This window comes from Primulina tabacum, chromosome 1 (genome assembly GCF_025594145.1).
Source record: "Primulina tabacum isolate GXHZ01 chromosome 1, ASM2559414v2, whole genome shotgun sequence".
NCBI classification, from domain to species: Eukaryota; Viridiplantae; Streptophyta; class Magnoliopsida; order Lamiales; family Gesneriaceae; genus Primulina; species Primulina tabacum.
The window spans coordinates 13,468,329-13,540,417 of NC_134550.1; the positions used below are offsets into that span (position 1 = coordinate 13,468,329).

The window sequence follows — 72,089 nt, forward strand, 5'->3', positions numbered from 1 at the left end:
TGCCTAGATGCAGCCTTGAGCACTTGGAACCGAGCCAATCCCTGAAATCACAAAAACAAGACAACCCGTGAAGCACAAGAGAAGGCCGAAAAATCTGTGCAGAATGTTTTTGTGTAGTTGCTGTCATACTTCGGTTTTGCCATTAAAATCATGATCATGTAATGTTTTAAAATATTTATATGACTTGATTGAAGAGCAAAGAACAATATAAACATGCCTGGAATTTGTTTACAAAAGAAAACAAATGATACGACGAACACGGCACGGCGGAGACGGAGTTCTTTTTCTTTTCTACTTTTCTCTCTTATTTCTCTCTTGCAAGTCACGATTTTTCTGAAGGTTTTCTTCTGAAATTTTCAAAGAAATGGTGGAGAGGGAAGGCTAGGAAATGAATGGGAAGGTTATCAATTAAATGGGGATTGAATGGCAAGATAAAAATCTTTCTATCCTTGAGTTTGAGAGATAAGGAAATGAGGTGTGATATTATTTGATTTGAAGGGGATTTAATGGGATGATGGCCGATTTCTTGCTATCAAAATATGGCATAAATATTGCTTAATTATTAATTTTTGGTGATTAAAAGTGAGGGAATTATCTACCAAGAAAGGATAAGGAAATGAATCAAAAATTGTGAGTTGTCAAAATTAATTAAATCTTTAAGGTGTTGGCCGAAAATTGCTTGATAATGGAGGAAAAATATTGCTTAATTATTGAATTTTATCTCCTTAAAGTTTTAAACACTAATTATGTATTTTAGTGAAATAATTAAATTAATTTTGGATAGTAATTTCCTTGCATGCATGGCTAATTCTTAAAACAAATTACTAACATGTTAAGTTAAAATTTCTTAAATAAAATAGGTCTAGATTAATTTATCTCAATTGGTTACACATTTTAATTTACGCTTTTAGTTAATTATTGGACATAAAAGAGCTTATTTACTACTAACTCCAATTAATTAAATAAACCCTTAAATATTCTTTTACATTAAAATAAATTATTCCTATGCTTAAATTAAATTTAGGAATATTTTCTTATTATTAAATTTTATCTCAATTCTCCAACTCCAGTCCGGCCTCGCGTATTTAACCGAAAAGATAAAACTAAACTTCTACGATTTAAAATAAATGATCATGACTTAACAAATTTTAAAATGAATTAAACGCTCATGCATGTATGAAAAATCATTTTAATTTAAATAATAATAATTATGCATGGCTTATACGTAGTCTGATTTATCGGGTTCTACACAACTGCCTATAGATCTCAAATCCATTGCTTCATGATGCTTCTCAAACAATGGTCTTGGCAGGGGTTCGTATGTGGATCAACAATGTTAAATGCAGAAGCAATTCTCTCTACCGATATGTCTTATCCCACAATCTCCTGGATTATGTGGAAATTCATCAGTATATGTTTGGATCGCTATGGAGACCTCGATTCTTTTGCTTGCGTAACGACACCGGTGTTGTCGCAATGGACATAGACTGGATCAACTCCTTGAGGAATGACACCAACTATTGAACGAAGTACCTCATCCAAAACCTCCTTTTCAGCAACCGATTCAACTATTTATTCTGCCTCTGTGGTTGAATTCGTCGCGGTGTATTGCTTGAAACTCTTCCAAGAGACATCACCACCATTAAACTTAAATGCAAATTGAGATGTTTATTTTGAATCAGCCACATCTTATTGAAAGTTAGAATCCTTATAACCTTCAAATTTTAATTCTCCACTCCTGTAAATCATGAAAAAAATTTTATTTTTTCTTAAGTACTTAAGAATATCCTTCACGTCTTTTCAATGCAGTGGATCGGGATTCGACTGATATCTACTTGTAACACTCACTACAAATACAATATCACGTCGAGTAGATACCATATCATACATTATACTGCCTATGGCAAACAAATATGGGATGCGACTCATGGTTTCTATCTTATCGGCAGTCTTATGGCACATATACTTAGATAAAGTCTATGTGCCATAAGTTCAGCTCATCTAGATCAGTTCTAATTGATGTCCTTTCAGTTTGAACATTTCAGTTCAGTTTGATAGATTCATTTCAGTTATATCAGTTACGTGAATAATGTTATTAGTTCTAGTCTTCAGTTCTGATATCCGATTTGTTTGTCAATCTTTGATTCATCAGTTTGAGACTTGTTAATATTTACGATAACTTAAGTTTATTTGATTCATTTCTTAGTCCGTTTCAGTCCAATAAACCTCATTCAGTTTTGAGATCAGTTACGTTCTTGATTTTCAGTTCGGGTCTTCATTTCTTTTACTGATTGATTTGTCAAACTCTAAAACTCATAATTTCCGACAATTTACTCGTTTTTGGTGTTTGACAATACTTAAATTCTGAACTGTTTATCTGATTAAAATTTTTGAAATTGATTATCTAGGATTACTTGACTTAGATTTTTCTGAACTCGTGTGTAGATAAAATAATTCTTCTGCTCTGCGGGAAGTAGAGAAGTTCTTATCAAGACAGTTGCACAATCCATCCCATCATATACCATGAGCTTATTCTGATTACCAAATACTCTGTCACAAGCTGCGTGCGACGATAGTGAAGTTCTTGTCAGGGACGGAGCCACCCCAAAAGCTGGGGTGGGCTCCAGCCCAGGGTAAAAATATATGATTATTATGTATTTTAATTATAGATTAGGTTAAATTTTTGTAAAACTCATTAGCAAGTGAAATATTTATTGTTCATTCAAGTTTCAGCCTAGGTTCCCTTGAATCAGAGCCCAGGATGAAAAAATTTCTTGGCTTTGCCCTTGGTTCTTGTGTGGAGTAACATGTGATGAGCATGGTTGGACGAAACGGGAACGGAACGGCCGGAACGGGCGTTCCGGAACCAGAACGCAAGCAACCTTGACGAGGTTTCGGGGTGTGTAGGTTGATGGCTTGTATCGGCATTTCATATGCCGAAAATGGGGATTTAACGGCGGAACGGAACGGGACACGCGGAACGGCACGAAATGGAAGGGATTTGTACAGCTGCAACAAGAACAAAAAATCTGTGTGTAATTTTGAGCACATGCATTGTAGGTCCTAATGCATGTATCTTTGCTTTCTAGTACAAATAATGCAATTTTGAGAACATGCATTGTGTGGCTTTTTGGACAGTTTACAGTTGCATGATGCTCCAAATAGTAGCACATGCAATCATGCGTTGTTGGACCTAAAGCACGTATCTTTCCTATAGATACATTGAATTTTTCTCAAAACAATTAAAGGATTGCAGCTGGTGCCTGGTAGCTTTCTCCCTTTGATATCTCTCATCTCTCCGCCAGCATAAAAACAGCTTCGCCTCTATTGGAAGCTGCTCTGGCAGAAAAGTGCAACTGCCCAGAAAAGTTCAACTTCTCCACGTAACGTTTCGAGACGCGAACGTACAAAGGCTTCACCATTTTCATGTACTTTTGCACCACTTCTTTTGTCAATTTTTGTTTCCTGAGGTTGCTGTTGAATTACAATCTTATTGATTATTTCTTCGTTCATTTGCCGCCATGGTTACTCTTTGAGCTATTATCTCTGGTAAATAAAGAGACAAAAGGCATTCTTACTTCCTCAGCTTTACACAGCAGGGACAATCTTGCAGCGCCGCCACCGTACACCGCCGGTTATAGGTAAGCCAACCACTATTTGGTTTGCTCCTGAAAAGGTCAAAGATGTTGGGAAGGCTATTTCAAAATGGTTTATATACAATGCAATTCCATTTCATGCAGCAGATAGTGATCCATACTACCAAGCAATGATTAATACCATCGCAGATGTTGGACCTGGGGTACAAGGTCCTTCGGGACGTCAAATAGGTGGTGTTTTCTTGGAAGAGGAGGTAGAAGATATCACTATATATTTGAATACATTAAAATCCAAATGGCCAAAATATGGATGTACCATAATGTTTGATGGTTGGAGCACACACAACAAGCATCCTATCATTAATTTTATGATATACTGCGATCACAACATGATATTTCATAGTTCAGTGGATTGCACAAACAAAAGAAAGACAACCGATTTTATATTATCTCTTTTGAATAATGTTATTGACGATATTGGAGAATAAAATGTTGTACATGTGGTTACAGATAGTGAAAGTGCAAACAAAGCTGCTGGACAAAAATTGATGATTGAAAGACCTCACATGTTTTGGTCACCTTGTGCTGCACACTACATTGATCTTATGCTTGAAGATATCGGTAAGATGACAAAGGTAAAGAGGTGCATTGATAAAGCAAAGCAAATAACAAGTTTTATATACAATAGTGACAAAATCGTGAACTTAATGAAAATCTACACAAATGATCGTGAATTGTTGAGACCTGGAATCACTCGCTTTGCTACTGAATTTATTTCTTTAGAAAGTCTCGTCCGGTATTGTCAAGATTTGAAGAGATTTTGCACTTCAGTTGAGTGGCATGAGTACAACAATACAAGCAAGAGAAGAAAAGATGTCGGAAAGAATTACAGCGATCATTTTGGACACAAAATTTTGGAAGTCGGCTCGTGATATATGCACAACAATGGAACCTCTCGTCAAAGTTTTGAAGTTGGTTGATCAAGACAATTAGACAACGCTGTCGATTATATATGAAGCAATGGATAGAGCTAAATTATCTATAAAAAAAGTGTGAAAGACTGGAAATTGTACTGGGATGTGATTGATGAGCGTTGGTATAATCAATTACACCAACATCTACATGCTGCAAGTAAAATTAGATTATATTTACAAAAAATAAATCCATTGTTGTGGCTATCGTTATATAATTTTAAATTTGTGTGTTTTTAGCATATTTTCTCGATCCAATGCTCCAATATTCTGGAACCTGTGTTTACACTGATGAAGTAAGACGAGGATTGAAGACAGTAATCAATAGACTAGAGCCCGATTTAAATACACAAGCTGCAATGATTAATGAGGTATGATATTTATAAGTTTTGCTTAACATATTTTATATCCAGTATACTATAGTTTTTATCAAACATGTTTCACAGATTAAATTGTTTACTGAACAAATTGGAGAGTTTGGATCCCCACTTGCAAAAATGGCGGTTAAAAAAAGTCTTCCAGGTTTGAATTTCTTTATGTATTTTCATAGATATTAAAGTTATACAATATATATCATATGTTTCATTTCTCAGCTGAATGGTGGAATGAGTATGGTGAAGAATCTCCCCACCTAAGAAAACTTGCAATTAAAGTTCTTAGTCAAACATGTTAATCTTCTGGTTGTGAGAGAAATTGGAGCACATGGTCTTTAATACATACTAAGCTTCGCAATCGTTTGGTGATTGAAAAATTTCATAAATTGGTATATGTCCATTACAATATGCGGTTAAGAGTACGAAATTTGATGCAAAAAAGTGAAGATGATGATTACAATAGTCCTATAGATCTTGATCACATATTCAAAGATGATGATATTTTAAATGAATGGAATAGAGATAATGAACCCTCTGTGTTGCAAGACGATGACTTAGAATGGTTATATCAAGGTCATGAAATATCAAATGCCCAAGAGAGCAACAAGAACACAAACAATGAGGGCACCTCAAGATTATCAAAACGAAAAGGAATCATATTAAATGAAAGTGATGAAACTGACAATGACGATAAAAGTGACGACAATGATGATAGTGGTGATGGGAACAATCGGGAAAGTGGCAAAAAACATGGAGATGCTGATCAAGCATGTCAAGATGATCAATATGATACTGGCATGTCATGGGCACGGGGGAAAGAGAATTATTATGCAACACAAGACACTGATCATGGGTATCGTCCAGGGATAGAAGAACAACTTTGCTTTTTAGCAAGTTTGACATGGTTATCGAGTGCTGAAGATGATGAACTTTTTAGTGGATCTTCATATTCATATATGCGTGTTGAAGAGAAAATAAAAAATTTGGGCTTGGGGGGTCACCATCAATTTCAGTTTGGAGATGATTCGAGAAATTACCATTGGAGCTCTCAAGATTTTGGTCGTGGTGCCATTGGATATAATGAACCAGACTTTGGGTATTCTCATGATTATAGCACAAGACATGATGATTTATCATCTCATGATTATGGATCGTCTCAATACACCGGTTCTAGGAATAATCAATTTGAGAGATTTTCTAATAGTGGCCGAAATAGATATCATAATCATCAAGCACCAGCAGCCACTGGTATTAGACATGATGGTCATGGTTCTATATCATCAATTGAGGCCAGTAATTCTTTTGGACATCAAAAATTTGGAGACTGCCATCGTCGTGACGATACATTATTAAATTCTCCCTCATTACACCATATACATTTAGTTTAAAATTCACTATTCAATGCATATCCACTAGGACAATTTAACACTGGTTTATGTCAGCAACCATATGGTGGAGATCAATTTTCTCAACTGAATCCCGAAGAAGAATACACTAATGATTTTGTTCCTCCACGTCATTCCTCATGGTATTAGTCTCGATGATATAACATTTACAGGTACCTTTCTATATAAATGTTTGTTTTCATCAACTTATATTTCATTTCTCATTGTTATTTTATTATCATATGATATGAGTAATTTAATAAGCTTAACATTAATTTCACTAGGAACATTGGAAAGCAAAGCACATCGGTTGATGTGAGATGGTGAATCTTGAGTCTTCTTCCCGCTGCATCCATCAATGAAAGACTAATAAAGAAGAAACTGCAAGTCAATTACTATTTCTATTGAGAAATTTTCATTACAAAGTGTGAAAAAAACTAAGTTAATTATAAAATATTTCTATTTTAATTGATGTTAAATAATTTGTAACATCACTTTATATAAGATTTGATGCTTATTATTAGTCCATCACTCTAAATTGATTCAAATTTGTGCGAACTTATATATATCCAATCGAAAATATTTTAAAGTTTTAATTAATTAAATACAAATAATTTTTAATAGTATATTTAATTTTTGATATGGTTGGAAATATTTTAAATATAATGACGATATAAATTGTGTTCAATAAATTGTTAATAAAATTTTAAAAATATTTTAATTTCTTATTTACATCAAATAATCTATTTAAATGATATTTATTTTAATTTTCATATTTCTAAATATTTTTCAAAATTTTAATTTTTATATATTTATAATATTTTTTTAAAATACCCGTTCCGCGAAATTTCATTGTAACTGGAACGGTAGCATTCGTTCCGATCTCCGCGACGGCGACAGCGAACCATGGTGATGAGTATGAAAAAAAAAGATACATCGGACAAAATGAAAATTATTATGTCGCCCTAAATCACAAGGCAGTATGGGTTTTTGGGATTTAAAATCTTTCAACCAAGCTCCATGGGGCAAACAAGCATGGCGAGTACTTACAAATCAAAACAAATTATCCAGTATTTTATATGGAAAGAAGTATTTCCCAACAAGTAACTTCTCGAATGCACAACTGGGTCACAATCCATCTTTTGTTCGGAGGAGTATTCTGTGGGGAAGAGAGTTGTTGCGTAAAGGCATGCATATGATGGGGAATAGCTAATGGTTCAGCAGTTTCTGTTTTCAATGATCCATGGACGTCGAAACCAAAGCTTTTCAAACCTTGTTCGTAAAAACCTTAAATAATAAAAATACATTTAATTTCAGTGCTTTTGTCGTCACTGATTCCGAATAGAGTCTTGTCGAGAAGCTTTTGATAAAGAGTTATCTTATTCTATCTAACATTCTTTTTCTCTTTTGTCCGCTTTTATAGGTCAATTTTCTTCATTTTCTCCGTTGTGTTTGTTCAAAATGGAGGGGAAGAAATATTCTCCTTTTCTTTTTTATTTCAATAATATAATATATTAGAGTATTATTGAGTTTTAAATATTCTGAGGGATAAATGGTATTCTTAGAACAGAGAGGGAGCTCAGACAGAGAAAAGGCGCAACATAAATATAAATTTTATAATAATTTCTCCTAATAGCTCTCATTGGATAGTGAGGAATGAAATCTTTATTTTATTTTTTTCTTATATTTCATATTATATGTATGTAATGAAATATAATAATTATATTGTTGGAAGAACGATAGAATCGGAGTAATTGTATGATATGTATACTTAGGCAAAAACTTGTGTGAAACGGTCTCACATGTCGTATTTTGTGAGACAGATCTCTTGTTTGGGTTATTCATAAGAAAATATTACTTTTTTATGTTAAGAATATTACTTTTTATTGTGAATATCGACAGAGTTAACTCGACAGATAAAAATTCGTGAGATCGTTTCACAATAGACCTGATAGTATACTTATGATAAGTTCAAATCTGGAAATATTTTTCACAAAATAATAAATATGTAGAGTAAAAAGTAACAATATAGGAGGAAGATTACGTTTGGACCAATGGTGAGTCCCATATATGGCGCAGTGACTGCAGCTCCCCTGCATGTGATTTCCAACTGACAATAACAGTCGTGTCGGCGACTTCACCCCGTGATTGGGAGCAACAACTCTCAAATGCGGCGCCAAAATAAAAGCTACCGAACCTCAGAGCCCCTTCTTTTTCAATACCACCTCCCATCTGTGAAAATCTTGGCCAGCCAGCTTGCCTAAAAGTGGAAAAAAATCAGCCATGAAAGTGTGCAGATTCTTTCACTGTGCACACGTTTTTCTCTTGCTTTTTCTGCCGCAATTCCCATTCTCCGCCGTGGGTTACCACGACTATGCCGACGCATTGTCGAAGTCCATCTTGTTTTTCGAGGGACAGAGAGCGGGGTACTTGCCGGCGGACCAGAGAATGTCGTGGCGGGGGCATTCCGGGCTGGGAGACGGGTGGCAGGTGGCGTTGGACCTCACCGGTGGGTACTACGATGCCGGAGATAACATCAAGTTCAGTTTCCCGATGGCCTTCACCACCACGATGCTGGCTTGGAGTGTGGTGGAGTTCGGACAGCTCATGCCGCCGGCGGAGCTGAGGAATACTCTTGTGGCAATTCGATGGGCCACAGATTACTTGTTGAAAACCGTTTCTCAACCCAATCGCATTTTTGTCCAGGTTAGTGATTCTCGTAGATCAAAGGAAAAGATGAACAATTTTCTCGGTCGTTAATTTGCATCATATTTAGAAAGATAAAATATGGAGTCATCCTAATTATGCATCATTAATCCCGAAAAGGTCTAAAGAACAAGGAAACTAGCATGAATTCTCGGAATGTGAAACATAATTTAAAACGGGTTTTAAATTTTAATATGCTAATGATTTTAGATTTGAGTTTCGTGTGTGGGTTTTTTTCAATCGAAAGACTCGGGGATGCAATTTGTCAATATTTTTATGGGTACTTGTTCAAATTTTATAATATGTGACCAATGTTAAATTTATGAACATAGATGATTAATCAATGGTTTAGTAGCAAATTTTTTGTACCTGTAATATCAATAAGCTTCTGAAAACTGGCTCCTCTCCTATGAAGAAGAAGAATCAATTAGTGGGTTTGCTTGTTTTGGACCACTTCTGGGGTCCCACTGTTCTTCTGCACTGACCTACAGAAAAAGTAAAGTGAAAAAATAAAATAAATAAAATTTACACCACCAATAATGCCTAAGAATGCGTGAAGCTCAGTTTGGTGTCAAGATTTGGATAATAGGTCTAACTTTTGGATTTTAATTTTGATTATGTATTTGATATTTGGCGTATACATACTACACTGCTCGAATTCATGTGGTGGGTGAAAAACTAGTGAAGAATCGGTTGATGATAAATGGATTTCTGTATTTTGAAATGGGATTTTGTTATATCATTCAATTTTTCATCCAACGATCAATTTGGCAGGTTGGGGATCCCGTTAATGATCATAATTGTTGGGAAAGGCCCGAGGATATGGATACTGCTAGGACAGTGTACGCAGTAGATGCACCTAATCCGGCCTCTGATGTCGCAGGCGAGACGGCTGCAGCCCTTGCTGCTTCCTCTATGGCTTTCAGATCGTCTGATCCCGGTTATGCCGAGACATTGCTGAGAACTGCCACCAGAGTTTTCGAGTTTGCAGATAGCTATCGCGGTGCTTACAGTGATAATTCGAATATTAGAGATGTGGTCTGCCCTTTTTACTGTGACTTTGATGGATATCAGGCCAGCATTCTAATCCTAAGCACTTTCTTTTACATGTCATTATTTCGCGGTACTATGTCCTCCTTAGTGATCATGGTTCGAGTCGCTTTACAGGATGATATTTCTCCTATGGTTTAATAAAGACAAGTTTTTCATTAAAGTAATGTATCAGATGATCTATTTCTCAACCTTGTATGAGCAACTTGTGATATTTTTTTTAATTGAATTTGCCAGGATGAGTTGCTCTGGGGAGCAGCATGGCTTAAGAAAAGCTTCACAGAGTGATTCTTACCTCAGTTACTTGCAAAACAACGGTAAAACGCTCGGTGCAGATGAAAACATCAACGAGTTCGGATGGGATAACAAACATGCTGGTCTAAATGTTCTTGTTTCCAAGGTTAATATCCTCAATTTTTCAAGGATTTGAGCATGCAAGGACTGGTACAATGTAAATATCTGATGTTTTTCATTTGCAGGAAGTAATCGAAAGCAGTAACTATGCTTTCGAATCATACAAGGCATCAGCAGATAGCTTCATGTGTACATTAATACCAGAGTCTTCGTCTTCCCATATAGAGTTCACTCCTGGTGGCCTAATCTACAGGCCTGGTGGAAGCAATCTACAACATGCCACTTCAATCTCCTTCCTCTTACTCGTGTACGCGAATTATTTGGAAAAATCGTCGCAAATTGTGAACTGTGGTGAAGTTAGCATTACTCCTTTGAGGATGAGGAAAATAGCTCAGGGGCAAGTCAATTACATTCTTGGAGAAAATCCCAAGGGAATGTCATATATGGTTGGATACAGTAGTATCTACCCTCAAAGGATTCATCACCGTGGCTCTTCAATCCCTTCGATCAAAGATCATCCACAATCCATCGGTTGCAAGGAGGGTTCAGTTTATTTTAACTCATCGGATCCTAATCCGAACGTGTTGGTTGGGGCGATTGTGGGTGGACCTCAAGAAGATGATACATACAACGATGATAGAGTTGATTTCAGGAAGTCCGAGCCCACGACTTATATCAATGCTCCATTTGTGGGTGTTTTAGCTTATTTTGTGGCAAATCCTAACTTAAGTTAGGAGAAAACACCCCCAAGATTTTGTGCATAAATTCCACTTTGAATCCCCCTCTGGATTAGTGAAAAGTACAAGGGAGTCTCTCATCTTGCAAGAAGCCAAGAAGGAAGAGACTAGGTGTAGGGAAGTATATGGGTAAAATAGTTCATTTCACCCATTCACTGAAGTTTTTGATGTCATATATATGATACATTTATGGGACATTTATGTCGTTAAGTTGATATACATGCATTTATACATAAGCATCCACACATAGTGTACCATGAGAAAAAGGTAAAAAGAGATGAAAAATCTATCTAAAATTAACGATCTTTTAAAACTCTTTATATTTTAAAATGTTAAAAGACATGAAACATCTGTCTAAAATTAACGATATTTTAAAACTCTTTGTATTTTAAAATAGAGTAGGTCTCTCGTGAGAATGTCTCACGAATCTTTATCTGTGAGACGGGTAAATCCTATCGATATTCACAATAAAAAGTAATATTCTTAGCATAAAAAGTAATATTTTTTCATGGATTACCCAAATAAGAGATTCGTCTCACAAAATACGACTCATGAGATCGTCTCACACAAGTTTTTGCCTTTAAAATAAGAGAATTCTAGTTTTTTTAGTGTTTTCAATAGTCATGAAGTAGTTCTTGAAAAGACCATTTCAATCTTTATTTTATTTTTTGGGTAAAAGAGATGAAAAATCTATCTAAAATTAATGATCTTTTAAGAGAATTCGTGGTTTTTCAGCGTTTATTTATAATGGTCTTGAAGTAGTTCTTGAAAAAAACCATTTCACTCTTTATATTTTGTATTTAGTGTAACAAACAAAGATGATCATCAATCTCCTTGAAGTCCACAATTTCTTTAAACGAATGGTGTGAAATCGATGCACATGGAAGATACAGTTTACTATCACTCGTAAAATCGATGGGATATTTAAATTTTCTAGTTTCTAAGCCATAAAAAATTCCTCAACTTCTTCGTAAAAGACATTATCTAATAGAGCAAAAAAGTTAAATTTTATTAGCCGTTTACATTTACAATGAAAAGAAGATACCTTTTCCACACAATTGAATTAACCTACTAATAATGAATGTTTCTTGGGCCTACCTTCCATCCTCACAACAACAAACACCATTAGTCAATAGGTCTATCCCCTGAGGTCTAAATCACATAGTAATGTTGAGATTGAGATTTAGAGTTGAGACGTCAGCGTATCTAAACTCTAAGAGTAGGTTTTAAGATTGCGTTAAGTAAAAGTCTCAATCTCAGGTTCTAAGAGTAGGTTTTAAGATTGCGTTAAGTAAAACTCTAAGAGTAGGTTTTAAGATTGCGTTAGCTTTAAGTTCCAAATATATTTTTAGACTATATTTACAATAACACACAAATATATTAAATTTAGCTAATATGATAATACAATTATGCTGTTACTACATATTTTATTATATCTTTATTTAATTTCTATTAATACTAAAAGATTTATAGAATTTTAATTTTTTTTGCATGACCTAGTGTATATTTATAAGAATTGATTTTGAGAAAAATAAAGTATTGATTTTGAGAAATTGCGCAAATTTTTCATGTGAATCATAGTATGTGATATTATATGATTTATCAATGATTTTGAATTTTGTGCATAATGACTTAAATGATGTTGTATCAAGTTTTTTGTTTTCTATTAATGTTCATATTATTCTTTGATGTTTGTCAATATCATTATTTTTTTTACCGTTATGTTTGTCAATATCATTATTATTTTTTTACCATTGGTTTTTAAAAATGATGTGAACTGACTTTGGCTTTTGACCGCAATGATTCTTAAGAGTAAAAAATTTGAAAAATCTTTTTGAAATTAAAATAAGGCTATACATCAATTCAGTCTATGAGTGAACAAAATATCGATTTCAATCCAAATAACTTATCGTGTTGAATTAATTTAAAAAATCAATTTGTTTAATTGGAATTTTGGTTTTAGTTTTTAAAATATTGTACATGTCGTTCTTGTCAAAAAAATGATTCAATCACAGTTGATCACCACTATCGATTTAATGTATTTACAGCTACAATAGATTTTCAAGTTGAATAGCTTAATAATATATTTAAGGATGAAACAGTTGAACTTCTTAAATTTAGTTGTACTTTGGAACATAAAGAAAACTTTAAGCTTCTTAATGTTGATCATATCTATCGACTTGTTGAGAAAATTCTATTATTTTGATTTCGATTCACAAGATTTGCATCACTTGATAATGCAATTGGATCACTACAAACTTGATGTTGCTGGTCAAGAAAGATTTCAGAATTTATCAACTATTTCTGAATTAATCGAAGATTAATTGTGTCAGGAACCTACGATTTGATTGACACGTGATTTATACATTTTTATCTACGTCGTTTACTTATTTATCGAATCTGATATATTTATTTAATTGACAGCTTGATTCATCTTGTTTTAACTCGTCCTGTTTCTACAGCAACAACGGAACGAGCATTTTCATCAAGGAAACGTGTTAAAACAACTCTTCGTAACAAGATGGAAGCTTAGTTTTTCAGAGATTCTATGGTAATTTACATCGAACGAGATTTGGTTGAAAAAATTGATAACGATTTAATAATTAATGAGTTTTATTCTAAGAAGAATCGAAGAGCGCAACTCCATCAGTGTTTTAGCTCCATGTTTTTGAAGGTATTAAATACTCTTGTTCTATGTTTTCATGAAGTCAATGTTTACATATTTTTTATTTTAAATCTTATAGTTAATTATTTATTTTATTAAATACAGTATGAGACGGAGCCAGCCTCAGGTAATTTTAAATCTTGGCTCCGCCCCTACTCAATCTTAACGAGTAATACGAATTGTTAACTCATGATTTTAACATAGCTTAATCGAAATTTGGATGACATAGATAATAGTGTCTTGATAAACCTAAATGTTATATTATTAAAGAAACACATATAACGTTTAGACATATATACATAACATCTAACTAAATATTTCAAGCGCAAAATGTAGGGAAAACAATTGGTCAATATAGGATGAGTACCCCCATCCGAACCAACTCTTTTGGGACGAGTTTGAATAAGTTAAATGGATATAAGATGATTTATCATCGTCATTGTTTTACATATAAGGGTTTGGATCCAGCTAACTGGTTCTATAAAACCCGACTGGTTTTATTTTTGGGGTGAGTTTGGATAAATTAAATGTATTTAAGATGATTGATTGTCGTGATTGTTTTACATATAAGGGTTTGGATCGAGCTAATGGGTTTTATAAGACCCGACCGGCTTTGTGATTCTGTAAAATATGTACTGGGATCCTGAACCGATCTTACCTGGATCGCAAATCCCAAGTTTATCTATGAAGAGCGGATATAATTGTATTAGTGTCTAGAATTGATTTCTTATGTGTAATATGTCGGCAAAAGGAATTAAATGCAGCTGACAAGTTCGAATGCAGCTGACAAGTTTGACAAGAAAATTGAATTGGCAAAAACATGGGTTAATAATTCAGAAGACAGAAGACGCGTATAAAACGCGTCTTCACACTGACAGGAAGTTCTATAAATAGAGCTTCATTCCTTCATTTCAAATCATCTCTTCTTCGAGTTTTCTCTTATCTTATAAGCATTTGAGTGCTTAGTTCTATAATATTTGTGAGGTGTTTTGTTCTCCTGTATTAAGAGAGTGTGTGTTCTCTTTGGAAACACAGTGAGTGAGTTGTACACCACAAAATATTATAGTGGAATTCTTTTCATCTTGCCCGTGGTTTTTACCCTAATAATTTTTAGGGGTTTTCCACGTAAATCTCGGTGTCCAATTTATTCTTTATTTTCGGGATTTATTATCTCAAATTTCGCACGTGGGACCAACAAGTGATATCAAAGCCTTGATTTAAAATTTCTTAAAATTCTGAGTATGCTCTGTGGTTGCAGCCTAGACTGATCTTCCACATCAGAAAAGATTTTTTGATATTTTTTATTTAAGGTGGGATTATTTTGTCCGGTCTACTAAAATTGTTATAGACATAATGGCGGAAGGTACGAGATAGCAAAGTTCAACGGAAGCAATTTTATGTTGTGGAAAATAAAGATACAAGCAGTTTTAAAAAAGGAGAATTGCTTGGCGGCTATTGGAGATAGACCGGTGGAGATTGCGGATGATGGAAAGTGGAACGAGATGAATGATAATGTTGTTGCCAATTTACATTTGGCTATAGCTGACGAAGTTTTGTCAAGTATCTCTGAGATAAAAACAGCCAAAGTTATCTGGGATACTCTGACAAAGATGTACGAGATCAAGTCGCTACACAACATGATTTTCCTAAAGAGAAGGCTTTATACTCTTCGGATGGCGGAATCTTCATCGATGACATACCATATCAACAAACTAAATACTCTATTTGCCCAACTCACTTCCATGGAGCATAAAATAGGGGAAAATGAACGTTCGGAGCTTCTACTTCAAAGTCTATCAGATTCATATGATCAACTTATCATCAACATAACCAACAATATTCTTATGGGCTTTCTAAGATTCGACGATGTCTTAACTGCGGTTCTCGGAGAAGAAAGCCGGCGCGAGAATAAGGAAGATAGGTTGGTAACCTCGAAGCAGGCAGAGGCGTTACCGATGATAAGAGGAAGATTTATGGACCGTGATTCCAGTGGGAGTCAAAGGCGAGGTAGATCAAAGTCGAGAAGTAAGAAGAAAAATATTTACTGCTTTAAATGTGGCGGTAAATGGCACTTCAAGAGAGAGTGTACGAGTATCGATAAAAGTTCTCAAGGAAATGTGGCCAGTACTTCAGGCGGTGGTGAAATATTATTCAGCGAAGCGGAAACTGTTGTGGAAGGCAGGCACAAATTTTGTGACACATGGATTATGGATTCAGGAGCGACGTGGCACATGACGTCTCGGAGAAAATGGTTTGATCATTATGAACCAGTCTCAGGAGGATCTGTATTCATGGGAAATGATCATGCCTTGGAAATCGCTGGGGTCGGTACTATCAAAATTAAAATGTTTGATGGAACCATTCGCATTATACAGGAGGTACGACATGTGAAGGGACTGACGAAAAATCTTTTGTCCTTGGGGCAATTGGATGATATCGGGTGCAAAACTCGGATCGAGAACGGGATCATGAAAATTGTGAAGGGAGCGCTTGTGGTTATGAAGGCGGAAAAGGTTGCTGCAAATCTGTATGTACTTTTGGGGAAAACACACAAAGAGGCAGAACTAGCTGTTGCATCAATTGGTTCAGGAGAAGAATTAACAGTGTTATGGCATAGAAAGCTCGGGCATATGTCAGAACGGGGGTTGAAAATTCTCTCAGAACGGAAGCTGCTGCCAGGAATTACAAAAGTGTCATTACCATTTTGTGAGCACTGTGTTACCACTAAACAACACAGATTAAAGTTTGGACACTTCTACTGCCAGGAGCAAAAGCATATTGGAGCTGATTCATTCGGATGTTTGGCAAGCACCGGTTGTATACCTAGGAAGAGCGAGATACTTTGTCTCGTTCATTGATGATTTCTCTAGGAGATGTTGGGTGTATCCAATCAAGAAGAAATCAGATGTTTTCCAGATCTTCAAAGATTTCAAAGCGCGAGTTGAACTTGATTCTGAAAAGAAAATCAGGTGTCTAAGGACTGACAATGGAGGAGAATATACCAGTGATGAATTTGATGCATATTGTCAACATGAGGGCATCAAGAGACAATTCACGACGGCTTACACACCTCAACAGAATGGAGTGGCGGAGCGGATGAACAGAACTTTCTTGGACAGAACAAGAGCTATGTTGAGGACTGCGGGTCTAGAAAAATCATTTTGGGCGGAAGCAGTCAGAACCGCTTGTTATATTATCAATCGTTATCCTTCAGTGGCTTATAAAAGCGCTAGCGCTTCACTAATAGAATGAATATATATAATAGAAAGTAAAGGGACTCTATTATCGAATCTAAAGATCTAAAAATGGAAGAACGAGCTCTTTTGAGCGCCCCTATCTCTAAAGGGCGATTGATCTGAAGACTCCGATGGAGATGTGGACTGGGAAGCCGGCGAATTATTCTCATTTGCATACATTTGGAAGTCCTGTGTACGTTCTGTACAATGAGCAAGAAAGATCGAAGTTGGATTCGAAATCCAGAAAATGTATCTTCTTGGGCTATGCTGATGGAGTTAAGGGGTTTCGCTTGTGGGATCCTACTGTTCACAAGCTTGTCATCAGAGGAGATGTTATCTTCGAGGAAGATAAAGTAAAGGGAGACAAATGCACACCGTAATTCAGAAACTACTATTTTTCAGGTGGAAAATAAGATGGACGAAGGTCAAGTTTATTGTGAAACAGTACCAGAGCACGAAGAACAAGAACATGTTGAGTCTGAGGTTTCTAATGTGAGGCAATCAACTCGAGACAGAAGACCACCAGGTTGGCTTTCAGATTATGTCACTGAAAGCAATATTGCATATTGTCTATTATCAGAGGATGGTGAGCCATCGAGTTTTCACGAGGCTACTCAAAGCTCGGATGTATCTTTGTGGATGATAGCAATGCAAGAAGAGTTGGAGGCATTAGACAGAAATAAAACTTAGGATCTTGTTACACTACCACGAGGAAGGAAAGTCATTGGAAACAGATGGGTCTATAAGATCAAGCGTGATGGCAATAACCAAGTGGAGCGGTATCGTGCTAGATTGGTGATAAAAAGGTATGCTCAGAAAGAAGGCATTGACTTCAATGAGATATTTTCTCCTGTGGTTCGACTTACAACAGTCATAGTAGTGTTGGCATTGTGTGCGGTGTTTGACCTACATCTAGAACAGCTAGATGTGAAAACAGCATTTCTTCATGGGGATCTTGAAGAAGAAATATATATGCTCCAGCCAGAAGGTTTTGCCGGAAAAAGGCAAAGAGAACTTGGTTTGCAGGTTGAAGAAATCTCTGTACGGTCTCAAACAGGCGCCGAGGTGTTGGTACAAGAGATTTGATTCCTATATCATGAGTCTTGGATACAACAGACTGAGTGCAGACCCTTGCACGTATTTCAAGAGGTCTGGTGATGATTATATCATTTTGCTGTTGTATGTGGATGACATGTTGGTAGCAGGCCCCAACAAAGATCAGGTCCAAGGATTGAAGGCACAGGTTGCTAGGGAATTTGATATGAAGGACTTGGGACCAGCAAACAAGATTCTAGGGATGCAAGTTCACCGAGATAGAAGTAACAGAAAGATTTGGCTTCCACAGAGAAATTATTTGAAGAAAGTCTTGCAACGCTTCAACATGCAAGATAGTAAGCCAATCTCGACCCCTCTTCCCGTTAACTTCAAGTTATCCTCCGAGATATGTCCTAGCAGTGAAGCAGAGAGGATGGAGATGTCTCGAGTACCGTATGCATCAGCAGTGGGAAGTTTGATGTTCGCCATGATATGTACAAGACCAGACATTGCTCAAGCAGTGGGAGCTAGTCGGTATATGGCGAATCCTGGACGAGAGCATTGGAGCACTATTAAGAGGATCCTTAGATATATTAAGGGTACCTCGAATGCTGCATTACGTTATGGAGGATCGGATTTTACACTCAGGGGTTTTGTCGATTCAGATTATGTAGGTGATCCTGATAAGAGGAAATCTACTTCTGGTTATGTGTTTACACTTGCAGGGGGAGCAGTAAGCTGGGTTTCAAAACTGCAGACAGTTGTAGCATTATCTACAACAGAGGCAGAATACATGGCAGCTACTCAAGCGTGCAAAGAGGCAATATGGATTAAAAGGTTATTGGAGGAGATCGGGCACAAACAAGAAAATGTTCCTTTGTTTTGTGACAGTCAGAGTGCCTTGCACATCGCAAGGAATCCAGTCTTTCATTCCAGGACGAAACACATTGGAGTACAATTTCACTTTATGCGGGAAGTAGTAGAAGAAGGAAGCGTGGATATGCAGAAGATCCATACGAAAGAAAACATAGCTGATTTTCTGACCAAGCCAGTGAACACTGATAAGTTTGAGTGGTGTAGATCCTCAAGTGGCCTAGCAGAAACGTAAGCAGCAGAGAATGGCAAGATTGAAAGGATGTGTGGAGATGTGTTTGATTCTCAATCAAATCTCCAAGTGGGAGAAATGTCGGCAAAAGGAATTAAATGCAGCTGACAAGTTTGAATGCAGCTGATAAGTTTGACAAGAATATTGAATTGGCAAAAACGTGGGTTAATAATTCAGAAGACGGAAGACGCGTGTTGCATGTTTTCTTAAATGCTCGCAAGCGCACGATGTCAAATTATAGTAAAATGCAATTTTGAGTGCAAGTGTCGATCCCACGAGGAGTGTGTATAAAAAATATATCAATGCTTGTAATCATAATAGTCTCGACTTTATCTAGAAAATTCAGAAAGAATGTTTGGTTTATGTAAATGAATTGATTTCAAGAAAGTACATAAACTAATCATCGAATGGATAAATATCAATGAGAGAGAATATCTAGAGGAATGATTTCACTAAGTTTCTACAATAATTCTTCCTGGTTGTATTAATATTCCTGAATTCCAATTATTTAATGGCCAAGAACAGTTAATTATTTTATTCCCCCTTTCCCAAGTGACGAATAAATTGTATCTATCAAACTTCGATTCAATTATTCCTAATAAAAATCTAAGTTTAATTAATAAATGCAATCAATGTTCTTACCTAAGCCTCGCAAAAGTTATACGCCTTCCGAACGATATAAACATTCCACGATGTGCCTCTAGTGATCTATAATCCTAGTCCCTCTCCCGAGTTGTAGAATTAATCACCACATACAATTTATGGCCAGTAAGTTGCAATGAAATAAGAGTAGAGAACACAATTACATAAAACGGAATCCAATCATAAAAATATCCACGTCAAATCATCGTTTAGACAAAGCTACGTCAACCTCTAGAATGGAAATTTAGTTCATCACGAAATCCAAGAGAAAACAAGACATGTTTGTGATTCTAGACATCGATACGCAATAAAATAAAGAAACAAAAGAAAAGATAACAAATCCGAAGTGTCGTCTCTGTCCCCAGATCCGTCGTTTTTCGTATTTGTGGCTATTCTTCACACTCTGAATCTTCGTCTCGTGTATGCGCTCCGTTTCTCGCTTCTTTTCCTTCCCAAGATGGTGAATTTTCGTGTAATTTCTCTCCACGGCGGCTAACCTCTTTCTGACCTAGACGATCACACTTTTATACTTTTTCTGGACGCGGCGCGTGCGGTGGCGCAAGAATTGGCGCGGTGGCGCGCTAGGTGCTGCTCCTCTGGCCATGCATGTGTGCGCGCGTGCCTGCGCGTGAAGTGGCGAGGTCGCGCGCACCTCTCGGGTCAACTTCTGCTTCTGTGCGCGCGCTGGTGCGCGAGATGTCGCGCGACCACGCGCAAGCTTCTGCCCTTGTGCATTATCTGTGCGCGCGCGGCTGCGCGGGAAGTTGCGCGACCGCGCGCGCTCTTCTGGTCTTGGCAATATTTATACTCGCGGCTCGGTTCTGTTTTCTTGGTCCACTTGGTTTCCCAAGTTTATCTATGAAGAGCGGATCTAATTGTATTAGTGTCTAGAATTGATTTCTTATGTGTAATATGTCGGCAAAAGGAATTAAATGCAGCTGACAAGTTCGAATGCAGCTGACAAGTTTGACAAGAAAATTGAATTGGCAAAAACGTGGGTTAATAATTCAGAAGACGGAAGACGCGTATAAAACGCGTCTTCACACTGACAGGAAGTTCTATAAATAGAGCTTCATTCCTTCATTTCAAATCATCTCTTCTTCGAGTTTTCTCTTATCTTATAAGCATTTGAGTGCTTAGTTCTATAATATTTGTGAGGTGCTTTGTTCTCCTGTATTAAGAGAGTGTGTGTTCTCTTTGAAACACAGTGAGTGAGTTGTACACCACAAAATATTATAGTGGAATTCTTTTCATCTTACCCGTGGTTTTTACCCTAATAATTTTTAGGGGTTTTCCACGTAAATCTCGGTGTTCAATTTATTCTTTATTTTCGAGATTTATTATCTCAAATTCCGCACGTGGGACCAACATAATACTAATTGATAGGACCTCGTTGGTAAGTGTTACAAGATCTCGTGCATTGAAACCCATGGTTATGGACCGAATCCGTTAGTATGGAACATTATATTTTCCAAGTGAAATCCCCTGGTATATGAAATAGTGAAAAAGTACTGATTTACTAAATCAAGTTAGCATATTAAACCCTTACAAATTCCTTGATTCCCTCGTCACATTTTGTAGTGTGATGGCCCTCCCGCTCTTATTATTCAAATTCCCCTGTCGGATCCTAGCCTATTCAATAATAAATTTGATTAGCTGTGGAAACAGAATTTGACGTATCACCAACCAAGATTTGTGTGAGCCAATTGATACGAACCAACAACATACTTGTGCATCACCTACCAACAATTAATTCTTCCATCCAATTAACATGCCGTGAGATCTAGCAAGTCCCCAAGGGGTCATTTGTTTGTGGACCAAATTACTTCAAATGTAACCATCTATATCTAAAGATTTATAATTTGTAGGTGTTTCATATAATTTTCGACTTAGGCAAACAACATTCTTGATTATTATTAGTATTACCAGGAGTATTGGGTAAAATGATTGAAAAACTGTCACATGGCTCCCAAAATTTTCAATTTTTAAAATATGATCTTATTATTCTTTTTTTTTTTATATTATCATACATGTAAGATATTTACGCTTAAAATTTTGTGTTTTCTGTTTAAATCAAGATCATCATTTGCAAAAAAAAAAAAAATGTAACAAACACTAGATACTGTCTGGTGCGGTTAATAATATGATAATTCATTGTTCAATCTAGGGGTGGGCGCGGGTCGGGTTTTCGGGTTCGGGTATCCGAAATTTCGGGTACCCGACAAGTCGGGTAGAAAATTTTACTACCCGACACCAAACCGAACATGTCGGGTACCCGAAATTTTCGAGTAAAAAACATTTTTTTAAAAATTTTTTTTGAAAAAATTTATGTATTTTTCACATTTCACAAAAAATAATGTCATTATATCGAGTTATGGCTAATCATTATATCATATTATGGCTAGTAAATTAAAAAAACACATGTATTTTTCACATTTAACAAAAAATCATTTCATATCATTTTATGATTAGTCATTTGTCATTTTATAGGGTTATGACTAGCCACAAAAAATACATGTATATTTTAATTGAATAAATGGATAGACCCATAAAAAAACAAAAAAATTCGGGTACCCGATACCCGAACCCGATATTGTCGGATACCCGACAAACCAGATTTTTATAAAAATACCCGACCCGATCGGATTTTACCCGATCCGACACCCGATCGGGTTGGATCGGGTACCCAATATCCGAGAATAAATTCCCACCCGTAGTTCAATCCACACTCAACTAATATATCAAATTTCATATAATTTAATCATACCACATAAATCGATTTTTTTCACATATGAATTGATAAATGATTGTTTGATAAAATAAATTATAAATATTATATTGTACATCGTACAAGACAATTCCGTTGTAGTCTAGTTGGTTAGGATACTCGGCTCTCACCCGAGAGACCCGGGTTCAAGTCCCGGCAACGGAAATTGTTATTTTTAAGCAAGTTCTTTCGGGGAAAAATTTTGAAATTTAGTTGGTATCTTTAATTTTATTTATTTATTATTTAAGTAGTTTGTTTTCAGAAAACAAAGTTAATTTAAAAAAAAAAAAAAAAAACATTCGTGGGAGTGAAAAATGTATGGCTTAAAATTTAGGGGAAAAAATTGAGTATCAGATTTTGTCATCGACAATTTAGAAATATGTGCATTAAAATTTTAAAATATATTATGTTGCGTTAAAATATTTTGTTAAATTGGTGAAAGTCTTAAAAAATAAGAATAAAATTTATAATGTGTTATGAAAACGAGTTTTCTAATAAAAATAAAAGTCAAAAGATCATCGTGTTTTTGTTTTTAAAGATCGAAAATTATATACCATAATGAAAACAAACCTAACCCTAAAATTCTCATTTCAAATTGATTAATTTTTGGCAAAAACTTGTGTGAGACGGTCTCACGGGTCGTATTTTGTAACACAGATCTCTTATTTGAGTATCTATGCAAAATTATTACTTTTTATACTAAGAGTATTACTTTTTATTGTAAATATCAGTAGAGTTGACACGTCTCACAGATAAAGATTCGTGAAACTGTCTCACAACAGACCTACTCTTACTTTTTTCTCCTTAATTACTCAATCTTCAATTCGATTCTAAAACATGACATTAATCAAGTAAAATAAGAATATATAACCAAGAACATAAACTCAAATGTGAATCTAAAGAAAATACTTCTAAAAAAAATTAAAATTTTCTCAGTTTCACGACCACATTTGTTTTTTTTCCTTTCCAAGTTCAATCTCTTGTGTCTCATACCAAATCACACGAATATAAATCCACATTTAACTTCAGAATGATCCAAATTCAAAAACTACAAGGGTTTTCACTAAACGACGTCGGGAGACCTGCTCTCGGATCATGGTGTAACGAATACTTTGTCTTTAAAACGTGTTATCTATCAATGATGTTTACGATTTTTGGTAGCTCGACTCCAAATTCGGATTTAAGTATAACTCCTTAAAACGTTCGGAAATAGAATGAATTTATATAAAAAAAATAAAAATGAATTTATAAATAAACAAGAAGGAAGGTTAAAGAGACGAAACCTCTGACTACAAACACCTCTCCACTTGTTTGAATCGACTCAAACAAGAAAACTCAACATCACGAGTCCACGACAAATCGAGAGAGGTCATAAAATAGACTCACTTTGGATCCAACTTAGAAATTAATTTCTCATTTACCTGATATCATTTTCCAAGGAAATAATTATACCGCGATCGTAGCTAGTCGACTGATGGAGCCATCTCGAATTGTGTTCTATATAAATACAAGAAGAGACAGATGCATGTTAGGGCTGCCATGGATTTTGGTCCGGCCATATATATATAACTGAACACGCTTCTTTAATTCATTACATTGAACGCTACAATGTAAGAATTCTGTGTTATATATAATATAAAATTTATCACATTAGATTTAAGCTCGATCGAATGCGTGGATTGGTGTCTAAAACACAGGCAATGGACTTGGTATGGAAACCACAGAATCCTATATTCGTGTTTGAAGTTTGAACCCGATTTCGTAATCATTAACAAATGGAATCCTCGGGCGCCGTGTGGTAACCGGTAACTACGTTGTTGGAGTAGGTGACTTGAATGCCTTTATTTGGTGCACATTTAATTTAATTATTTAAATATTTGTAATTTAAATTCTGTTTAAAACCTACTGTAGAGATAGATACGCCACCTACTCGAAAATAATGACCATAAGAAATTAAGAGTGACTATAATATGATAGGCACATTTTCTTTTTAGTCCAGCAGCAAAAAACTTAAATGTATCAACGCATCTAAAATTTATAAATGTTAGTTAAGTTGAATTAATTTCAAAATGTAACTTTAATCTAATTTTTGTATCGATAAATTATCAGGACTAGAGTTTTTATTGACGAAAAAGTAAAACATAATGAGTACACACAAGATGTATTTAGCAATTTCTCAAAAAACAGAGTTAAGTTCACTTGTCAACTTCGCAAATTTCATTTACAATGAAATATGTGACTATAAAAGATGATGGTAACAACACAAATATGTCTACTTAAGTATTTTAATTAGCTCACTCTTTCCACACTTAAAGCCCAACACATCTCCTTAATTATAGGACACAACTTCTTTGAACAATATGATGTAATTACTTCTTTTTTTGTTATATTTATGCGTGTGTGTAATGTCTAAAATCCGCCCACGTAAACCACATGATTAAAAATATTAAGTGTACTAAATTAATTAAATAAATGATATAAATAAATAATTTATATTATCTGAAAATAATTATATATTTATGTTGAGTACAATAATTGTCCATACTTGATACAGCGATCGAACCGTGATACTTAAGCTGATGTGAGGTTTAAAAGATTTGAGTTGCACCATTACCAACAGCTAACAGTTTATGTTCAAAATTGATATTTTATTGAATTGAGCATTCTAGGGCGAATATTTGATGCTTGGCCGAGGGAAGGAGACCAGGGACGATTGCGATAAAATATTTATTTTTCTTATCATTAGGAGGCTCAAAAATATTTTATTTAGAAGGGGAACTTTCTAAATTGTGTAGATTTAGTATTTATTTGCAAGCCGATAATTATTTTACTCTAAAAATTGAATTTCGATAAAGTAGGAGATTTTTTGGAAATTTACACCATAAATTCGAAAATTTTGATATTTTAAAATTACATGCATATTTATTAGGCTTAATGAACTTAAATAACTAGAATTTAGATAATTAATTAAGGCTTATTTGTACTAAGCTTAAAAGGACCCAATTCAAAAAAAAAAAAAAAAGGAGGAAAAAACCTATGGTTCCTAGCAGTTGCAGTTGCCAAGACCTAGCTATGCAAAAACAAGTAGAAAACGTGAATTTATAGTGAGGAAAGGGAAGATAAGTCGTCACCCAATCGTGCTCTCTGCTCCTTTGCGTCGGTATTCGAATTTCGAGTATTTTTAATGTAAATGTACGTTCTAAACCATTTTTTTGCACCACTCAAATCATATTATGTGTGTTATTGATGTCTTGCATGAAAAATGATTTGTAGCCACATTTGGGACAAGGAATTTTAAAGAGCCCAAAGATATGAAAATCTCAGCAAGTTTCAAAAATTACGCCCTGGTATTTAAACTCTATGATTTATAGGTTCATTTTCAAGAAATGTTGTCAACTGATGATTTGTAGCACCCTGAATTATCTTCGATTGGATAGTAAATTCAAAATTCTTGAGTGAGAAACGAAGGAGATAGTTTTTCTTGTAGAACTGCTCAATCTGTGCGAAAATTTTACTTGTCAACCCATGATTTTCAGTTCTTTTGATTAATGCGATTTATAGATTCGTTTCATGGAAATATTGTTAATTGAAGATTTGTGGTGCACGGAGTTATCTATGATTGGATCATAAATTTGAAATTTTTGAGTGAGTAATGAAGGAGATATGGTTTTTCTCGAAGAACTACTCAATCTGTGCGAAAATTTTACGTGTCGACCCATCATCCTCTAATATTTTGATTACAATGATTTATAGATTCGTTTTCTGGAAGAGTTTTCAAATGAATATTGTAGTACTTAGCGTTATCTTCGATTGGATAATAAATTCAAAATTTTGTGTGAGAGATGGCGGAGATATTGTTTTTCTCGTAAAACTGCTCAATCTGTGCTAAAATTTTACATGTCAACCCATCATCCTTTGTTATTTGATTGCTGCAATTTATAGGTTCACTTTCTAGAAATGTTGTCAACTAAAGATTTTTATTAATTTGCGTATCTTCGATTGGATAGTAAATTCAAATTTGTTGAGTGAGAAACGAAGGAAATATGGTTTTTCTCGTAGAACTGCTCAATATGTGCGAAAATTATACGTGTCAATCCATCATCCTCTATTCTTTTGATTAATGCGATTTACAGGTTCGTTTCCTGGAAAGGTTTTAAACTTATGATTTGCAGAAATCTGTGTTATCTTTGATTTAGTACCTCATTCTCAATTTGTTGCTGAGAAACGGAGGTTATATGATCTTTCTAGCAAAACTGCTCAATCTGTTTTTTTTTATATGCACAATTGTTCGTGCCTAGGACACATACCGTAAATGTCTTTTTAAAAAATTTATATAAGTTTAGTGGAAGAATCGATGCATGTTTATTATATGATTTATTTAATTGAAATGGAAATGGAAAAATATTTTGTGGAATGTGACTAAGAGGTAGTGAGAGATCCGTCGAAAATAGGGCGAACTCGCAATAAAAATGGTGAAAACCACCGAGAAAGGGAACATGATCTCAAATGAGTAATGGATCTGTTGATAACAGGAACGGTGAACTTACCATATGATGGTTAGAGGGATTCGACGATACTGGGATCGTTGAATTCTGCCAGCCTGATACTACGGTTTATAGATTCATCAATCAAATAGAGGAGTCACTTTCAATTAACATACTTCACAAAATATTTATGAGGATTGGTTTATGTTATGAACAAAAAGTATTTTTAAGGTTTGAGATTGACGTGCATTCATTTTATTTAAAAGCTAAAAGTAATTTTAGTTAATGTAATTTTAAATGCATGTGATTGTGTGTGTGTGCGCGTATATATAAATATATATACTTGTTATAATGGTTTGAATATGTCGAGTCATTAGACTTGCTAGATTTGAATATGTGAAGGTGATGATGATGTTGAGACATGAGGGGCTGACTACTGAGAAAATCCTGATCAAAGGCAATACACTCCCGAAGACCTTAAAGCATTCCGCGATAATGTAAAAGTTAACGAACGTTGACGAGAGAATTTTTATTTAGCATGGTCGAGACTTTTTATATTTGTTGAATTTTATTGTCTATTGAGTATTTAGAACCATATTCAAATATTACTATGATATTTATGTCTTATCTAGATAGCTTTCGAAATTTGGAATTTTTATTTAAATGCAATATCGATTTAATTTTTATAGTATTTTCATGAATAGTGAAAAGTTATATTCTTGTCATTTATTTAAAATTAGAGTTTGGGCGATCTATTATATATTTGTAATAATAATATATACCTTATTATACAATAAGTTCTAGCCCTTTCAACTCTAATTCCTTAATCCGTCGATGTAGGATAATAATTAGACCTTACACATACTAACATAAAACCCATTTAGAAACACCCATATCGCAGGTTTCAAATTAGAATAGTAGAGCCCGACCTTCAGTACTGCACTTAATCCAAATGAAGTTTAATTAAATATCCTTTCGTTTGGTTCAAAATGTAATGGGATAATTTGTGAAACTTAATTATGTATCATATAAGATCCATTCCATTATTAACTGTGACGCTTAGGATTCAAGCCAAGTTGTTTTCTGTTAGTTGAGAATTGAGATTATCATTAACCCATGATCGAATAGACAGACACATTGGCTTGTTGATGAGCACCTTCCAGTTGTATCATCAATAATTTATTTATTTACTTAATTTTTTTGTAAAAGAAACCATTAAGTTGTAAGCTCGTTAGAAAATGAGAGGGAAACATATCATATAATCGAGAAATTAATTAATTTTTAGGCGAGTTGGAGTGAAACCCTACTCCACAAGTGGGTCTATATCATGCTTGAGCCTAACACGAGTCCACAAGCAAGAACCAAGGCTTGGGCACATCTCTAAGTGGTAAGGTCGGCCCATGAGGATAGGTAGTTGAGGTGACCCATGGTAGAGGGGCAATAGGCTAAGATGCTAAGATTGTGCCAAGGAGTTATGATACGGAGGTTGGATGAATTACTTGGAGTTGGAGTTGTGCCAATTGTAGATAGGGGATGTGACAAGGGTGGAGATGAGCTATGAGTCATGGCAGGTGTGGATGCCAGCTATGAGGTATGGAGAGTGACGAAGGGAGTCGGGTGGTGAACTAAGTAGTGTGAAGATGAGCTAAGGAGCTAGTGATGAGTTGAGGAGTGTGGGGTTGTTCTAAGGAGTGTTGGGTGAGCTAAGGAGCCAAGGATGAGCAAATGAGCTTAGGCTGCACTAAGGAGTTAAGGATGAACTGAGTAGTTGTGAAGTTGATGTTATGCTAAGGAGCTAGGGATGAGTCGACGAGCTGTGGATGTGCTGAAGAGTTAGAAATGTGAAGTACATGGCCAATGGAATTAACAAGGTGGATGCTCGCCCTTGACAGATTAGCTCTTAATTGCAATCTCGTCCCATGAGTGAGCTATTATATAAATTAGCTTGCCCCCAAGAGGGCGAGCTCTTTGTTTAGGAGACGCGTGAGCTATATGCATATGGTTCACCATCTCACACATATAGTTCTCACATTATTTTCTTATAAATACGAGGTTTGGGGTTTCATTTGGCAGACAATATATTGATTTTAAGCAGCGCCCTGGCTGCTTTGTAACGACCCTCACTTACTTTACTATTTAAAATATGCGAAAAATAATTTTTTCTTTTTATTTAAATCAATAATTCTTAAATTTTAAAGTTAATAAATACCTAATTAATTTTTTTCGAAAATTTCAATTAATAAACCTAAGAAATTCGAAACTTAAAAATAAAAAAATTCAAATACTCACTATTTTAAAGTATAAAAACGATTCATGTCAAACATCCATAAAATATTTCAAAATGAACCTAATAATAATTTGTATACCAACCATAAATAAAATAAAATAAATCAGAGTAACAAATAAGTTTTAACGTGCATAAAAACTCATAAATTGCAAGGACATCCGAGCTTGTTCACTGGTCATCGCCTCCAGCCTCCTCAACAATTTCATATGTTTCAATCAAGTTTAGTGAGTCTAAAGATTTAGCATGCATAAACCGTGAGTAGCAAATACTACATAATAAAATAAAATAATGCAAATTAGATATAACTGATACGTAAAATAACATAAGCATAAATAAATACGACGTGACTTACCTGCATAAATATTTCCGTAGAACATGCTTCGTGCTTGACATAACATAAACATAATCATTTTGCATAAAGTTATGCTCGTTGAAATGTGGCACCATACATAATTCGTTTGATCAAACTAACATTATAACGCTTGGCCAACAAGGATCACTACAACTGGATATCCACAACCAATCATAAGATAAGTTGGAAAGGTCTTATGACACGTTCTCCAGCTTCCAGATCCGTACATGCATAATTTGGCCACAAGACAACTTACATACCTCAAAAATAATAATTTTGCACGTTATATTTACTTACGAACGTCGTGGACCTCGTTGGATCGACCCCCAGATCTGCTGCCACAACTTAAAATAGCCCATAAACTTGCGTCTTACCCGAACGACCCCCGAATTAAATAAAACGACTTACGACTGACCCTACGACTTGAGACTCGACTCGACTCGACTCACCTTTAACCAGCATTTAACTCATTGTTCAGAACCTTAGGACCACCTCTAGAACAGCCCAAATCATCCCAAAACAAGACATGTCACTCTAGACCATTCTAGGCTCTGTTCGGTCTCATTTTGACACGTTCGGGTTCTATACTGCTCCAAACATACCACGGCTCGAACCAGGCCTTAAAAAAGCCCTAGAACTTGACCTTAGACCCTAACCAAGACGTTGATTCAGTCCTTTCCAACTCAGGTCTCATACATACATCGTAGATCAAGCCGACGGTGACAACACCATGCCTGAGCTCCATGCATGGCTGTCACATTCTTGTTTCCAGCGACATTCCTACCCTACCAGCCTATAAACGACCAATACTAGGCTCACCTTAACACCATAAAACACGGTCCAAATCCTAGCCACGAGCCTTGACCCAACCCGAACCCTGAACCACCTGACCAAACCCAAAACAACTCCCGTGCTCGTGATTACTGCAGCTTGCGCTCCGCCTGTTCTATGCAAAACCAGACCACTTATGACCTTTCAAAGGCTGATAATTAACATCTAAACACATCCTAATACATGCCCATATGCAGCAGCAGCAACTCAGACGATCCACACGAAGCCTATGCATCAAAAACTCATGAAAAACTTGAAGAATCATGCGCAAAAAAATTTCAGCACACAAATAAATGTTTTGATTCAAATCCTTCATGTATAAAAGCGTTTTCCATGCATATTTATCATCAAATAATATTATATGACAAGATTGATGCGTCAAGAAGGGTTTAGAACATGCTTTTACGTATAAACGCTCAAATAAACGAATACCGGCACGAAGGAACGTGGAGGACGAACGTGGAATGATTGCTAAATATTTTTCTCGTCAAAAACTTGCGAAAACTCACCAAAATATGCAGGTAGACATGGAGAAGGGATGGTGGTTACTTGGAAGCCAAGAACCCTAGCATTCTTTTGTGTGTGTGTGTCGTTTGCGCGCGCGTGAGTTTTAGCCCTTTTTTAAAAAAATACTTTCTAAATTAATTAAATATCAACTAAACAAATCAATAAGACATAAAATAATTATAAATATATTAAACATCATGCTCAAGAATTAAAATAAATGCTAAAATTCTGCTCTTAAAACAAAAATATAACATTTAATTTTAGCATCTTAATCGCCTCCAGTCTTCTATCTCCAGCCAAACATCGAATATTCACCTAAAAAAATTAAACTCAAGAAATACAATTAAATCCCATAAATAGAAATATAAATATTAAAATAAATTAAACATGTTGAATGCATCATTTAATTCATTTTAATAATTTAAATTAAATAACTTATTAAATTATGCATGCGGCTTACATATACTGGTTTTTGGGCACTACATGCTTTCTCATATATCCTAGGTGTCTGACTTGAGCATCAGAGATACTATGTCAGGACAACCTCTCTGCCTCCTTCTAACACTATGCTCGTGATTTCTGGTTTCTCGGGTCGGAAGCATTGGCATGGTCGGCTTCGGATCTTAAAGAACCACCATATTTCAGTGAGTATCATTTGACTTCGTCCGTGGAAAATTGAGCTAAGATGTAGAGATAATGGGTAGAGGAGAAATAGAAGAACCCACACAACGTTATTAAGCATGGGCCCAAGAATGAATAGCTCGCCTCGAGGAGAATGTTAAAAACATTACTAGGGAACAACTAAGTCAACTTGTTACTAAGGTAGAGGGTAAGACCGAGGCAGGTGGGGGTTAAATCTGGCTGGTGCATAGGTGGGCTGGGCGAGGAGCTTTGCTGAACGAGGAGAAGAAGCTTGTGTGGTGCATAGGTAAGATGGGCGAGGAGCTTGGTTGGGCGAGGAGAAGAAGGCTAGGCGGTTCGTAGGTTGGATGAGTGAGGAGCTTGGCTGGGCGAGGAAAGAGGGAGTGAGCGTCGAAGGACAAAGGACGATCCTGAGAGAGAGAGGTTGTAAGGGTGCAAGGGCGTGAGGGTGATCGTGATAAAGAGAGGGGCTATGAGCGAGGGCCAGAAAGCGAGAATACGATGGGCATGGGCGAGGTGGCAAGAGGTGTAGGGGCGGGGCAAGAGGTTGAGGGGAGAGGAACGAATGGCGCGAATGCGAAGAAGCGTGAGGGTAGGAGCGAGAGTGTAAGGGGGTGAGGCTGGGCGAAGGTCCAGGAGGCGAGGATGAGGTTGGGAAAAGGAGGTGAGGTGGTAAGACTATTTTTATTTTCCTGTTAAGGCTAAATCTAGCAGAAAATTTAAGCGGCGAGGAGGTGAAAATTTTATTTTCATGCTAAGACTAAGTCTAACAGATGAGTTAAAGGACGAGAAGGTGGAAATTTCATTTTTCCTCCTAAGGCTAAGCCTAGCATATGAGTTTTTTCTACTAAGGCTAAGCCTAGCAGAGGAGTTAAGGAAGCTAGGCGGTAGGAAGTTCATTTTTTCTGCTAAGAATGATCCTTGCAAATGAGTCAGGAGCTAGGAAGAAGATGTTTTATTTTCCTATTAAGGTTGATCCTAGCAAAGAAGTCAAGGGTGAGGAAGGCTAAGTTCTATTATCCTTCCAAGACTGAGCCTAGGAGATGAGTCATGGGGGGAGGAGGGATAATTTTTATTTTTCAGCTAAGGCATAACTTAGCAGAGGAGTCAATGGGTGAGGACGTGGGAAGTTCATTTTTCCTACTAATGCTGAGCCTAAAAGAGGATTCAAGGGGGTGAGGAGACTGAGGCGGGGAGAGTGAAGTTTATGTTTTTCCTAATATGACTAAAACCTAGTAGATGAGTTTGAGAAGGGGAGGGTGAAGTTCATGATTTTCGGGGAGGGTGAAGGTCATGTTTTTCCTATTATGGCTAAGGTCTCGTAGAAGATCTTGGAGAGAAGATTTGGACGAGGCGAGGAATGAGAGGGCACGACTACGAGGTTGGGTGAAGCAATTGTTGGGTTTCAAGGTGAGATATCTGATGGGTAATAGTAATGACTTGAGCATTTAGTCGAGCAGGTGGAGGATGAATGATTGAAGGGTGAGGCTTGGCGAGGGTTGGGTAAGGAGCTGGAGGCCAAGGATGAAACTCGAAGTGCTAGTATAGTGGTAATGGGAAAGGTGTGAGGCAAGCATGTTAGTGCTGGGAGAAGGGATGATGGGCGAGGGCGAGGGCGAGGGTGAGGCTGGGTGAAAAGAGAGGCTTTGTAAGGTCTAAAATTAAGACGACGTAAACCAATTGCATGCGAATCTAGAGAATATGGAAAACAGTTAATTAATTTATTTTAATTGCTAAATTGATTATGTGATATGTTTATATGATGTTTTAGTAGTTTTTCTACTTAAATGCATTAAAATGTATTTTTAAGGGTTATTCAAGTTGCGATCGTGGAATGGAGACCAATGGCTGAAAAATGAAAAATAATTTTATTAAATAATTGTTTTGATCATTTAAAATATGGTTGATGATTTTTCTTATTTTTGAAAATAAAGAGTTTTAAGGTGATTTTGTACGCTGGGACGTAATTTTTATCGGTATTGGATTTTCAAAAAAATACGAACTTTTTGGCAATCCGGCTAATAATTTCACAAACTTTATTAAACAAAATAATTTTATTAAGCACTAATGGGCTTATTGGGCCTAACTAAACTAGTTAATGGACCTAAGCTACCATTAGTACTTTAATTAGTATTTAAAGTACAAAACTCCCCATAATTAAATTACAATCCCACGCCCCACTCCCATAAACGTTTGAAACTCTCTGCCTCTCATACTCACAGCACACACAAGCATCAAACAAGAAGGAAAAGCATCGAAAGTTCAAGGTTTTCAAGCCAACGCCCCTCCGTCGTTGTTCTTCAATTCGTCAACGTAAAATCGTGCGTTATAAATGCAAAGACACTCCATATTCTTCCCTTTACTCATCCATCACACCATAGTATTTATTTTATTATGTTTTGTATGAAAACGAGTCACACTTCATATTATTTTCGTAACTATGCATGTACATGTGATAAACTCATGATTTTTGGTTCCAAAACATGTTTAATATGTGCTAGAAGAGGCTGCCATGATTAGGAAGTGTTATGGGATTATTTTACACGAGTTTAAGGGTCATAGAACCCACACAATACGCTGCACAAGTCGTAGAACACAAGCTGGAACCAAACCGCATGCCTTGGTGATCAAGGGCTCGGGGGGTTTAAGGTCCATGGCTTGGCTTGGTTGCAACTAGGGCTAGGCTAAGAACGTTCTAGGGTCAGAGAAGGAGTCCTAGCAGGCTGCTATGACCATGGTTCGCCGGAACGGCCGTTATGCGGTCGGAACGGAACGGGAACGGTGATCGCCGTTTCAAAGTTCCAGGGCAAATCGGTGATTGTTTTGTAGTGCTGTTCTTCGACGTTTTATCGGCGATTTAACGGAGAAGCGGAACGGAACGGCCGAGCGGAACGGTTTGGTGTTTAAAAAATATGGTTATGAGATATTCATGGTTCATTATAGTAAGGTATGGTAATGGTTATTGTAGATGGTTATTGTTTATGATTATGTTTATTGGAATGATAATAGAATGGCTATGTTATTGGTATTATATTTCTTAGTTGTTGATGATTATGGAAATGAATGTGTAGAATAGAAAGTTGATCTTGAGCCAAATAGGAAATGGAATTGCAAAAACGGTATGAAAAATGTGGCAGTAGTTGTGGTTTTTAGTATAATGTCTTGTACATTGATCCAATTGTTGTGAGGCCACTTCCATTAGAAAGATAAGATATAAGGCTATAACTTTCATGTTTTGATAGATCATTTGATTTTTCAACATCTGGTACACATGGAATTAGACATCGTGGATTTGATTATGGGTCGTCTCAATATATTGGTGATAGATACAATGAATCTTCATCATCTATATGACGGGGTGTTGGACGTCATGGTCCCGAGTATAGATCTTCAAGTACAGCTGATAGTTCTACTGTGTATCGTGGATTCGGATACTATAATCATCGTGATGAAACACTATTACAAAATTAGTCATCCTATTCTAATTATCTTTCGTCATCTCAATCTAATCAATATCTCTATGGACAATCACGTCAATATCCAAATGTTCGAAATCAATTTAATCTACAAGATAATGATGAAGAATATAACAATGATTTCGCTCCTCCGCATCACTCTTCATGGTATTAGCTTTGGTATGTTATAATTTTTAGTGTGTATTTCTTATTGTGCTATTATTGTAAAATAGTTTTGTATTGATATATTAATTTGTAATAACTTTATATATTTTATTTTTTAGTATGATGTAATTTATATTTAAATTTTTTTACCAATTTTTTGAATTTATTAATTTTTTTATACGACTGTTCCGCAACCGTTCCACAATATAACATTGGAACTGGAACGGTAGTGGCCGTTCCAACCACCGCAACCGTTCCGGCGAACCATGGTTATGACTCGAGACAAGTGGCTGGGAAGGGTCCTAGCAAGCTAGGACTCCACCCGAGAGCCATCAAGGGAGTCGCGCATGTGTGCATCTTCTGCAGGGAAGAAAGGGCTTGGCCAGTGGGCTTTGGGCTGGGCTAGGTCAAGTCCTTAGGGTCCTAAGACGGTGCACAAGGTTCGTGTTCAGGGTCTGGTCCGGTGTTTAGGGTCCTAGCATCACAAACGTAGAGTCATAGCGCTGATATGCTTCTCGGCCGCAGCTTTCTTCTGAGTTGAGTGCCTTTGGTTTTGGGGCTAGGGTTGAGTCCTAAGGGTTCTAAGGGTCTATTAGGGTCCATAGGGGGTCGGTTCGAAGATGGTCCAAAATGGTTCGAGCATGGCTCGATGAAAAATCAAGTTGGCTCGTGGGGTTAGTGCTTGGTTCGGTTAGGGTTTTCTTTCTTTGATTTTAATTCGAAACATGGCTCAACGGGGTTCGAGTCGTGGTTCATGAGGGATAAATAATTATCAAAAGTCTAAGTTTTAATATGGAAATTTTATAGTAAATTTTGATTTAATTCGGGATTAAAACACATTAATATGTTATGATTAAAGAATAAATTAAAAATCATCGGTTTAGGCTAAATAAAAATACGAGAAAATTAATGTAAGCTTAAATAATTATTTAGAATGGTCTAGAGTAAACGGAATTAAGAAAATGTCAAAAACGTGAAATTTTACGTCTAGGGGTAAAACGGTAATTTTACAGCCGAAAATTAATAAATGTCATGGCAGTGTCCTGAATGCTGTTTTATATGTTAAAATATTTATTTTAAATGTTTATGGAATTTATGATGAACGATAACGTTAAAAGACATGTTGCATGCATGGTTTAAAAGAAAAACGTTATTTGCATGTTTAATTTTTATTAAGTGATGAGAATATGAAATGTTGAAGGAATTCAAGTAATTGTGACTAATACGAATACGATGATATGATGATATGTTAATACGTAGGCCAAGGCTCAGTTGACGGTTGAGAATGTCGCTGATGTCCCCGCTGCCCAGTACTGTGGTTACATATTGATGGATCCATCGCCCAATACGAATACGAATACGAATACAAATACGAAAGTCACAATTAATGATCTGAATTCAACGAAAATGAATATGAACATGTTTAATATGAATATGAATATGAATATGAATATGTTTATGATGATATGAAAACTTTTATGAAAATGTTTATGTCTAAAGTTTATACATCATTATGAAAATGTTATTTTACGTAAAAGTATTTTTACTGTCGCATGTGATATGTATATGTATTACTCGTTATCAATATTATAGTGTGTTGAGTTTTTAGATTCACTAGGTGTGATTATAAAAATAATGATAATGGAGGTCTTGATGGTTGACTTTGCTGGACTGAAGGTGCACATAACCCGAGGACCAGTGCTAGTTCCACACTAGTTATGATTTATGATTTTAAGTTGATGATAAAGATATTTTTACGACTTTTATTATGATTATGAGTGGTTTGAGAGGTTGTTAATTTTAGCAATTTTGCTAAGTTAGGATATGCATACGATTGACGATTTTATGATTCAAACTATTCTACTTTGGATTTTTAAATGTTAGTTGGTTGTTTATTTTTAAAATGGTGCAATGTATTTTTAAAGTATATATATGTGTATATTTTTCAATGCCGAATTGTGAGAAGTTTTTAAAAAAATTCCAGTATTTTTTAAGAAAACGAGTAGTGGACGTTTCAGGCTTGGTGAGGGTTGTGCCTGGGCGAGGGTGAGGGTGATGGTATGGCGATTCCGAGGATAGGCGAAAGATAAGACTAGAGTGAGTCTTGGCGAGGTCTTGGTGAGAAGGTGGCAGGCGAGGGAAAAGATAAGGGTGAGGTGAGACTTGGGGAGGATTATGCTTGGGTGAGGGTGAGAACAAGGACGAGGATGAAGGCGATGCTAAGATAAGAGGTTGGAGAGGGTGAAGGCAAGGGACATGATGACTAGGGTGTTTGGCCAAATAGGTGGTAGATAAACGAGTGGGCAATCAAGCAAAAAGTGAGGCTGATTGAGGGCCCGAGGAGGCGAGGATGAGGTTGGGTGAAGGAGGTGAGGGCAAGGCTGAGTAAGGGGCCAAGAGGCGAGGATGACGTTGGGAGAAGGATGTGGGTATGAGGGGGATAGGCTAAATGAGGGACGAGGGTGAGGAAGAGGATCGGGTGCTAGGTAAGAAGCGAAAAAATGAGATAAAAGGTGAGGTAGATGGCTTGGGCGATGTGTCGTACATATGGCGAACAAAGGTGTTGGGCGAGGGAAGGTGAGCGGGGATAGTAATGGATGCGAGGATTTAGTGACATTGGGCGAGACGAGGCTAGGCGAGGCGAGGGTCTGGATTGTAAGAGGTGGGAGAGGCGAGGCGAGGTGAGGTAAAGGGTAGGAGCAAGGAGAGGTGAAGAGAAGAGTGAATGGTGTGAGACGAGGAAACATCTGAGATGTGGGTGAAAGTATTGGGGGAGCCGTGAAGGAAGGAAATAAATAAATAAAGTGATGCTCCGTATTTTTAGAGAAGTTGGAGCTAGGTTTTAACCGTTGAAAAAATAAAAGTTCTTAGGGATGGTGGAAAAATGCGTTGTTTGGTTATAAAAGTTTCAATTAACAATCAAATTCTCGGATATGGAGATGAAATAATCGAGATTTGAACATTTGATTCAGCTTGACATGAGAGAGGGAAACTAAAGATACCCTACCCCACAGTTTGGCTTTTCACATGATCGAGCCCAACACGAGTCCAGGACCAAGAACCAATGCAAAGGTTCAGCTCTAAGTGGTAAGTTCGGCCCATGAGGGTACATAGTTGAGGCGGGCCACAGTAGAGGGGATAGAGGCCAAGGAGTTAAGAGGTGTGCCGAGGAGTTACGTCATGAAGGGCGGATGATGCAGTTGGAGTTGAAGTGTCAATTATAGCCGAAGGATGTGACAAGGGAGTCAGGAGATGAGCTAAGAAGTGTGAAGATGAGTTGAGGAGCTAGTGATGAGTTGAAGAGTGGGGGGTTGTCCTAAAGAGTGTTGGGTGAGCTAAGGAAATAGGGATGTGCTAAGAAGCTAAGGATGAGTAAAGGACTTGAGGATGTGCTAAGGAGCTAGAGATGAACTAAGAAGGCGAGCTGAGGATGTGCTAAGGAATTAGGGATGAGCCGATGAGTTGTGGATGTGATGAGTTAGAAGTGTGAATGTGGGGACCCGGACGCTAATCATCTTCTTAATCATCTTTGGGATTTAATTATCAATTAAGATAAACAGGGTCTAAATTTTTTTTTAAAAAATATAAGTGCGGAACGTAATGGAATTTAACTAATATACATCTCAGTATAAAAGTACAATAATGTACAACAATTATTCAAACTAGTCTAAGGTTCAACTACTAATTTCCAGTATTAAACCAAGTCTACATCCAAGTCCGGAATCACCACTCTAATCTCGATCTCTCATCATCCTCTTGACCCTGATCCTGCCCCACCTGTTGTCATGCACACATACAAACAAGACAGCAGCCGGATACTCCGGTGAGAATAAATCCCAGTATAATTAATGTATACATGCAGTTAACTGAATTAACATAAAAACATGAATTATATCTTATCACATGTAGCATAATCAAACAACATGTATCCATGCCAGTCTGTAAATAAAACATGAATCGTAATCTACGAAACATAAATCAATACGGATCTGTAAATCAAATTCTAGTCTCAATATCTAAAACTCGACTCATCTCTCATTCTAATCTAGGGATCCCGGTGAATAAGAACGTAACAAGTCTCCCACCTACTACTACCAGTCGCAGTGGCGGTACGTTCTTATTTCTGGACTTTGGTCTAATCTATATCGAATAGAATGCTATCTGTGTCTGAAGCATAATGATATACCAAACGTCCAGTGCCTTGGCGTATCTACCAAGACTAAGCCTATTCTGACAATGTGCAATGGGTCAGTGACAAGTTTGTCAAAATCTAACCCCTCTGTCAGTGACTCTTACTTAATAGCTCTCTGCTTTCTACTTCTAATTCAATAGAATAACATACTCATTAAAACACAAAGGTATAAAAACAATACCATACAAGTATGTGATTTAGGGAAACTCGAGTTAAATCTAACTCAAGTCGATCTCCCAATTAACATCCATTTATACCTTTCTCTTCTCGATCTGATGAAGACGAAGTCTTGTATTCCAATCTGTCCATATCCAAATCTGATAATGACGATCATATAAATACCATATCAGTATATAACTCAATTCAAGACCTGTTCTGATCAATACTCAAATCAGTATATAATCTGATCCATATCTGAACAAGGTACAATCTAATTCATATCAATGATATCACGATACAATCGAAATTATTACTGAATCTGATCAATATCAATCTACTGATGTTTCGACGGCATACTAATACAATCACGATAACCCCGTCTATCTCAACATCACAGATATAATACCAGAATTCATAACCAGTATCAGTACAACTCAAAATCTGAATAATAACACAACTCTGATATAGAATCTCAACTAAATCAACTCTGAAATTCATAACAATTTCATAAACAGTCTATTCTTTAATCTGACTTCAGTTATACAATGTCTATTGTAGCAGAAACATCATATCTGATTCATATTCAATTCTGACAATATCATAAATTCAAATCATGTCTAAACGTAACGAAACTTACGTCCAGTTGTAGCCTGCGTCGATAGGAACACAGTACCGAAGTCGGATTCAAAAACAGACGGACGGATTTCTCACAAAAGGCATAAGGATTTTTCTCTCAAAAGCTTCGACCCTTTTCTGAATTTTGTGAAGGAAAGGCGTGCAATTCTTATATATATATACTGCATGCAACACCAGGAAACGTGGCTTATTTTTCATGCTGCACGTCGCACCGCGGGTGCGCTCATTCCATAACCGCGGGTGCGCTCAGTGTAATGATATACATCAATTTTTTCGAAAGATTCGACCGCGGGTGCGCTCTGTCTTTTAACGCGGGTGCGCTGACCCTACTGGTAGAACACCGCGGGTGCGGTCTGTCTAGCACCGCGGGTGCGCTCAGTCTCCCGTAGCAACTTTCATACCCTACTGGCCATGCACCGCGGGTGCGGTACTTCTTCACCGCGGGTGCGGTGTCACTTCTGTAAATAATCTCCAACTCTCTGTCTATCAACCGCGGGTGCGGTCTAGACTTTATACAACCCTTCATAATCTCATTCAGTGCCTCTCATTACATGTCATGCATACTCATATCTTCCGAATATCACATCAATGAAGACTAATAATCTCGAGCCTTACAGTGAAGTACATGACCAATGAAAGTAACAAGGGTGGAGGCTCGCCCCTTATAAGACGAGCTCCTAACTGTAGTCTTGTCCCATGGGCAAGCTCTTATATTATTACCTTGCCCAAGAGGGCGTGCTCTCGGCTGAGGGGCATGTGAGCTATATGCGTATGATTCCCACATTAATTTCTTATAAGTACCATGTTTGAGGGTTTTATTTTGTAGGCAATAAATTAATTTTAAGTAGTGTCATAGCTGCTTTCTCATATATCCTGAGTTTCTGACTTGAGTATCGAAGGGGATACACTGAGATACTCTCCCAACCTCTTCTAACATTTCGTTTGTGATCTCAAGTTCGCCTCGGGTCGGAAACATTGGCATGGTCGGCTCTGGGTCTCCGGAAAAAACCCACCTTATTTTACCGAGTATCAGAGTTAATTTTTAAAAATAAAAAAATTTATTAATAAAATAAAAAAAATATGTCAATATATGTACTATTTATTAAGCATGAGGCTCTTACATGCTTCGCAAAATAATTTTTTTCCAAAATTATCCACATCTAAATAATAAAGTTCATGACCCTGAAAATAACAAAATAAATATTAAATAGACAAAAAAGAAATAAAATGAAATTTATAATAATAAAAACACAAAAATTATTCATAATAAATTATAAAATACAAAAAAAACTATTGAAAATACATTTGTTTTACATAAATATCAAGTTAACTGGCAAATAAAGAAAAATATATTCTAAATATCTACAACGTGTGTATGCTCGACTAAAGTAGTATGTACAAAAGTAAAAAGAGATATTTTTTTTGTTCAAGTCATTTTTTCACTACAAAAAAAAATGTGTTTTAGAACCGGTTTTTGGGACTATGTGCAGCGGTTTTTAACCGCTTCGAATTTATTCGAAGCGGTTATTGAACTGACTCCATTTCCTCCGCTCTTAGCATCTATTGCACCGTAACCACAGCCGGTGGTGAAGCAATTGAAACCGATTCTAACGAATATTATTGAAGCGGGTACAAACCGCTCCGGTAAGTAGCAACACAAGCGGCGGTGTGTAACCGCTGGTGCGGAAATTTTTTGAAGCGGTATGAAACCGCTCTTACAAGTGGCTAGTAACCGTTTGTGGTCCATTTATTTTGAAGCGGTTTACAAACGCTCCTATAAGTAGCAACACAAGCGGGTTTTAACCGCTGGTGCTCCATTTCTTTTGCAGCTGTTGGGAACCGAATGAAAAGACCCGCTTTGGTTACTTTGCTCTCGAGGCGATATAGGAGCGGTTAAGTAACGCTTGTATTATTTATAGGAGCGGTTGTAAACCAATTCATAAATCTTTTAAAAAAACAATTCCAAATTATTATATTCATTTCCTTCTACACAAGAAAATGGAAAAAAAAAACATGATACATATAAAATAAATAACTCGAAATCAACAAAAACATTTGTCATTTACTGGGAAACCAAACAAAATCCACAAATGAATATCTAAGTTTGCAGAAACATGAAATTCTAAAAAAAAAAAACATACTGATGATTGCAAACGAAGGCCAAAACTAAAGTATGTTTTTTCTTAAATATCTAATCACCAGATGATTCTTCTGGAGGAGTTCTGCCATCATTTTCTCTTTCATTGGATGTGGCATAAATGGGTTTCTGAATGATGTTTGTCATTACAGTTGCCATCTGTAAAAATAAATCGAAATTATCATAGAATAGAACAAGCAAACAATTTTTTCATTTGATATTTTATAACATGTAAATACCTGTGTTGGTAACAATTCATGCCAACTAGACCCTCCAGGTATCATACTCTGCATAACACGTGTAAAACTTTCGAATTGATCTTGCATTTGTCTCATTTTCTCCATTTCTGTCTGGAGTTGTGCTTTTTGCACCTCCATTTCTGCTCGCAACTGCGATTCACGCATCTCCATATCTTTCTTCATTTGTTCTTGCATTTCTTTGAATTTATTTGTCATCTCCAAAGTAGAATGATAGTTTTGCCTATTGTAGAATGAGCTTCGCCTGCATTGTTCAGGGAAGACTTGGCTAGGCAGTGCTCCTGCTCCCAGACATCGAACTCGGCCAGAATGCTCGGTTCCAAATACATCACTGCATAAAACTTGTAATTAATACATATATATTTTGTAATAACATTAACAAAAATAATATGAAATTTTAAAGAAAATATAACCGAAATGCATCCTCATGCACTTCTATTGCTTGTGTCCCCTCAGGCATGTCTTGTAAGCGAGTTTGAACAGCCTCATCCAACAAATTCTAACAAACAAAACGTCAAGTAAATGAAAAATTTATTCAAAAGTCATTATATAAAATTGTAACCAATCAGCACCTCATAGCGTATGACTTCAGCATCAACTGGAGCACCTCCTTTCTTTTTACTTCTCCGACTCAAATGCATTATTTCGATGCGAGTCGGCTTCCTACCATTCTCTTTTAACTAATAGAAGAACAATATCATATATACAAAAAATATGACTGCTGAAATTTTACAAACAACAAAACTTATACTCTTAATTCACACATTCACAAACAACAAAATAAATGATAAGAAAAACTAGAATCGATCATTAACAACATATCTTTAAATTTTAACTACATCATATATAATTATTAATCTATATTTACAACACCATAAAAGCATATAACACTAGTTATCTATAACATCAAAGTTCAAACAACAAATAGGTAATATGAGACTTTTTGCAAAGAAAAATACAGGTTAGTGCTTACAAATTTGTCTTCCAGAGAAGGGATACTCGTTCGTCCCTGTGCATGAGTTCCTTTTTTATTTTTTCCATTTTCTCGATTTATTTTAGAACTTTTCTGAAAAAAATTTATGTTTTACTAAGAATATCCATAAAAATATATATACATATATTTAATAATAAATACTCATGATTACCTCAGTAGCCTTCCAGTACGCACATAATCCTTCCCAAACTTCTGTTGCCAACCCATGAGGAATAGGGCGAATGGACACAAGCTCCTCTAATGGGATATTGGAGTCATAAGATGTAGCTTTAACTTCGGTCCTCCATCGCCTCCATGCAACCCCCATCATTTGCATCACAAAATCTTGATGTTGATCGGAGATTATGAATCGTGCCTATAAACATAAACATAAATATGTTAATGTTTGAAGCTCATGTGTGATATTAAGTAGTTCTCAACTTACAATAACAAGTTTCCATGCCTCCTCCAACCGATGCTTTGGAACTTTTCTCCAGTCTAAATAATCAAGGGGCAACAAAACTCCATTCCGAGCTATTGTCCCCACATAATTTGCCAGTACCGGTTGTAAATCTCCAAAAGGTTGGCCTCTTTCATTAAACGTTACATGTAACAAATCATCATGATGCAATGCATGAACCTCCTTCATTACAGTTCTCCCACGTCTATTCGGCTGCCTCTGCGAAGGCAACACTTCATTTTCGCCTGATAAATATATATATATATATATATATGTATATATATATATGTATATATATATATGTATATATATATATATATATGTATATGCAAATTATGATTGTTATTTGGTGCTTTAAACTTAATCATATATATTAAAAATATATTTCCAACCTTCCTCATGGAACTCCTCGTCATCTTGTTGTGATTCCAGTGCATTGTTTTGGGTCTCCGGTGGTGAATGTGATGTTATGTCTTGTGATCCAACTTCATCATCACACCTGTTATTTGATTCTTGTCCCCTAGACCGCTTTCTGATATTCTTAATCAACTTCTGAAGTCTTTTGTTTGCCATTTTTCATATGTACCTGAGAATAATAATAATATAAAATTACAACAGTCGAGAAGATGGTTAAAATATAAAGAAGACCATAATTTGCACTAGTATGAGTTTAAAGGATTTATGTATATAGCTTGCATGTGTATAAAGATAAAGTAAATGTCACAATTGGATATAACCATAAAATATTAATAAAAGAAAGATTATTTTTACATAAGAGTTAACAAAACCCAAGTCACAAATTCGCTCACTGGACACATACTATAACAAAATGCTCCAAGATCAAAGCCGTTTTGCATTTATTCGCTCACTGGACACATACTATATGAAATATTAATTCAAAAGATATCAGAATTAACAATTAGATTAACAAAATCACCAAAAACAGCAACAAGAATACCTTAAATGCAACATGAGACTTGCTGGAATTCTTAATATTTAAAACAGTCCTCGTTTTCCTTGTCCATCTTCAATGCACACACAAATACACAAAACAAAAAATTAATCGGTAGTAGAAACAAAAATAATTGCATGATATCTAGTAATTTATAGTTTTATACTGTTCAGGTTCTCAACTGTGATTGATCTTTAAAGCAATATTTTTGCACACCCTGATTCTTGGAAACAAATAGAAAATAAATTAATATTTATGAAAGTATAATATGTTGTGTTCAGATTGAACATACAGTTATAATCACAAAAGAGTATTACAATGCTGAAATCAAAGAGACAATATAGAGTTTAAACTTTGCAAGTTCATGATGACTTATCACTTAAATCGAGCAAGTTAATAATCACCGAACAATTTCCTATGCTCACAACCATTGTAATTTCTGCCCTCACCTTCAGATTCTCTGTTCCTACAACTACAGAGTACAACTACATGTTTCAGGTTTAAGCTTAGTTTGGAAACATAAATCCAAAATATTTCCCTCTTTAGAGCTTAGCTTTCTGCTACAATCCCCAAAATACCAGTTATCATGTCTGAATTATTTCGGGTCTTCTGTAGGTTTGAAATGCTTAAAAGAAAACTACAGTGCAAACAAACAAATAAGAGAATGGTAAACGCAAATAAATCCATCTTTTTTACTCGGTGACCCTAAACCAAGAATTGCACAACTGAAATTCATAAAATTCTTCCCGTATGCTCGGTCTTAAGAACGTTTCCATTAAATAATCAAAACAAAGAACAAAAACAATATTAAAATAACCACCATCAAAATCCTTAGCAAAATAAAAGAAATTTTACGGCAATGGGAAGAGAATTTACCTCCAGAACAAGATTTTCTAAACGATTGCAACTCGGTATAGGGCATAGATTTTCTTCGACACAAGATGGGAAAAAATCGATCGTCGGGTCACAAGATGGGGAAAAATCGATTGTGAGGGCGGGAATGAAAAAAAATGCGGGATTCTGAAACAAGCTCGGTTCGTACGCTTTGTTTTATTTTTAATTAAGCCTCCTAATTTTCTTTCTAATTAAACCAGTAATACGTGTTTTTGTCTAAGATTTCCTTCGGGTCTTTCCAGATAAACGACAACAGTGACCCTTAACCAAATTCCCATCTATTTTCACTTATTATTTATAGTCTAAACGAAGTTATATGATAATTTAATTAATTTATAATGTAAAACTATCTTATTTTAAGAAAAAATATATAAAATTCAGATTTTTTTAAAAAATAATTAATAATAGTTCAATAATTTTTCATACTAAAATTGATAGAATGTAGTCCTACACAATAGGATTTTCTCGTACATTTATCTTTTGTATTTTAAAATTAAGTCTACTACATTATTAATTAATAGTAATTATTTTTAAAAAACTAAATATAAAAGACAACAAATATTGTTTGAAGAAGTGAATAACAGAAAGCTTGTTGTATATGCCCTCGTGGATTGATAATATATAAGAACAATTATATATAATAAACAACTAATGTGATTTGGAGAAGTAATTAATAGAAAACCTATGGTATGCCTCGTGGATTGATAATATAAAAGCATATTTCATATACATGATCCCAACATTTATTTATTTAAAATTTCTACATTAATTTGAATATACATTTAATTTAACATTCAATAACCATGAAACGAAACAAAAAAATCAAAAGATAAAAATGGATGCACATCACTAATCAACTGTCCACTACACATTTGGAACAGTTTTACCACGAGTTGTTCCAAGTCCACCACCAAACTCTTCACCAGTTGCATGATAAACACATGTATTGTTAAGTGTCAGATTCCAGGGGAGAAAAACAATTTCGATACTCCAAAAAGAGAAATGTGGTCCTGTTATGAATACAGTATCTATGTAGCAAATACGAATATGCAGTTCAATTAAGAGACTTGAAAGATAAATCATAACAACTAGAAAGAAGTGATCACAAAATAAAGGGAAACAAACCAAATTATTAAAGAAAAAAACATAAATCAGCCTTAAGTGGTTGAATAATCACATTCCTTATTGATAACCAAAAATATATACTCAATAAAAGCATAACCCCTGGCTTTAAGTTGTCTCTTTATCTGGAATCAAGCTTATCTGAAACTCAAACAGATAAGGTCAGGGAGTTATAATTAAAGAATATTAAAATAATAAATAAAACAGAGGACAATTTACCAGAAGACATGTAAACCAACCTCCCCTTATTCTTCATCAGTTTCATGGTTCACAATAGGCATGCCATCAACGATTGAGCCATCTACATCATTTCTTGTTAACTCAATGTCTATAGTGTTTACGTCATCCAACAAAAATTCGACATCTGAAAAATTGTTAGGAATGAATTGCATTGTATCGGTATCATCTTCATTGCCCATGTTGTATGTGTCTCTTGGTGTGTAGCGAATAACAGAATGCCAATCTTCTTCTTTTGGATCACGAACATAATAAATCAGTTGAGCTTGCGAAGCCAAAATAAAAGGTTCATGCTCTTCTCGTTCTCCTGTATGTATCAAACGCGAAAAATTCAGCATCGTAAATCCTAAAGGATCAATTTTCATTCCAACAGTAGTATTAACCCAATCGCATCGGAACAAAACTATTCGTCCATGACCACTGTAATCAAGTGAGATAACATCAGTTAACCGTCCATAATAGGTTGACTCATTATCGTCATTATCATGCATCGACGGCACCATGACTCCACTATTCTGCATTTTTTTGTTTCTTTCGGATTCTACTGTGCGAAATGCAAAACCATTCACATTGAACCCATGATAACTAAATGCTACAGGATTCGGACCACGTGCAAGTGCCCTTAGAGTTAAGTCATCAATTCTTTCATTTGCCCGATCAACCTATAATACATACACAAACACAATTTTGATATTAATATTTTTAAAATAATAATCACTCTATTTACCAATAAATCAATCGATATGTTACTTACTCTTTTAGTAAACCATTCTGGAAATTGCATTCGAACCATATAATCCAACTGAAAGTTAGTTGGACGATGACCATATCTATGCTTTCTCTTCAATTCGTCTCTTAATTCTCTATTCCACCACAACATTGATGGTTAGAAACATGTAGTACTGACAAAACAATAAAATTGAAATTACATTAACAAAATAATACTTACTCACGATATGATTGTAGAGCTGTGCAATTAGAAAGGATATATCTGTGAGCTTGGCTCAGAGTTTTGCTTTCCAAAGTGAATATTTGACGCTTTTTTGTAGGTCGTCCTATTTGTGGAAACAATGGTAGTAAAGGATACTCATTATCGGGGGTCTCCTGGTGTCTTGCGGATTTATTGCCAAACGAGTCTGTACACTCTAAATAACGAGAACAAAACACAACACATTCATCTGCTAAGTATGCTTCTGCAATATTGGCCTCGGGTCGTGCTTTGTTTCTAACAAAATTTTTTAGTTTTCCAAGATATCTTTCTATTGGATACATCCACCGATAATGTACAGGCCCAGCTACTCTTGCTTCATATGCCAAATGCACCACCAAATGCACCATTATTGTGAAAAATGAAGGTGGAAAAATTCTTTCTAACTGACATAAAACCAATACAACCCCTTCTTCAGCCTTTTTTAACTCATCTTCTCGCAAGGACTTTGCACACACTGCTCTGAAATACTCACACAAAACAATTAATGGTGCAGTTACCTTTTTTGATAACACACGACGAAGAGCTATTGGAAGAAATTGTTCCATTATGACATGACAATCATGGCTTTTTAGGACCCATAATCTTACAACGTCCAACATCAACATATTTTGAAATATCGGATGACATACCATCAGGGACACGAATATCTTTCAACACTAAACAAAACAACTTTTTTTCAGCTTTGCACATACAATAACATGCAGGGAGTAAATATTCGGTGCCATCTGGTTGTGGTTGTGGCCATAATTGTTTCATAATACCCAATATTTTCAAATCTCTGCGTGCGGCAACGTTATCTTTACTCTTGCTAGAATCATCTAAAAGTGTTCCAAGGATATTGTCACAAACATTTTTCTCAATATGCATAGGATCTAAATTATGTCTTATCAAATTAAACTCCCAATAAGGCAAAGTGAAAAAAATGCTTCGTTTCCTCCACATTTGTTCAGTGGAACCTGTTTTTGCTCGCACAGATGGTTTCGATATGTTACTCTTACCAAATACCACATTCCGATTTTGGGTCATTTGTATAAAATCAGATCCTGACAATGGTTTCAAATCTAATTCACGTTGCTCTGGCTTGCCATAACTTGTCATAATCTTGTAAAATGCTGTTTATCATCAAATGTTTATATACTGTCTCACGATCATGATTCAATGAGTTGATGCATTTACGACAAGGACACGGTTTCGTGACTTCATCAGTCGTGTTAGCAAATGCATAACGTAAAAAATTTCGGATTCCCACCTGATACTCAAGACTGCCACGAGGATAATCCATCCATGCCTTCATTGTTTGAACCTATAATATAACTCAAACATAATCAATTTCACTATTGTACAATCCTAACACACTAAAATAGTTCAACATATAGGTATGTGAGGAAATAAAATTTCGAACACCTTTTCTTTTAGTCATTTCAACAAACATATTAGATACATATGTTTAAACTTGTTTTGAATGTATTCAAAAATCATTTATATAAAAAATTTAATAATCTAAAACATCAAAAATTAAAATATGGGCCAAAACTGACAATATATCTATCAACCTCACTCTTGATTAATCTAGCAATGGAACACAATATAATCTAAAAAATCAGGATTTCAAGAAAAAAAAATTGATTAATTTTTCTAAATAAGTTGGAAAATTACCTAAAAATGACAAGCACAATTCCAATGTGGACTTGGTGGCCGCCGATCGAATCAATGAAATATGTGAGGTAAATGTTTAAATTAGCATGAAATTTTGCTTATGTTTTTTAAAATGATTTGATCGCTTCTCAACCGCTTCAAAATAAAACTCTGATTACGTTTTGTTTAAAATAAATTCTGCTTACGTTTCGTTTAAATTAGCATGAAATTCTGCTTATGTTTTAGTTTTAGGAGCGGTTGCAACCGCTTCAAAATAAAACTTTACAAACGTTAATTACAAACCGCTTCTGAATTCACTAAATAAAGACGGTATAACTTAATTAACTGCTTCGTATGAAATTCTATTGAAGCGGATAATAAATAACCACTTCTAAAACCATACCCATTAGGTGCGGTTAATAAACCGATTGAAATAACCGATTCTGAATGCATTAAATTGAAATGGTTAAGTAAACTGCTTCGAATGAAATTCTGTTAAAGCGGATATTATGTAACCGCTTCTAAACCCTTCCTATTTTGCTGCGGTTCGTAAACCGCATCCAAACAACCGCTTCTGAATTCACTAAATGGAAGCGGTCTAATATAACCGCTCCTACAGAATCTCTATTGAATCGGATAATTAATAACCGCTTCTAACACCTTATACATTAGTTGCGGTTGAATAACCACTTCAATATAACCGGTTCTAAAACAACTATTTTTTTGTAGTGTTTTTACCCACCAATATTTTTTTGATCTTCGATCAATAACTTCTGAATTTCATTTATTTTGGTTTTATCTATCACTGAAATGTTCAATTGTCGTCAGAGAACATTGATATGGTTGTAGTTAAAAATATTTTGGTGTCAGAATCATTGAATTTTTTCTGATGATATACATAGAACTTGTAAAGTATGTTTGAATTTTTAATGTTAAGTTGCTTCTATGTAAAATGATTTTTCTCAAAAATTTAAAACAAATCTCCAAATTTTTTGGCACACCAACTTTAGCCACTGTCAATCAACGTTTTCTTACAAAAGTGTGTTAGGATCAAAGATAACAGTTTAGAGATGGATGAATGAACTGTTATGCAAACTATGTCAAATAATGTTAATTTTAAGCTGTTTAGCTTTCGTCAATATTCCAAATAGACTAAGTAATTTGAACTACTAGAAACAAGCTCGAAGTGCGAAAATTGCTCAAATTACTTAGTGAATATAATATAAAAGCAACAGCTCTGTTTACATCAGTTGATTTATGAGCACAAATAATAATCTTAACATCACATGTAAGTAATAGTAGGTAAAGAGAAAAGAATTTGTTTTACAGAATTTCGAAGGCTAAGCTTTTATGTCTCTCCTTCTTCTGTTTCCAAAAAAATTTCACTAGAAGAATTAATCGGTACAACTTGTACAAATCCACTTCAGCTCGGTTCAACAACCCTAATAAACTGAAACTCTTGCACTCTTTAATTCAACTTGATCTGTTTAGAAACAGACTTCTGATAGTTACAATTGATTACCACAATACAACAACGACCACATTTAAAAGATAAGTGAGAATACAAAGTACACAATAACGATCCTTAATCGATCTAATGAGAAACTTAGTGTATGCAAAAACATCTTAAAAATGAATATTTTTAGGGATGTTGCGCAATTTGAATGCTTGAAGAAGATTGATAAAACAGTAGTAGTTTCGAGAGCTGTCTTCAGCCTTGATGCATTCTTATTTATAGGTGTTGGTCCTAAACGTTAATAAATATATATGGCATTCACAGATGTACTGGATAGCCGAAAATTATACAGATATTGACAAGTGTCCTTATCGTGTTGCTGAATATAGTACATGTCAATTCAAATTTCTTGGACACTAGCTGAAAGGGGTAACCAACATATCTTCTCTCTTTTGTCCTTGCTGACAAATTTATTATAAACTCATAGACAAGTTGTTTTTCATTAAAGAATGTTGACAGACTGGTATTTGAATTGATCCGTTCTGTTCGAACAACATGGTTCAATTCATGCTAATGAAGAAACTTTATCATATCTAAATATTTGAGCAGCTCGATATGTGTATCAATTTAGCTTGTAGCAGTGTAGGTTGATCATCGTACTTGAAGTCTTGTTTAGTTCAGTTTAATAATCTACATTAATATAAGCTTGAGTTTTATCAGTTTAGCTTATGATCACAAAAACAATTTATGTCAAACTAATATGTTTATTATAAATAATAATTATTACCAAAGGAAACAAATTGTTCCTAGCAGATGCAATAAAGCATGAAAATTATGTTAATGTTATATCTCCTGATTTTTCCTTTCTTTAACAGTTGATGAGAGGTGTGGCTTGATTTGTATGTGCTACTTGAGCTGTCGTGATGTTGACCACTTCCACTTCCACTAGAACTTCCACCATGTGGCCTCTTATGCTGAGATGACATATAGGAAGGTTTATACTTGTCTTATTATTTGGGTTTTCCCCCATTTTTGGCATCACCCTTTCCTCCTTGAAGAAAGGTAACAATTTCATAAATCTGGGTGCCAAGGGTTTCAATGTGTCATGTCAGCACAACTTCTTGTTTCTCAATGCGATGGATAAGAACATCAGTGTTCCTATTTTGAGTGTGCTTGAGTTCAGAGTTATTTTTTAAATTAATATTCACCAGCTTGAGCACCTCAGTAATCTGCTTAGAGAGATTTGTTTTGAAGAGTTCAAGGTCCAGAGAAAATGTCATTTAATCTGCCCATAGTTTAGTGATATCATTATGAATATTCATGAGTGATTGATGAATAAAATGCATTCCATTGAATTGTGGATATTCTGGATCGTATCCTTGGTCTGGATCTTGAAACTTTGGAGGTGAAATTTTTGGAGAGTTGTGTGTCAGCTCAAGTTCAGGCGCTTTTTGTTTAGTGTGAATTGACGCAAGCATTTACGGTTAAAGATCATCAACGATCTGTTCTATCAATATCTCTTATTCTTCTTCTTCTTGAGCTGGAAGCTTTTGCTGTGTAATTATGGATGTAATTTGAAAGATGTCAATTAGCTTATCAATTGATGTGATTTGTGATGAGGACACTACACTTAGCTGGCTTGATGTGGCAATCTGTTGAGGTGGTGAAACACATGTCTGTTATGTTGTCACAACATGTTGAATCGACGAGGATGTAACATCAGACGTAGGTTCCATGATTACGACCTACGTTAGTGGTATGACCATTGTGATCAATGAATCAGTTTCTGGAGCAGATGTTGGAGTTATTTTAGGAATGATCGTGTTGTCCAAGGTCTACAACATCTCTACTGTTGTAATCAAAGAAATTTTAGGAAGAGCTCCAGAAAAGTGGGAGGGCATTGAGTCTTACTTAAGTTGTTCACCCTTTTAATGTAGTAATTTATCTTAAACAGTTGATCATTGGAGGAATCAGATTGTGTTCCTTGATCAGTTTGAGTCATCTTTTCTTCTTCCATGTCGAACTATTTGATTTGTTCCTCCGAATCCATTAGATCTGGATGACTTTTTTCATGCAATTCTTCAATAAGAAAGCAACTGGAGCTCAATTCTCATTAGACTAATTCTCATGGACAACCCATGTGCGTCCTTTTCCAACTGACTGATGACTGCAGAACTGTCATTTTCTGTTGGGTCCTGAGGATTAAAATTTTGTGTGTTCTTACTTATTAGTAACATTAAGCCACTTTCCCTTATCATCATGGCCAATAATTCTTTTCTTCAGAGCTTCAGCAATGATATGAGTTTCAGTCCATTCCAGAATTTGATTTCCTTGAGTTGTCATCTGTTCGAGTTTCTTCAGAGCCTTGAACTCTGAATAATGTCCAAACATTCTGTTGTTTGCCCATTTATTAAACTTCTTCAGCTGAATTTGTACTCTGTTTTCCACTTCTTGAATTGCCAGATTAATACCTATTTGAAGAGCTGACAACGAATTAGATGATTCAACGAGAATGTCATTTCCTTTGGCTTTGAGATCTTCATGAGAGACAATGTTTATTTCAGCAATTTTTATCTCAGGTAGAACATTGCTGATCGGAATAGCTGAGATAGGAGCTTGTCTGACAGGTTAATTGAAATGTTTTATCATATTGGTTTTCTTGGTTCTTTTATTCTTTTAAGGAGCTAGTGAGAAGACTTGAATAAGAGGTAATTTTTCTTGATAATAGTCGGTGCATTCTAAGTCAGACATTTCAACTCTTAGTTTTCATTTGACCGGTACCTTCTTGGGCAACTTCTTCTTCTTCTTCTTCAACTTTTTTCCCGACTTTTAAAAGATTATCTGTAGTGATGATGTTTTGATTTGTAAACATCAATAGACTTTTTGTTGAGAACTTTGTGTACGTGCAGATTGGTTGATGGTCTAAGGTGTACTTGATTCATTTCCATCAATCGGTAGATTGAAACATCAAATCCTTGGTTTTGTTTGTCTAGATGAGAAATCATTGCTACCAAAATGTTGTACATGACAATAGACCAGATTATTTTGTTGTCTACAGTTATAGCAGTCATTATTACCAATCTCTTGACTGTGAAGGCATCAAAAGATCATGTCTTTGTTGTCAGGGGTATGGCCACTATATCATTCAACAGTCTGAATTCAATCTTCATGTCTTTCATTTTGCCAAATGATTTGAGAGGGACATCCCATAGTGAAAAGAGATACAATCTTCAATACAATGACGCTCGTGTGTAAAAGACAACTGAGAATAAAAAGTGCACTATATTGATCCTTAATCGATCCGATGAGAAACTTAAAGTGTGCAAAAACAGCTTAAAAATGAATCTTTTGATAGATGTTGTGGGATTTGAATGCTTGACGAAGATTGATAAAGCAGTAGCAGTTTCAAGAATTGTCTTCAGTATTGATGCATTCCTTATTTATAGGTGTTGGTCTCCAATATTAATAAATATATATGGTTCTCACAGATGTAGTGAGTAGCTAACAATTATGCAGATATTAACACGTGTCCTTGTCGTGTTGCCGAATATAATACCGATCAATTCAAATTTATTGGACACATAGTTGAAAGGGGTAACCAAAAGATCTTCTCTCTTTTGTCCTTGCTGACAACTTTATTATAAACTCAGAGATATGCTATTTGTGTTCGGAGAATGTTGACAGACTGGTCTTCGAGTTGATCTATTTTGTTCAAACAACTTGGTTCAAATCATGTGGATGAAAAAACTATCGAAATATTTGAGCATCTCAATCTATCGATTCAATTTAGCTTGTAGCAACGTATGTTAATCATCGTACTTGAAGTCTTGTTTAGTTCAATTTAATAATCTGCTTTAATATAAACTTGATGTAGATCAGTTTAGTTTATGATCATCAAAATTTAAATTTAATTCTTGGCTTAAGAAGGTGAATATTCCGGTGGTAAATTGACCAAAATAATTGAAATTAAAAAGTTATTGTACCATGACCAAAAATTAAAAAATTATTGAATAAAAAAGGTAAATTACTATGAAAAAAAAGATATTTTCCCAAAAATAACAGCTTCCTATCACAATGATATTATCAATTATGTAAATAAAAAATATATGCATGCTTGGTATATATGAAAGTTTATAATATATTATTTTTATTTAATAAAAATTTCTTAAAATATGTTATATGACAATATAGTAGGTCTCTTGTGAGACGATCTCACATATCATTATCCGTCAGACGAGTCAATTATGTGCATATTTACAATAATAAATAAATAATGTTTTTGACATAAAAATCAATACTTTTTTCATAGATAGTTCAAATAGAATATCTATATCATAAAATTGACGTTTGAGATCGTCTCATAAAAAATTTTGTGATGACTATAACGAACACAATCCAAGTTTTGGGTCAACTATAAATTGGATTCGGAATTATTTAGTTGAAGAAAAAATTGTTCAACGAACATGGGTTCGCTGACATCCCTTGGACATAAAATATTATAATCGAAAGATTGAAAATGATTTATTTATTTATTTTATTATCTTTACCTTTCTTGAATCTGGAAAAAAAATACTTTGAAGTTTGTGACCACATACTTTTCATTTCAATTTCATATTTTAAATAATATTTTGGTAAGATATTCATTTATATATATATATATATATATATATATATATATATATATTTAAATGTGATGAATCATATCAAAATTGACGTCCTAGTATATATTTAAATAAATATTTTTTTATTGCTCATAGATTCTACACAAAACCCATATAAGACTATGCTTATGAATTATTGAGTAGATCTTTTGTGAGATGATCTTACGGATTTTTATTCGTGAAACGAGTTAACCATGCTCATATTTATGATAAAAGACAATAATTTCTCATGCGTAAGTCAAATAAAATATTCTTTTTACAAAATTGACTTGTCAGAGCATACAATAAATATTTCTTAAACAAATTATAAAATGCCAAAATAATGCTAAAAACTGGATCACACCAAATTTAGTTTTTGGGATCTTATTTTGATATTCTAAATAACTAAAATATCTACATAAATTTTCGTAGATTCTATATACACTCACAAAATTCAGTAACATATATCCAAAATTAGTTACTCGCATTATTCTTATACCTTCATCTAATGTTTTTTAAAAATTATATAACAAAATAATATTATAATATCAAATATATCTACATATTTAACCTTCCGTTATCTTATTTCAATAATATTAAGATTTTCAAAATAAAAAATACATATCCGATTATTATTCGAATGTTTTCACTTGAACTGCACCAAATGAAAATCTCGTATAAGATTGTGAGAGGGGGAGTTTCACTTATCTCATTAAACTCTAATAGGTTCGAAGCATTAGTCACGATCTGATCCAGGCGATGACGAGTGATATAACTAGCAAATATGTTTCTCCTCGTATCAATATATTTTTATCTTTTATAAAGAATCACATCTTCTTGTTTTTTTAGTACAAGTAGTAATAGGGTCGGTTATATAAGGTCGGTTATAATTTCGAACAAACGTCGAATCATCACTAAATTTTTCGATATATAAATTTTTAAAACAACTTATAAATTATATAAAATAAATTTAATCAAATACCTTCTTAAACATCGAGCTAAAGTTCTACGGATGTCGACTTAGCTCGAATTAGACTTAATAACCCTATTTATTTATTTATTTTTCCAATTCTTAAATGGAAATGGGCTCAAATCCTTGATGACGAGAAACAAATGGTAATACGGCCGATGGTCCCAATTTGATCCAACGGTAATGTGATTTTGGCAGTGGAAATCCTGTCGTCCGCATCATACGCCTTCATTTAATACACTTGAATATACCCAAAACACCCACGTCGCTCACGTGTACCATGTCAGATCACTTCTGAAAAAGACAGGGCTAAAACCGTCATTCAACAAACTCCACCGTCACATTTCCCAACCGACTTCGGCAATCTGTTTGCATTCGAGAGTGAGTTAAGAGATGTGAAGAGGAGTTTCACGGCGATTTCTTCTTCGCGAGTTCGTCTTCCATTGCATCTGCGTTGGATTTTTCGCTCGGAGATCGAGGTTGGTTTACATTTTCTTCTGATTTGGTGGAGTACTCGTGAAATTGTTGTTGCTGTCAACTGTTGTTTTTAGGAGCGATTTCTTCTTCTGTTATCGGTCATTGCTCATTGGCATTGTTTTTCGAACTGTTTCCTGCCACATTCTGCGTGATCATGGATAACATTTCTCTGATTTGTACTCTTCAGATTAGTCTTCGTTGGTGGAGGACTCTTAAAATTGTGATTACAGAGAAGACTAGCTGTTAGCTATTGATTTAGGAGCAATATCGATAATTGCTCATCAGCATTGTTTTCTGCCACATTGTGTTTCTTCGATTTTTACAGTTCCATTTAATGACTTTTGGTTTTCCTTTTCCTTTGAGTTGTGTCAAAATAATAGTTTTCTAGAAAAAAAGGTAGTATTATATTCACTTTACTGGACGCGTAAAGCATATTCACCTGAAAAAACTGACGTTATTATTTTATTATTATGTAGTACAGTTCACGCTTCCTTGAAGAGGAGACTTTTTTTCATATGGGCTAATTAAGGGTGATAGCTGAAGCGTGCCTGAATATTTTGAGTGATTTGCGGACTGACCAGATGCAGATTTAATTTTACCGCGTGATTTTCTCCCGTTATTCAATGGTATGTTTCCTGGTTAATAATCAATTGAATCTTATTCAATTTATTTTGTTACCGTTAATTGGGTGTTAATTTGGTGATACCATTATCAGATCCAGCATTTATTCATGCATCGTGTGGTTTAAGGCAATTTGATATTTTCTCTTCTGATGAATTATTAACCGTTGTATTTTGCAGGGGCAAAGCTTCCTCTCCACCATTCTGTTTAGATCCTAATCTCAAGTCTCAGTTCGGAGCCAAAACATGATTCTTAAGGTAATATTCATTGTCAATTTCACTCTCCCAATAAAATAACAAATATTATATGTTTTGTACGAAGTGGGTGTGTGGTGTGGTGTGCATAATGGGGGTCCACTATTCAAGTTTGGCCGGCCATTTTGGACAAAATCATTACTTGGAGTCGAAGCATAGTTGGGTCCCCATTAAGGAAAGTAAACAAATTGTGATTGTACTCTATCCAAAATGTAATTTGAGCTTTCTGTTGGAAGAAAATGCTTTAGGTCAGCCATTAAGCAAAATGTTTAATCACAACCAACCGCTAACAACTAACCCTTTTACCAATATCAATTGTTTGTTAATGACTTCTTAAGTTTTCTTTAATTTTTTCTCTTGCTCTATCTTTTCTGCAGATATTCATGCATTAGAACGCTGGAGTCTTTTATTCCTATTCCAAGTCCAACGACTTGATTTGCAACAATGCCAACTTTCTTTGACTTTTTCATCTGACAAGACTGGCCCCTTGAGTAGTTTTGCTTCGATTTCTCTTGTTGGGATTTTTTGGGCAAGATTTAGTTATGTTTATTCACATTTGGTGAGATTGGGGTGGATTCTAGGATTAAAAGGGTTGAGGTAAATATGGGGGCGATTGTTGCAGAAGATTTATTGAATTGGGAGAAGCTGCAAGGCATGGGGAACGGAAGTGATGAGAAGATTCTTGTGTTGGTTAGATTAAGGCCTTTGAACGAGAAGGAGATTGCACGAAATGAAGTTGCGGATTGGGAATGCATCAACTCGACCACTATTTTGTACCGGAACAGCCTACAGGAGCGGTCTGGACTTCCTACAGCTTACTCACTTGGTAAGTAGTGCGTTTTTTTGTCATATTACATCTGGATTTGATAATCTTTTCCAGTTTTTATCATGAAACGAATATGCAATAATATCTCTCAATCTTTCAGTATCAGGTACTTTGAAAAAGAACCGAAAGTATTTCATCCAGTTTCTCTCATTTTTATGCAAGTTATGTTTGTATTTCATACTATTTCTGATGGGGATGCATCAGAATCCTTGGCAGAATATAGGTTCCATTTTAGGTCATAACAAGTCATTTGAGTGTTAATGCCCGCAATGTTATGTCAGATTCATCCTAGAAGTTGCAGCTTGAGTGAAATATTCTGTACAAATCACAAGCTTTTTAAGTAGCCCGCCGTGTGACTTCAATATCGATTTTGTTGCCTTGTTTGTGTTTGCAAATCACAACAGCGGAGGAATTATAATGCAACCATCTTTTTGCTTCCTGTATTGTGTCTGTGTTTATGATGGCAGATAGAGTATTTAGGGGTGACTGCACTACCAGGGAGGTGTATGAAGAAGGAACAAAAGATATTGCTCTTTCAGTGGTTGGTGGTATTAACTGTAAGTATAGATGACTTTGTTTGATGTTTGTAGATTATAACTTCCTTCATCCAGATAAATATTGTAATAAAGTTGTGTGCAGTATGAAAAATCTACGGCTGCGACAATTTTTCATAATCTTTTGGACCTTTTCATTTCAGCAACGATTTTTGCATATGGTCAGACAAGCAGCGGGAAGACATATACAATGAATGGTATTACTGAGTATACGGTAGCTGATATTTATGATTATATACTTAAGGTATGCAAGTTCTAACTCTATAATGCTCATCTCAGAGAATTGTTGAATAAAATATTTCTTCATTAGTGCAGTTTTTCCTTTCCTATTTAAAGGAATCTTGTTTGCGACCTTTTCTTAAAAATGGCACTTTCTTCCCCCCCCCCCCCCCAACAACGTGTCCTTCTAGCACGAAGAGAGAGCATTTGTTCTAAAGTTTGCTGCAATGGAGATTTATAACGAAGTTGTTAGAGACCTCCTAAGCACGGATAATACTCCATTAAGGATACTTGATGATCCAGAGGTAAGTTTTGTATTGTAATCTTGTAAATACATGCATATATGTTTCTATAAATTATATTCTCCCTTCTGTAGAAGGGAACTGTTATAGAAAAACTCACTGAAGAAACTTTAAGGGATTGGAATCACCTCAAGGAGTTGCTATCCATCTGCGAAGGTAAGACATTTTGCATCTGATTATTGGTTTAGTCTCCAAGTATTATATTTCCGAGAATATCATGTTGTATGTTTACATTTTTCTTGAACTTCCGCACAGCGCAAAGACAGGTTGGAGAGACCTCATTAAATGAAACAAGCTCTAGATCCCATCAAATTCTTAGACTGGTTAGCTCACCTTTCTTTCCCCCTAGCAATTTTTGGTGGAATTTTTGTGGAAAATATTCAAGTATCAACGTTTGTTGTCATTATCTTTATTTCCAGACAATTGAAAGTTCTGCTCGTGAATTTTTAGGGAAAGGCAACTCAACAACCCTTGCTGCTAGTGTGGTAGAGTGACATTGATTTTTCATATGAATTCCTCAATTTTTTTTCTGATGGTGATAATAAATGTGCAAGTATTTGGACGGCTATTTATTCAGATGGTTGTTTATTCAATCTTTGCCCGCAGAATTTTGTTGACCTGGCAGGCAGTGAGCGCGCATCTCAAGCATTATCAGTTGGGCAAAGACTGAAAGAAGGCTGTCATATTAATCGTAGTTTACTGACTCTAGGGACTGTAATCCGGAAGCTGAGGTTGATGACTCACCCTAATATCTTAAATTCCCAATTTGGTATTTTTAGCTTCGTTATGATTTGGTATGCCAAAAATTAAATCTGGTCACTCGTTCATGACACCGAACTGGACACAATTTCTTTTTAAATTTACTGGGACTCTCTCTCTCTCTCTCTCTCTCTCTCTCTCTCACACACACACACACACACACACCCACCCCCCATTATTCATGTGCTCATTAAAATCCTAATCTACAAACGAACCGTATCGTTTGCTCATCCATCATCTGTGAGTCAGATAACTTTTTCATTTCAACGTTTGAATTATATGACTTCATGCAGCAAAGGAAGGCATAGACACGTCAATTACAGAGATTCAAAGCTTACACGGATTCTGCAGCCTGCCCTGGGAGGCAATGCGAGAACTGCTATAGTTTGCACCTTGACCCCTGCCAGAAGCCATGTTGAGCAATCAAGAAATACCCTTTTATTTGCAACCTGTGCAAAGGAAGTATCAACTAACGCACAGGTCAATGTTGTGATGTCTGATAAGGCTTTGGTGAAACAACTTCAGAAAGAAGTAGCTAGGCTGGAGAGCGAGTTAAGAAGTCCAGGATCAACTTGTGATCATGCAGCACTGTTAAGAAAGAAAGATGTGCAGATTGAAAAGGTTATGATTCGTCTACATGATATTTCACCCTTCACTGCTTTCTTTTCAACATTTTTCTGAAAATATTTTACTTAACTAGAAAGCATTTCGTTTAAATAGAGTTCAGCAAATGCAAACTACCTAGACAGAATTGATCTTTGCTCAGAATTATCATCTATGTCCAGTTTCGATATAAAATTAATGTGCTCTAAAATGGTTTCACCAGTTATTAAGGCTATAAAAGTTTTCTCTCTGATGTACATATCCACACAAGCACGAGAATACATATCTGCATGGGTCTTGTGAAAGAGTATATGGCACTAATTTCTTCTCAATAATGTTTACCGAGAGATGCTACTACCAACTGTTAAATTTACACTGTTATTAATTTAATCAGTTTTTTTTTTTCAAATTCTTATCGCTTAGTTATTTGAAGTTAATATGGATCGCCTCTGTCAATATTTGCAGTTGGAGAAAGAGAATAGAGAGCTGAAGAAGGAACGAGATCTTGCTCATTCTAGGATTGAGGAATTGCTACGAGTTGTCGAAAACAATAAGGTTTCACAAAAACTCGTTGGAATTCTATCTGTTGATGGAGAATTTGAATGTAATGGGATGTCAGATCCACTACTTTCAGAAAGTAGTGAGGATCATTCTTTATCTGATGTCGTATCTGATTCAAGTAAAGGAATAGATGAATCTATGACAGCGATTGGAGAATATTCTGATGACATATGTAAGGAAGTTGGATGTATCGAGATGGCCGAATCTGAACAAGATGAGTCAAATGGTGAAAATAGAGAAAGATCACCGAATGCGTGGCAGCTTAGGTACGAGAGCATCATTGCACAGGAGACCGCAGGAGCATTATCCACCAGAATTAGTGACTTAGAAAGCGGCCATTCTTTTGGTTTACTTGAGCAGAAATTTCAAGATTTGCAGAAGACCATTGATTCCCTGGTCGTGCCTTACCCCGAGTCATCTTCTCCTGGGGCCACATCAACCAGTATGACTGGTTCTGAAAGATTAAAAATGACACCAAGCAGAAGTAGTATAGCTAACTTAACGGTTGGTTCACCAGACTTCGAGATGCCTGAACAAAGTGAAACCACACCACCAACAGTGTTGGAGAAAACCTTCACCGGAAGACCAGAAAGTGTCTTCCAAAGAAAGCACTGGAAAATTCCTCCTGTTATTTATGGTGTAAATAATGAGGCATTGTCCAGAAATGATTCTCTATCCTCAGACTCTGGTAGTTTCATAGATGAAACAAATGGTAAGAACGCCCAAGGGGATGAGGACATTCCCACTCTTGGTTCGTTTGTTGCTGGACTCAAGGAGATGGCGAAGCTTCAGTATGAAAATCAATCCATGAATCAGGTGAGGGTGAGAGTGGTCCTATTCTCTATTCTAATCCTCATTTCGCGACAATTACACCTATAATTAATGTGAGGCCTTCATCTTAGCATGTAGTCAGTAACATGTGCAAGGAGAGCTGTTGCGATGATTTTTAACATGTTTTGATGTTCTTAGGTTGAAGAGATAGGAAAAAGAGCTGAAACGAATGCCAGGGATGCTGCCTTCAACCCAGTGCAAGATGGGTCCTTGAAATTTGAGAAGCTACAGAAATTGATTATTGAACTATGGCAGGCTTGCAATGTGTCATTAGTCCATAGGACATACTTCATCCTCCTTATTAAAGACGATTTCACAGATTCCATTTACATGGAAGTAGAGCATAGGAGACTATCCTTCCTCAGGGAGACTTTTTCTCGGGGAGATTCAGCAGTTCATGATAATCGAACTCTGACACTAGCATCAAGGTATAATCAAGAAAACTCTCATCCGCACTGTACTTCTTAACAGTAAATTCTTGTTATGCTTTTCATAGACATGATTCTGCATGGGTGAACTTAATTCAGACTCCCAGTGTTTAAAATACTTTGGAAACATGAAACTTACCTTGAGTTGACAGGAATAAGGTGTGGGAATCAAGTCAGGGTATGTATATAAGATCTTAAAGTTGCTAGACAGTTTTAAGTTTGGTCAAAAGGTTTAATAGGCAGAAATTTCATCAACACGTGTGACATGCGGTTGAATTTCTCTGGGATTTACTCATCAAATTCTTTATTTGAACCTTTGATTTTCAACTTTATTCACCTACTTTTCTCGGAATGACATGACAGCAAGAAAGCTCTTCGACGTGAAAGAGAGATGCTGAGCAGGCTTATGCATAAAAGGTGCACAGAAGACGAAAGAACGAGGATGTACAATGAGTGGGGCATCAGTGTGAAATCAAAACAAAGGAGGTTGCAGCTGGTTCGCCTCTTATGGAGTGACACTGAAAATATGAACCGTATCACCAAGAGTGCTGCCATCATTGCGAAGCTGATTGGCTTCTCGCAGCATGGGCAAGCACACAAGGAGATGTTTGGACTTAGCTTCACGCCTCCACGTATTAGCAGAAGATCGTTTAGTTGGAAAAACAGTATGGTGTCTCTTTTATAATGGATTGTAGCAATAGTTTTACGGTTTCAGAAGTTACAGCTGGCTTTGCATATAAATTCACCTAACGAGTGTCATGACTGATTTTTCCACCTTTCTGGTACGTTTTGATGTGCATTTTCCATGAGTTTTCTTCGGTCTTCTCAGGCTTAGAACCTGATGTTCACGAGTTATTTGATAAAATTAATATAGGAGTTACATTCTATTCTTGAAGTGTGTATAGAAAGTTAATTTTGTCATTGCACAATTGAAAAACAATGCTCTTTATCCACATTTTTATAGATATATAGATATAAATATAGATATATACTTGGTGTATTTAATATTTGTCTTCTTTATAAGTGCTTGTTTTAATATGTAATAATGTAATGGAGATAAGAGTAAAATATATTAATTACGGGGAGATGAATATAAAAAATCATCTTTTAAAATTATAATTCTATGTGATCCCCAAATCATTTAAATATTGCTTAAGTAACAAATTATATAAGCTTAATGTTTGACAAGAAGTGAAAATTGGCGCTTTAGTTTATGAGTAGATCTCTTGTGAAACGATCTCACGGATTTTTATCTGTGAGACTGGTCAACCCTACCGATATTCACAATAAAAAATAATATTGTTAGCATAAAAAGTAATATTTTTTTATGGATGACCCAATTAAGAGATCTGTCTCACAAATACGACCCGTGACACCGTCCCACACAAGTTTTTGCCTTACTTTATTGTATATGAGATTGTTGGCATCGGACGTATTCAACTAATTTAAGTGAACTAAATTTTCATATTTAATTATTATCCAATTTTTGTCTCTGATAGAAATATATTAATTTCTAACTTAATTTAATTTCAAATAGGAGGACCTATAAAATAAGAAATCAATATCTACCTAGTTAGATTTTGTTTTTGTTTTTGTTTTTGTTTTTTTTTTATATCAAAAACAGAAACAAGTGTATGGCATCAAACCACTAAAATAGGCGTTAATAAATATTTACATTTTATGTATGCTAAGTTTTATGTTTTATAAACATAACTATATTATATTTAAAAATTAAAATGATAAAATTTATATGAATCATTATTAAATAGGAATATATAACAACTTAAATTTAAAAAAAAATTAAACAAATAATATACAAATATAGGCATTTATTTATATATAAAAGGTATGTAGAAAAGTTCTAATTTACTAGTTACCTTTAAATAAAAATAATTTTGATAATATATATCTCTAAATAATTAAAAATATCAGTATCGTTAAAAAGAAGAGTGGATGTACTATAAATGGAGAAGGGTAACGACAGTAAATTTTAATAAAATATAAAGGGAGTAAGAGAGACGTGTTAGTTTTCAAGAAGGGAGAGTTATTAAATATTTAAATCACATTCTGTGTGTGTATATATTTGACACTTACATATTGTTGCAGCCAAATAGTATAAAAGTCCATCAATTGTCAAAGCCCATTAAGGATTCACTTGTTTGCATGATCGGAGTTGACCCACGATTCATGATCGATAAACGTGGAAGGTGGCCAGAACCGTTGGAAATAATGGAACAAAAAGCATAAAGAATGAGCAGAAGGGGCTCTCGCAAACTCCTCAGCAAAAAGTTATAGCAAAGCTCTGCAAATTCTCTCAATTATCTATTCACTTATTTCAATTTCTATTAATGTAATTTCTTTATTTTCATGTTATTTTTCCAATTTTCTTGTAAAAAAGTTGTTCAAATTCATAACAACATAATTAAATTTAATGTTGTTCATGTATTTCTTCTGTAATTTTCACCATATTCCTCAACCAAATTCTTAGCTTTGAAGTCATATCGAGAGAATTATAATAAATATCGAATCGAGACACATAACATTTGATAACCGAAGTCAAATCGTTTCGCATTCGGCACGATCACATGCCTGGCACATCACACAATTTTCTGTGCAAACAGATTTTGACATGCCCGATGGGATTCATGCCTCCAGAGATTACTAATAAGCATGAAGCGGTTCCTCAGCCCTAGGGAAAGGACCATCGTTCACAAGGGGAAGAGAATGAAGTTGGTATAAGATCCGTCGAACAACTTGTACACAAGTTTGAAAAAGAGGTTGTGAAAGAAGAAGCTGCATTTTCTGGTGGTGAGGAAGTTTCATCAAATATTATGTTGTCCATGGAGAAAAATATCAACATTGATATCAAATAAATGACCAACACTTTTGTTAGGATCGATTAGGGGGGTAATCGTTGAGCTACAATAGCTCGGTTCTTGAAATATTGAACACCGATGAATTAAATCGAGTTTGGTTAAAAACCAAGCGGAAGATACTCAAAATAATCCTTCGTAGAAACCGATTAAATATTTTGTAAACCATTTAAAATATATGTAAGTTGAATGAGTAAAAATATTCAGTTGAAGCATTTTATCAAACATTTGGTATATCAAACACTTGGTATACAATATTTTGATATTTGAAGAACACATAAAATGCTTCAACAATGCATCTTTAAAAACAGTGAAAATGATAAGAAAATGCAATAAACAAATAGACACGAATTTGTTTATGGATGTTCGGAGATTTCAAACACTCCTACGTCACCCCTTCTTCCCCTTGGGAAGAATCCACTAGAAGACTTTGATTTATACAACTACTTGTACAAACTCATTCCGGAAGGGCAGCACCCAACTAGATGATAAACATAAAAATTGTACATTAATTAAATTTTTTATAATATAAATATATAGTTTTTGTTTTATTAAATGTTTAAATATTATATGTTTTATAATAAATTGTATAAATATAAGTTGTTGTGTAATTACAAGTTTTTACTATTTTTTTACAGGTTCGATAAAACAAGAATAAACTTGACGTTGTAAATGGGATTAAGATGATTCTTGGACCTGTAGAAAGTTAATGTTAATATCTACAATATTGGTGGCGAGCATGAGATAAAAATCCTCTCACAATTGGGATCAAATTAAGCAACAAATAAAGTTACCAAATGAGTGGCAGTTTTACCATGCTCTAGTATTTTGACCATATCTCTCAAATTACTTGGTCAAATGGTTTGAAAAAAATACCACAACTAGACAACTCAATTATCCACATGTTTCTTTTTATGTGAAGAAGCAAATTCGGAGAAGAAGATTTTCAAAAGTGATGTGTAATATAATATAATATCTTGGAACACCAATGAAGACTTTTGTGTAAAAAAATAATATTTTATTTGTGATTGTCTCCCCAAATTTGGCTATAAATATGGGTGAATTGTAATGTATTGGGATATCCCTCGTTCTATGAACAAATCTTTGAGTTTATAATATTTCTCTCTATATTTTTCCTTTATTTCTTCATTTAAATATAATTAGCATGTTAAATTCATATTCAAAGTTTTACACTTTGAATAATGAATAGCTAACTTCCTAAAGTTGAGATGAAAAGGTGAAACTCTTGGCATGATAATAAAGTTACTAAAAGGTAAGAATCTATGTTTTATATTATTTAATCATTATTTATTGTTTATGTTATGTTTATTTCTTTAAGCATTTTTATACCCTACTTATAAGTGTGAGTTTTGATTTATTGTTGCTATATGTTACACTAAATTCTTGGAACCATTTAAATGTTAGTTTGGTGTTACCAACCATTTAAAGTGGATGCCTTGATTTATTATATATGAATATATTATAATATTAATTTCTTGGTACCATTTAAATGCTAGTTTGGTTTTACTAACCATTTAAAGTGGGAATCTTGATTTAGTGTTTACAAATATATATATAGCACAATAAATACTTGACACATTTATAAGTTTTGATGATTTTATCAGGTATCACTCGTTACCAGGATCAGAGAAAGAATTTGATGCAAAATATGAAAACAAAGACGAACTACCCATATTGGAGTTAAAACCCTTGCCAGAAGAATTGAAGTATGCATTTCTTGGAGAAGATGAAACATATCCGGTGGTAATTTCTTCCAAACTAGAAAGTGATCAAGAAGGTAAATTAGTTTATATGCTTAAAAGACATAAAATCCAATTGGTTGGACACTAAAAGATCTCAAGGGCATTAATCCACTAATTTGCACACACAAAATTCATTTAGAAAAAAATGCTAAAACATCTCAACAACCACAAAGGAGATTAAATCCACACATGAAAGATGTGAAAATTGATGTTCTCAAACTACTTGATGTTGGGATTATCTACCCTATTTCTGATAGTAAGTGGGTAAGCCCAACACAAGTAGTTCCAAAAAAATCTGGCATCACAGTGATAAAAAATGAAAAAGGTGAATTGTTAACAAGTCGAGTCCCATCTAGTTGGCGGATGTGTATTGATTATAGAAAATTAAATGACGCCACTAGAAAAGATCATTTTCCATTACCATTTTTGGATCAAATTTTAGAAAGAGTAGCAGGTCATCCATACTATTGTTTTCTTGATGGATATTCAGGTTATTATCAAATTCCCATTGCACTCGAAGATCAAGAAAAAACTACATTCACATGTCCTTTTGGAACATTTGCATTCAGAAGGATGCCATTTGGTTTATGCAATGCCCCAGCAACATTTCAAAGATGTATGCTAAGCATTTTTTGCGACATGGTTGAAAATTGTTTGGAAATTTTCATGGATGATTTAACTGTCTTTGGGAATACATTTGATAATTGTCTTGAAAATTTGGAAAAAGTTTTAAAAAAATGCGAGAAAAAAGGTCTTATTTTAAATTGGGAAAAATGTCATTACATGATTACTTCTGGAATTGTTTTGGGACATGTCGTGTCATCTCATGGAATTGAAGTTGATAAAGCAAAAGTTGATGTCATTGCCAATTTACCCCCTCCAAAAACCATTAAAGAAATTCGCTCATTTTTGGGACATGCTGGATTTTATAGGAGGTTTATAAAGGACTTTAGTTTAATCTCTAAACCAATTTGTAACCTCTTAACAAAAGACACTGCATTTGAGTGGACTCAAGAATGTCAAAATGCTTTTGATAAAATTATTCGACATTTAACATCAGCTCCTATCATGCAACCTCCTGATTGGTCTTTACCATTTGAAATCATGTGCGATGCGAGTGATTATGCAGTCGGTGCAGTACTGGGTCAAAGAAAAAACGGTAAGCCTTATGTGATATATTATGCAAGTAGAACTTTAAACAATGCTCAAATGAATTACTCCACAACTGAAAAAGAACTACTTGCTGTAATATTTGCATTAGATAAATTTCGTTCTTATTTGATTGGATCAACGACTATTGTGTTTACTGATCATTCTGCTATTAGATATTTGTTGACCAAACAGGATGCAAAGCCACGACTGATACGATGGATTTTGTTACTCCAAGAATTTGACATTGTGATCAAAGATAAAAAAGGAACCGAGAATGTCGTAGCCGATCATTTATCGAGACTAGTAACAGGATCATCTTGTGAAATGACACCAATTAACGATAATTTTCCTGATGAACATCTATTTTCAGTTACTACTACACCTTGGTTTGCTAACATAGTAAATTTTCTTGTGACAGGAAAAATGTCACCGGAATGGAGTTCCCAAGATAAAAGAAAATTTTGAATGAGGTAAAAAACTTTTATTGGGATGATCCGTATCTGTTCAAGTATTGTCCAGATCAAATTTTTCGACGTTGCATACCCGACAATGAGGTAAGTAGTGTCATTAAATTTTGTCATTCAGAAGCATGCGAAGGACATTTTTCTTCAAAGAAAACGGCTGCAAAAATCTTGTAGTGTGGCTTTTATTGGCCCACTTTGTTTAAAGACACCCATGAAATCTGCAAGATCTGTGAAAATTGTCAAAAATTGGGTGCGATTTCAAAAAGAAACATGATGCCTTTGAATCCTATCATTGAAATTGAAATCTTTGACTGTTGGGGAATTGATTTTATGGGATCTTTTCCATCGTCTTTTGGATACTTGTATATTTTAGTTGCAGTTGATTATGTTTCCAAATGGATAGAGGCAATTCCATGTCGAAAAAATGATCATAAAATCGTCATCAAATTTTTAAAAGAAAATATTTTTCGTAGATTTGGAATTCCTCGAGTCATGATAAGTGATGGGGGAACTCACTTTGTTAATAAACCATTTGCTTCATTAATGAAAAAATATGATATTACTCATAAAGTAACTACTCCTTATCATCCTCAAACAAATGGACAAGTTGAATTAGCTAATAGGGAGATAAAACAAATTTTGGAAAAAACTGTTAACTCAAATAGAAAAGATTGGTGTCTGCGACTTAATGATGCACTTTGGGCATATCGAACAGCTTTTAAAACATCATTGAATATGTCTCCCTATAGGTTGGTTTATGGAAAACATTGTCATTTGCCTGTGGAATTGGAACATAAAGCTTATTGGGCGATCAAAACTTTAAATTCAAGCATGGATGATGCCAACAAATTGCGTAAATTGCAACTTAATGAACTTGATGAACTCAGAAATGACGCGTATGAGAATTCAAGGATTTATAAAGCAAAAATCAAATCATTTCATGATAAAACAATTCTTAAAAAATCTTTTGAGATTGGTAAAAAAGTTTTGCTTTATAATTCTCGACTTCACGTATTCCCAGGAAAATTACGATCAAGATGGACATGCCCATATGTTGTAAAGCATGTGTATACTTATGGAGTTGTGGATATTGAAAATCCTAAAAATGGTGATATTTTTAAAGTAAATGGACAAAGGCTTAAACCATTTTTAGAAAATGAAATCTTTCAAGAAGAGTTTATTTCCCTTTCTGATCCTTGATTTTTTTTTGTGTTGCATTTAAGTTAGTTTGTTTTTATTTTAGGTTTTCTTAATATTTTTATTTTCCCGGTTAAATGGCGGATAACGGTACTCCGTGACTCTCATAGTCGTTTAAATCAGTTTCCCACAATCGCTGATACAAAAATAAAAAAAAATCAAATCATTTCTTTTCTTTTCAAAATGGATGAAATTCTCTCAAAAATTTGTAAATATTTTCCTTCTGTTTCTGAAAATGTTCTAAGAAAAATTTATGCAGGAATGTGTGAAAGATTGAGATTGCTAATGCAAAAAGGAATTCCAGAAGATATTCGTCTTGTAATAGAAGCTCAGGTCCGATTTGGAGGAGAAGTTCCACAATCATTGCTCATTCGGTATTTGCCTGGATTAGGAAAAAGCATTTATGCGAAAAAACGAAGGGTCAAAAGTTTAAGGGTTTGTCATAAGTATGCAAGATGGACTTGTGACAAACGATGCAGATCTTTGGGATGTGTTTCCAATAACAGAGAAGATAAAATTGGTTTCATTAAGAATGGGCTGAGTAAGGAGTCTTTAGATAACATCTTATTGACTCTTGAGACGCATTCTAGTGGACATGTGCATATTGAACTTCTCCGTTTATGGAAACAATTCCAAGATGAGCATCATAGTCTTGGGAATCCGACTAAAAAAGACCCTGTTTGCCAATTTATAAGAAAATTGGATAGGAAGCATATCCTCGACTCATAGAAGGCGTTGAAGCCGTTTCTGGACGTGTAAAACCAGAAGAAAATTGTGAGCCACAATCACACTACTGTTTATATGCATGTGTGTCATTATTGTTTTAACTATTTATTCTGTTTACAGCTGCGACCCATAGTTTTGTCATGATAACATATTACCCCTATAAAATCTCTCATCTTTTTCTCTATTTTCGCAGACAAAAAAAAAAGTAAAAACATGGCTGGATCCTCTGCACAAACATTGAAAAATATTTGTGTATTTTGTGGGTCGAACCCTGGAAAAAATGAAGTGTTTGTAGAAGCAGCGAATAATCTTGAAAAGATATTGGCTAAGAGAAAAATTCACTTGGTATATGGGGGAGGTAATATTTGGTTAATGGGATCTGTTTCAACATCTGCTCATCTTGGAGGTAGTCAGGTTTTGGG

The 72,089-nt window shown here is 35.1% G+C and overlaps 3 protein-coding genes, 2 long non-coding RNA genes and 1 other non-coding gene across 8 annotated transcripts; 4 read left to right on the plus strand and 2 right to left on the minus strand.

Moving 5' to 3' along the window:
- The first annotated feature begins 4,806 nt into the window (after positions 1–4,806).
- LOC142518109 (uncharacterized) lies at positions 4,807–5,377 on the plus strand. Its single transcript, XR_012813474.1, has 3 exons — positions 4,807–4,938; positions 5,014–5,089; positions 5,161–5,377. It is a non-coding gene; the product is annotated as an uncharacterized LOC142518109 (long non-coding RNA).
- A 2,969-nt stretch (positions 5,378–8,346) lies between these two features.
- On the plus strand, positions 8,347–11,416 carry LOC142541994 (endoglucanase 24-like). The gene is given in 5 exon segments (XM_075648441.1): positions 8,347–9,032; positions 9,807–10,106; positions 10,320–10,346; positions 10,348–10,482; positions 10,562–11,416. Coding segments are annotated over 5 exon segments (1,494 nt in total). The 5' UTR covers positions 8,347–8,609; the 3' UTR covers positions 11,171–11,416.
- An 11,299-nt stretch (positions 11,417–22,715) lies between these two features.
- On the plus strand, positions 22,716–22,788 carry TRNAE-CUC (transfer RNA glutamic acid (anticodon CUC)). Its single transcript has one exon. It is a non-coding gene; the product is annotated as a tRNA-Glu (tRNA).
- Positions 22,789–42,265: 19,477 nt separating this feature from the next.
- Positions 42,266–46,138, minus strand: LOC142541998 (uncharacterized). Of its 3 annotated transcripts, XM_075648448.1 has the most exons (10): positions 45,989–46,138; positions 45,119–45,185; positions 44,553–44,746; positions 44,146–44,405; positions 43,873–44,076; positions 43,701–43,793; positions 43,300–43,407; positions 43,141–43,226; positions 42,710–43,058; positions 42,268–42,629 (listed from the first exon to the last, which is right to left on the minus strand). In XM_075648448.1, exons 3-10 carry the CDS (start codon positions 44,731–44,733, stop codon positions 42,525–42,527), a joined length of 1,386 nt encoding a protein of 461 aa, XP_075504563.1. In that variant the 5' UTR covers positions 44,734–44,746; positions 45,119–45,185; positions 45,989–46,138; the 3' UTR covers positions 42,268–42,524. The 3 variants fall into 3 exon arrangements, with proteins under 3 accessions (XP_075504570.1, XP_075504563.1, XP_075504565.1); XM_075648450.1 differs by lacking the exon at positions 45,119–45,185; XM_075648455.1 differs by lacking the exons at positions 45,119–45,185; positions 45,989–46,138 and having other exon boundaries at positions 42,266–42,629; positions 44,146–44,379; positions 44,553–44,651.
- A 765-nt stretch (positions 46,139–46,903) lies between these two features.
- LOC142518115 (uncharacterized) lies at positions 46,904–48,909 on the minus strand. Its single transcript, XR_012813475.1, has 3 exons — positions 48,315–48,909; positions 47,368–48,228; positions 46,904–47,269 (listed from the first exon to the last, which is right to left on the minus strand). It is a non-coding gene; the product is annotated as an uncharacterized LOC142518115 (long non-coding RNA).
- Positions 48,910–57,375: 8,466 nt separating this feature from the next.
- On the plus strand, positions 57,376–64,479 carry LOC142542013 (kinesin-like protein KIN-7F). Its single transcript, XM_075648462.1, has 15 exons — positions 57,376–57,536; positions 58,011–58,160; positions 58,335–58,412; positions 58,787–59,235; positions 59,703–59,792; positions 59,933–60,033; positions 60,200–60,313; positions 60,385–60,466; positions 60,566–60,633; positions 60,730–60,795; positions 60,917–61,041; positions 61,363–61,690; positions 62,138–63,049; positions 63,203–63,492; positions 63,856–64,479. Exons 4-15 carry the CDS (start codon positions 59,013–59,015, stop codon positions 64,175–64,177), a joined length of 2,721 nt encoding a protein of 906 aa, XP_075504577.1. The 5' UTR covers positions 57,376–57,536; positions 58,011–58,160; positions 58,335–58,412; positions 58,787–59,012; the 3' UTR covers positions 64,178–64,479.
- The last annotated feature ends 7,610 nt before the right edge of the window (positions 64,480–72,089 follow it).

Coding starts and splice junctions, on each gene's coding strand:
- LOC142541998 (XM_075648450.1), bottom strand. CDS start 44,733: ATGGCAAACAAAAGACTTCAGAAGTTGATTAAGAATATCAGAAAGCGG. Junction 43,059..43,140: donor GTGCATGAGGATGCATTTCG/GTTATATTTTCT, acceptor AGTTTTATGCAG/TGATGTATTTGGAACCGAGC. Junction 42,630..42,709: donor ATGAATTGTTACCAACACAG/GTATTTACATGT, acceptor TTATTTTTACAG/ATGGCAACTGTAATGACAAA.
- LOC142542013 (XM_075648462.1), top strand. CDS start 59,013: ATGGGGGCGATTGTTGCAGAAGATTTATTGAATTGGGAGAAGCTGCAA. Junction 59,793..59,932: donor AGTGGTTGGTGGTATTAACT/GTAAGTATAGAT, acceptor TTTTCATTTCAG/CAACGATTTTTGCATATGGT. Junction 60,634..60,729: donor CCCATCAAATTCTTAGACTG/GTTAGCTCACCT, acceptor CTTTATTTCCAG/ACAATTGAAAGTTCTGCTCG.